The 72089-nt window shown below is 40.7% G+C and overlaps 2 protein-coding genes and 1 long non-coding RNA gene across 4 annotated transcripts in view; 1 reads left to right on the forward strand and 2 right to left on the reverse strand.

Moving 5' to 3' along the window:
- Positions 1 to 33830: 33830 nt before the first annotated feature.
- LOC138854303 (uncharacterized) lies at positions 33831 to 34416 on the forward strand. Its single transcript, XR_011393501.1, has 2 exons — positions 33831 to 34280; positions 34311 to 34416. It is a non-coding gene; the product is annotated as an uncharacterized lncRNA (long non-coding RNA).
- Positions 34417 to 34985: 569 nt separating this feature from the next.
- LOC128699100 (dual specificity protein phosphatase 14) lies at positions 34986 to 38111 on the reverse strand. Its single transcript, XM_053791616.2, has 2 exons — positions 37616 to 38111; positions 34986 to 37326 (listed from the first exon to the last, which is right to left on the reverse strand). The coding sequence occupies exons 1-2, from the start codon at positions 37688 to 37690 to the stop codon at positions 36526 to 36528; spliced, it is 876 nt and encodes a 291-aa protein (XP_053647591.2). The 5' UTR covers positions 37691 to 38111; the 3' UTR covers positions 34986 to 36525.
- Positions 38112 to 60941: 22830 nt separating this feature from the next.
- Positions 60942 to 72089, reverse strand: part of LOC128699101 (uncharacterized) — a 30396-nt gene continuing 19248 nt past the window's right edge. For both annotated transcript variants that reach the window (XM_070096576.1, XM_070096575.1), the window contains exon 2: positions 60942 to 62562. In XM_070096576.1, coding sequence (XP_069952677.1) covers positions 61240 to 62562 — 1323 coding nt within the window. In that variant the 3' untranslated portion in view covers positions 60942 to 61239. The remainder of the gene's footprint in view (positions 62563 to 72089) is intronic.

Consider the following 72089-nt stretch of genomic DNA (forward strand, 5'->3'; position numbering starts at 1 on the left):
CACAGACACAAGGACCCACCAACAGACACAAGAACCCACCAACAGACACACGGACCCACCAACAGATACAAGGACCCCAACCACAGACACAAGGACCCACCAACAGACACAAGGACCCACCAACAGACACAAGAACCCACCAACAGGCACACGGCCCCACCAACAGACACAAGGACCGACTAACATGCACAAGGACCCCAACCACAGACACAAGGACCCACCAACAGACACAAGAACCCACCAACAGGCACACGGACCCACCAACAGTCACAAGAACCCAAGCAAATTGCAGTACTCTCGTGTCTGAGGTACTGAAGCACTTGACAGTGTGAGGGACTGGCTAAGAACCATCACCAGAGATATATGAGGATTCACTCCTTATCAGTAAAGTGAAAAGTGGGGATGGGAGGGTGACTAGAGGAGTAGGGAGGAAGAACATGATTAATAGGAAGAGTGAAGAGTGATGGCGAGGGAGGGAGAGAGAAGAAGAGAGGGGGAGAGAATGAGGGAGAAAACGAGGAAGAGAGAATGAGGGGGTGAGAGAGAGAATGAGAGTGAGAATGAATGAATTATAGGAACAAAGAATAGGTTGAAGAGATGGAGGCGGGAAGAGTATGAAGTTTTCTCAATATAAATTTTGTATTTATTACCTCTAACACTGAACAACTGGAGTTTTCAACCGCAATAAAGAAACTTTATGGCGTACTGGTAGTAGGAGGCGGCAGCGGCAGCAGCGGCAGCGGCAGCAGCGGCAGCAGCGGCAGCAGCGGCAGCAGCGGCAGCAGCAGGTTCATACCCCTGCCGCTCCGTGATTTACAATTAAGTTGAGCTGTACAGTTTACGTAGCAACCAGAAACTTGTCGTCATTCATCCCAGTTAATATAAAAAAATTGCGAATTCTAATAATTTTCTGCGATCGTTAGTGATTTTACTACCAATTACACACCTCTCGAGGGAGGCTCCTTGATGCTGGTGAAGGGCTCTTGATCTCTGAATTAAGCCTGAATGCCTTCCAGTCCTTCCCCCCCCCTGAGGCGCTGAATAATTCCTAAGAGTTTAGCGCTCCCTATAATAATAATAATAATAATAATAATAATAATAATAATAACAACAATTATAATAATAATAATAATAACAATTATAATAATAATAATAATAATAATAATAATAATAATAATAATAATAATAATAATAATAATAATAATAACATAATAGCTACCAATTACAGGTTTTAGAACCACTATTTCAACAAAAATTCAAGTCCATTAATAGCAGTCAAAATTATATCCGTAGTTAGTCCTTATAGAGAACAGCTGCTCGTTAAAGCTCGGTTATTTACTTCTATTAACACACAGGTAAAGAATTCAAACCCAGACAAAATTAGTTATTTGTTGGACGGATTGTTATTCCTGGAGATATTAAACATTTAAATGCTTTTTTTATTAACATCACGTGGGAGTTTCACAGTAAACGTGAGTATCACTACATATTACTTCTTTTGCGTTGTTTATAGTGGTTATGTGTCGATTAGGTTGGGTTGGATATAGTTGCAATGGGATTCATTAAGTTCAGTTGGGCTAGTTTAGGCTAGATTAGGTTATCTGGTGCAACCTAACATAGCTTAATCTAACCAAACCTAGCTGAATCTAACTTAACATTAAGAAAAAACTTTTTGGGCAATTTCCACAAAATATAATAGGCAAAACTTACGTTCTGTTGTACACCTTAAAGATTATCGTCAAACTCAGCTGAGGTGTTGTTCTTCACATTGACTTTGATGCTGTAAGTCACGCTCTTTAGCAATGAGGTCATAAACCCAACCTCCAAAGTAAGGTGACCCAGAGTTGGCAGACACAAACCCCACCATCAAAAGTGACCCAGAGTCGGGAGTCACAATCCTCCCCGCCACCATGGCTCGGTGTCCCAGTGTAAGGACGAATAGTAATAATAGTATTCTACGGCAGGAAGAAGGTTAATTAAAACGTACCGTCCAAGGTAGTGAGCTAATTTAGAGGTAAAGCCGGTTTTTTCCCCTGTGTCAATAACATTCTTTAGTCTAAATTAACTCTTGGTTTTACCGGGGCTACTACATAACTTTTAACTGGAGTTTTTTTCTGGTAGTGAGTGATCAACAAGGCGGATGGTAAATCTTCGTCACAACTCCTTTGGGTACGTCTTATACACAACAAACATTCTGAAGCCAAACTCACCTCTTCCATCCTCCCGAGAGTTTTCTATGATTTGTGAAGTGGTGAAGTACCTGTGGATTATCATACACATTTCAAATCACTGCCATGTGTAAGGAGCGAGCTGTACTTCCCTTCCTTGTCACATATGAGCTCCCATGTCTTCAGTAAGGGAAATGAATATAGCTGTACTCTGGAATAGAATGTTCTTCGTACTGCTGTCCGTTTAAGGCAATGTTAACTACATGAGGAGACTATTGACTAAAGGAAAATCGTGAGGTAGTATGAGATATGCCACTGTGGTTTATGGTCTGTGCTATAATTATACATGTCGGAGGCCCTCATTTCCCTCTACCTAAAGATAATCGCCTGGAAATTAACACCCTAGCTTCCCTAAGGGAAGGCGCTGGTGTAACCATCCAGCCACAACGAGTAGTCACAATCGTGGCTCTCCTCACGGAAGGTGAGGGTTCAGTTTCCCGGAAGGACGTGTCACAAAATTATTACTGCCTATGTAAACTCCATTTGGGCAAACATTTCAGGATAAGAACTAATTATTTACTTTGCTATGTTCAAAGCCTATCGGCTGTTCCGGGGGGTCATTAAGATTGCAATATCACCGGTCAAAATTACATTTATTTTCAAAAACCATTCGATTAAAACTAAACTAGCATTGTGAATATATCTCTGCTAGAAACTGACAGTTAACTAATGTAAAGTTTGATCATGTGGAGAACTGGACAAAATATGCTGAGGTTATCATTCCTTGTATTGCTTTGGGAATGTTTTTCAAATGTAAGGGAGACGCTTTTGAGTCAGTTATTTTTAAATAATGTTAGTTTACGTGAGGAGTCTACATGAAGGTCCCCTAAACTGTTAGTTTACGTGTGGAGTCTACATGAAGGTCCCCTAAACTGCTAGTTTACGTGTGGAGTCTACATGAAGGTCCCGAAAACTGTTACTTTACGTGAGGAGTCTACATGAAGGTCCCCTAAACTGTTAGTTTACGTGAGGAGTCTACATGAAGGTCCCGTAAACTGTCGATAACCAATACATTGTATTACAAGCCAAACTTATTTTTCGCAATCATCAGTTGAAAAAGTTAATAAAAATAATAACTTTTCGACTTCATCTTCTTCTTCTTCTTCTTCTTCTTCTTCTTCTTCTTCTTATTATTATTATTATTATTATTATTATTATTATTATTATTATTATTATTATTATTATTATTATTATTTCAACTGATGACTGCATCAAATCAGTTAAGACTGTGTAGAGGGTATCGACTTCCCTAAAGTCTTACAGAGAACTATGACCATGGTAACCCCACCATCAAGGAACCTCCATGTTCACTCCTCACTCAAAGTAACTGAAATTTTCTACGAGAAGCAAAGTTTATTATGGGAAGCTATTTTTTTTTCAGTGGAACTAGAATACTGATGAACGCCCCACAATTATTTACGCACACACACATACACACACACACACACACACACACACACACACACACACACACACACACACACACACACACACACACACACACACACACACACACACAGGAATCATTCAGGACCCTGTACACCGTGTACGTTAGGCCCATATTGGAGTATGCGGCACCAGTTTGGAACCCACACCTAGCCAAGCACGTAAAGAAACTAGAGAAAGTGCAAAGGTTTGCAACAAGACTAGTCCCAGAGCTAAGAGGTATGTCCTACGAGGAGAGGTTAAGGGAAATCAACCTGACGACACTGGAGGACAGGAGAGATAGGGGGGACATGATAACGACATACAAAATACTGAGAGGAATTGACAAGGTGGACAAAGACAGGATGTTCCAGAGATTGTACACAGTAACAAGGGGACACAGTTGGAAGCTGAAGACACAGATGAATCACAGGGATGTTAGGAAGTATTTCTTCAGCCACAGAGTAGTCAGTAAGTGGAATAGTTTGGGAAGCGATGTAGTGGAGGCAGGATCCATACATAGCTTTAAGCAGAGGTATGATAAAGCTCACGGCTCAGGGAGAGTGACCTAGTAGCGATCAGTGAAGAGGCGGGGCCAGGAGCTCGGACTCGACCCCCGCAACCTCAACTAGGTGAGTACAACTAGGTGAGTACACACACACACACACAGTGACCTATATTTCATACTCTCACGTACTTGTTGCACGCAACTCTAACACCTGTGACAGGTGCCTGGCTCGAGGACTCAGATGTATATACCAAATATGCGATTTATGTAAACACGTCTCCGTGGTACACTTCGTTCCTCCGCTTCGTCTCTCTCACCCTTCCCCAAACTCCCTCTCACTTCCTCAGCTCTCCTTCCCTTGTTCTCGCTCCTCACACGTCACTTCCCCCATACAACCTCTCCCCCCACACACTTCATCTCCCATCAGAATGCTCCTAACAAATTCCTCTAAAACTCCCTCTTCCCCCTTGCCTTCTCCCGTCTCACTTCCCCATTTTCAAGGACCCCTCTCCCTACCTCTCCAGCACCACTGACAAATGACAGGCCTGGCAAGAACAACTGAAATTTCTGGGAGTAATGACCTCTTCTTGCCTACTGCTCGTTTCCTTTGCAAGGTTTTCCATAGACTTAACAGTAATGTACTTTTGAGAAAGACCTGCCTTGTATGGGCCAGTAGGCCTGTTCTAGTGTTCCTCCATTCTAATTTTCTTACGTTACCACTAATGATCCTTAGTTGCGAAAATCTGTGTTCATTAATGTTTTTGGTTTAGAAAGACACGTAAGCAAACACTATGACATATTTATTAGAAAACGTTTCGGTCCCAGGACCGAAACGTTTTCTAATAAATATGTCATAGTGTTTGCTTACGTGTCTTTCTAAACCAACTTGTCGGTATTTATTACCAAGGTTTATACCATTAATGTTTTTAACATTCTTTTCTGTTAAGCTCGACATTATTGTCTACAAGATGATTTTCTGGCTTCCTAATTTGCCAATGAAAAAACAGAGACACGTTGCAAAACAAGCATTTATGGGGGACAACGTTTTGCCCTGTGACTTGACGAAACCTCTACTCAGAGAGAAACTATAGCTTAACAAAAACTTCAGCGTGTATCTTTTCACTCGCAGTTGTTGACAGTACGCCATTTGGATCCGCCATAAGCCGATTCTTAATATTTCCCTTTGGAAAACAATAGCTTTTACTCCTAAAATTTCTTAAGATTCATAAGCCGTCTAATATTCCTGCCGGCTGTTTCTCGTAATTAAAAACTATGTTTATCAACAGATTATTCTTTACTCTATCCGATTATTATTAATAAACCTTATTTTTATTTCTTACAACCTTATTTTAAATGTTTTTACCTGATAAAACCTTATTTAACTAATCTTACTTTGTCTTATTTTTTCTTCACTTAATAAAATTGTACTTAATAAGTCCTCTTATTTTAGAATAAATTCTGAAGCCTTCCTCACTAGATATAAGTTTATTAAATAAACCTTCTTTCCTTGATTAATTAAACCTGCCAGTGGGTTTGGGATCTCTAAAGGAGCCCTGGTTCTGTCAGTGGGTCTAGGATCTCTAGAGGAGTCCTAGTTCTGTCAGTGGGTTTGGGACCTCTAAAGGAGCCCTGGTTCTGTCAGTGGGTCTAGGATCTCTAAAGGAGTCCTGGTTCTGTCAGTGGGTCTGGGATCTGGGATCTCTAAAGAAGCCCTGGTTCTGTCAGTGGGTCTGGGATCTCTAAAGGAGCCCTGGTTCTATCAGTGGGTCTGGGCTCGCTCAAAAGGCCTGGTCTCTATCACAAGCAAGACGTCATGCATGACCTGACGTGCTTGTTGCCAACAACAAACCAGGCAAGACCTCACGTACTTGATATCACTAACACGCCATATAGGTTCTCACGTACTTAATTCCGGGACCACGCCGTGCAGGATCTCACATGCTTGATAATAGCAACAAGCTATGCAGGTCTTGGCGTAGCACAGGTGAAGAGGGGATAATATTTTGGTCTGTGGTGGGGTGACCTAGATGCCTTCAGCACTGACAGTTCGAAGAAAATATTATATGGCTTGTTACATGGGTGGGTTGGTGTGTCACTGGTGAGATTGGAGGAAATAGAATAGGGGGAGGAGGTGAGGGAGGAGAGAAAAAAAGGAGACGTGTAAAAAATTATATATATATATATATATATATATATATATATATATATATATATATATATATATATATATATATATATATATATATATATATATATATATATATATATATATATAATTATTACCCAAGGGTTTTATTTGTTATACTCATGCTGAAGATGTAAACCCATATGGGTCATGCATTACGTAGGGAATATCATCAGATTTGACTTAAGGGAAGAGTAGCTCCAACTCCTTGGACGAAGAACTCTTCCCAGATACTAAATCCTCTTCCCCTCCCTATCCATTTCCTGAGTCCAGGAGCTGTAACATTCCCCTGTGGAGCGAACATTTGCCCCAGGGAACAAGTATTTTTTTTTATTAATATAGGGAAGCGCCAACCCCGTGTAGGTCCCTCGGCAGAAGTTCTAGTGTTTGACAATCGTTCCTCCCGTCGGCAAATCGCTGCCCGTTTTCTGACCAGTCAGGCTGTTGGTGCCTCCGCTTGTACAACATCGGTGACGTGAGCGTACTTAACATGAAGGTATGGCACCCAAGTGCCACTAATAAACAGAAAAAACAGCTGTTCGGTAAAAACGTTGCTAATGGACCCCGTAAATCACTGTTGATGGGGGCGTGTGTGGAAATGTTGACGTCGAGCTGTAACAACATCGTGTCTGTGAAGCAGGCCACAGTTGCGTACTCTTGCTTATCTAACCATCCCAGCTAGCTGATCCCTATGTACCAAAGAATTCTTTTAGTAAACATCACCACTGTGCTATGTAAGTGATGATACAGTAATTGGAAAAATTAAATAATGCATAACCTTCAGATGGCAATAGACGGTTTTGGTCTGTCCGTCATTTCTTGATAATGGTCCAGAAATGACCGAAATGCCATCTAGTTTCATCCCTAATTTAAGTTCAGTATTTACCAGAAGAAAGTACCTTTAGTCCTTCACAATAATTCAGGGTTTAAAGTACCGATTTGAGATGAAAAAGAATTGGCTTGTAACTCAGTGACAGGACTTTAGCTCACAGCAAATAGATTTTAGTAGGGACCTTCAGCTCATAATTGAAAGATCCCAATGGGACCTTCAGCTAACAATCGAAGGAACCCGGCTCAATCTTCGGCGAACATTTGGATAATTCCCAATTCCCCTTACACCTGTCACCTCTGTCCGGCGAGCCGTAAATACGTAGCTGGCTGTTGTAGGTCTCATCCCGGTGATACGGGGAGGGATGCAGTAGTATAGTTTAAATTGAACTGGGTTTTGAAACGATCAGGGTATCCTAACAGCTCTTACACCATTAGAAAAAAAGGGAGAATGTAGAGTACTGATATTGTTATATACACAGTGTTGACATCCAAGTTGTAAACTAATTATCTTCAATACGAGTTTTATGTCGTTGACTGAAGCACTTATTACGTATGTATAGATATATGTACTATTGTTAGTGCTACTGTTAGTGCTGTTGACGTTGGTGACTGTGATACCGCTGCTGGTCATGCTGATACGGCTAGTGTCCTCCTTCCTAGAAATGTGACCCACAGAATATTTTATCTGCTTGTACTCCCTCCAGTGCTGTCTCTCTCTGCATCTCTCTTTTGGGGGCATAAACATTTTTTTTTTTTTTTATAAATGAGATTTTTCTGCCTTGGTGTTTGCACTCAATGCTGCGGAGCCGTTCGCGTAATTCATGGTACGAGAAGAAGAAAAGACAAATATATGTGTAAGTCGATATAATTTTATATACAATGTGGTTCTTACTGATGTTTGTCAGAAAAAAATATCTTGAGGTGTGCTTTATCCATATGATAATTTATTATAATATTATCAATGCTTCATAGGAATCAATTAAAAAAAAAAGACTCAGGGCTTATATGACTCAATATCACATAGCGTCTGTGACTCGCGGAATAGACAGAACTCGATCCCGTGATAAATAAGTCCATAAATTAGTGGCTAGAGATCTTGCATGACGGGTTGTTGGTATCTCAAGTATGTGAGGTCCTGCATGACGTGTTATGGGTATGAAGCACCTGAAACAAGACCTTATATCAGAGCTCAAGCTCCGTGAGTTGCTCAATCTCGAGCCATTGTATCGCCGGTAGATCACTGGACTCATCACTGCTGAGACTGAATGCGCAGTTCGGCGCAGGAACAATACCCACTATAGAAGCCACACAGCAGTTGCACATATAAAGCTGATATTAGAAAGCAACGTTACGATATACAGACATATGAAGCTTCGTATCAATATTTTGGATTTAGATAATTGTGCAATAAACCGCACGCCAGAGGCCAATAAAATCAGATTAATAGGTCGTAGATATTTCCTTCAAGGGATGTGAATTGATATCTGCGAAAAGCTCTTGGATCGAAAACCTAGGAGCTTTTCGTCACTTTTTCCTAGGGTCCAACCTCATTACCTCCTGTTTCCCCGTATGTTTCATGGCTCCTACGAGTTCAGCCCAGCCCTTTGAATAATAATAATAATAATAATAATAATAATAATAATAATAATAATAATAATAATAATAATAAAAACGTCGCAGATATGAAATTATGGTCTTCACTGGAGGACAAGCTATATGAGCATTTGATATCTGAAATGCTCTTAATTAAGCCACTGAACGGGCCATCATATGGTTAACACCCTCGTCAGTTGGATTTCCTTCCCAGGTAAATAAGAACATTGCAAATTTCTATGGGAAGTCGAAGAAAATAACTGATGTGTGTAAATCGTAATGAAAATTATTTAGCTTGTACAATGTTGAGTACGAATACCAAGCTACATGCACATGTTACCATTCAAAAGCTGTGACACAAACTGCAAGAGGCAGTGTAGGAATTGCCGGGTCTAGTGGACCTCGTCTCATCTGCCCTTGTTATTCTTTTAGGAAATCTGAAAATATTCAGTAGACAGTAATTGTCGAATACCTGGCGCTCTGCCTCCCGTGCTACACTTCCCGGAGACGAGTGTGTGAGTATGTGAGAGTGTGTGAGAGCGTGTGAGTATATAAGAGAGAGAGAAAGAATGTGTGTCTGTTTAATCAATAGTCATGGCGGTGGTCAGTTGTCGCCGGAAATTGTTGCGTCTCTTGGTACGAGAGAGTTGAATCAACTTCACTGTTTCTCGCGTGTTTGTTTGCAATCTGGCTGAGACACAGAGAGGTTGGACTGTTTCCTAGAACCCTGGTGATATACTGTGGTAGAAATGCAATAAAAGTGAAAATTAAAGTCCTAATCCTAGGGAAAAGTAAACAGTTTATTAGCTAAATAATACACAATTTAATCAAATCCTTTGCGGATAATACTTAGGATTCACGATTTACAGAAGACAATAGAGGCAACAGATTGTTTGGCCTCACAGCACGAAGTATAAGCGATGAACGTCATAGATTTATATTAGAAAACAATGTATACTTGTATGGTGAGACCTGAGTGTATACCTCAGAGTCGTAGTCTCCATTTTATAGGATGGATGTAAATACACCCTAGGACATAGAGGTGAAAAATTGCTGTTGCAGCAGCAACAGAAACAGCAAGAGCAGTAAGAACAACAACAATAATAACAATATCAAAAGCATTAGATGTAGTAGTACTAGTAACAGAAGCAGCAGCAGCAGTAGCAGCAGCAGCAGCAGCAGCAGCAGCAGCAGCAGCAGCAGCAGCAGCAGCACCAGCAGCAGCAGCAGCAGCACCAGCACCAGCACCAGCAGCAGCAGCAGCAGCAGCAGCAGTAACAACAGCAGCAGCAGCAACAGCAGCAACAGCAGCAGCAGCAATGACTGAAACATCAAGAGCGGCAGTAGCAGTAGTGAGGGTAGAATCAAGACCAAGAACAGTATGAGAAAAAAATCAAGAACAGCAACAAAAAGTTGGGACGATTTACAGTACCTACTGCAGTCTGCCTGTAGTCGATTCTAAGGGTCATTGCCCCTATTGCCTGGTCCTAGACCAGGTCTTCACGGTGACGGCGGTGGTGCTGGCGGTGACGGCGGAGGTGCCGGTGTTGGTGAGGTTCGCGGTGACCATGAATGAAGCTCAGAGAAGCACTCACTAACTTGTGCCAACATTCCTGGCTAACTTACCTCGCCAGAGTGCTGGTAGTGTTAGTCATTCTTAGAGTCAAACCCAGCACTATATAATCATTTATACACTCTTATGTATATCATTGGTGGGCTTTTCGCTTATTTATAAGTATAGATAAATATTACATCTCCATGCAAACTGCATCATGCGTTTTCTGGCTACTAGAATCCCCCCCATTTTTTTTTTTTTTTAAGAAAATATTCTCTTTCTAATGTTCTGTAAATTTTGAAACTCTCCAAACCTTACATTTCACGTTCCTGATTTTCCTTCATGGGCTAAATATTTGCTGAAGATATTAAAAGAATAATATAGTCTATATTTTATATTCTACAAAATGTGTATTCATAATGCAGTGTGATAATAATTTATATATATATATATATATATATATATATATATATATATATATATATATATATATATATATATATATATATATATATATATATATATATATATATATAACGCAACAAGGGATATAAAATGCTGAAAAGACACCGACAAAATACTAACAGAAGTTTGGTCTTGTTTCCATACTGTTCACAACGTCTTTATTACAAAGTTCATCGTCAGCTAGCTTGCAGAGTAAAATTAAGAAGACAGAGTGAAATTCAATTAGTATATATCCAGCAATGTATTTCCAACCCCTCCAGCCAGTATAGGAGAATTGAATGAAGCTGAATAAGAGTTTAGGATACCTGAAGAAAGTAATATGAGAGATTGGGAGCCTAAAGAAGCAAAGTGACGTAAATAGCAAATTAATGAAAGTACCTGAACAGTTTTTGCAAACTGTTTAAGATGTTTGTATTAGTAAAGGACTTTATCTTAGCGAGGTTTGTGGGAGTGTTGGTGGTGTGGGTGTAGCAGTGTAAGTGTGGCTGATAGTGCATCAATATTCGTGGCCTTGAGATACGGGTCCTGCATAGTCGTGAAGCTCAGGTCTGTTAGAGGTCTTGATGACCTGGTCTGTTCGTGGTCCTAATGTTTAGGTCCGTATAGTCCTGACGACTAGGTTTGTGTGGTTATACGTATATCAGTCACAAGCCACTTCGTCTCCAGTGTGTCGCACGTAAAAACTAAAATAGGTCTGGGACTGATTGAGTTTACGTAAGTGAACAGATGGTGACATTGTTGACAGGTCTGGTGGTGGTGTTGACAGAATTTGGTGATGGTGTCCGTCTCAATGTGGGGCTGGAGAGTCTGGTGACCTAGTGTAGTAGCATGCTGGTGGTGGTGATGGTGGTGGTGATGGTGGTGGTGATGGTGGTGGTGGTGTCATGTGTTGTAGTATGACGGTGATGTTGCCTGAAGGTTACTTGAAAATATTTCAGGGGTCACCTATTCGGCACGAAATTAATTTGCATTTGTTAAAATAAGGTTAGGTAAGTTTCCTAAGGTTCTTTTTGTACAAAATTATTAATTTTTGCATTAACATAAATGAAAAAAAACATGTCTTTTAACGTATAAGAGAACATTTTAGAAAGGACTTAATTTTAAATGAGTTCTTGCTAATTGACCAGTTTTACCTATTCGGCACGAAATAAATATATATCGTGCCGAATTTATTTTGCTTTTTAATTTTGCACCAAAACTACATTACGCATCTGATTCAACTTAGCTGACGTAAAGTAATTTAACAATATTCTCCCCAACTTACAAACGTCAGCCAATATTTTTTTTAGCACTCCTTAACATCTGTAAAATATGTTAATTCTTAATGCTCAGAATAATTTTTTCAGAGTTTAAACAATTCTTGTCAAGGAAGCCAGAAGATAAACTCTTGCCACACAATGGTACCAAAACACTTTTGACAACACCTGCAGGCACTTCAGATAATGAGGTGATGCACAACCTGACTCACTTGTGTGTTGGTGGACCAGATGGTGGACCCACACACACCCACGCGCACACACCCACTCTCTCTCTCTCTCTCTCACAAATAGGCGAGTACACACACATATAGTACATACAGAGAGAGAGAGAGAGAGAGAGAGAGAGAGAGAGAGAGAGAGAAATACAGGAAGATATCTGATAATTTACCCCATCAGAGACTGATTCACAAATTCGGGAAATGAGCAATGATAGAGAACACAGTAGGTAATGGTAGTGGCGTGTCAATACTACGACTTTTTATTCGTGAGATTTTTGTATGTCGTGTCGAATAGGTATAACTTGCGATTTCGGCTTAAATAGCAACGCTCTTCTTGCCGAATAAGGCAAGCGAAAAGTTGTGTATGCAATAATTTCGCAAAAATCATTCTGAGCCTAACGAAAAATTATATTTCATTTTTTATTATTAAATTACTGTAAACTTATCTAAAATATATTTAGTTAGATTAGGCTATATTAAACTGTGCTTGTTATAATAAGGTTAGGTAAGTTTTCTAAGGTTCTTTTGGTATAAAATTATTAATTTTTACATTAACATAAATGAAGAAAAATACATCTTTAAACGTATAAGAGAAAAAATTAAAAAGGACTTGAATTTAATTTTAAACGAGTTCTTGCTAAATGACTAATCTTACCTATTCGGCACGACAAACAATATATATATATATATATATATATATATATATATATATATATATATATATATATATATATATATATATATATATATATATATATAAATTTCTATGTATCGTTGTTTGCTGGTTAAGACTGGTTATAGGAGACGAAAATGTGCTGGAAGGGTAATTAAAAATAATTGCTCCTGGAATTTAATTCAGTATGAGGCAATAAAATCACCCAAATATTGACTACTGTGATAAGTGTAAGGTTATGCAAATTGACAGAGGGAAAAAGGCTAGAAACGGAGTGAAGCTTACAAGTTGAAATGCTTCAACTATCGTTTCGGAGATCTTAGACAGAACATTATATTCAGCATATCACCAGTGGTGCTCAGAAACCCCATAACATCAGCAACATATGTGCAGGTTAGCTGATCTCAGACGATCCTTCAGGGATCTTAAAGCAGTTTTTAAAGACTTTGAACAATACATACGTCAGGCCTTTAATAAAGTACACAGCACCAGCTTGGAACCCACGCCTGGCCACTTCTGTTGGAAAACTTCAGAAGGTTCAGAGTTTTGCAACTGTTCTAGTCCCAGAGTTAAAGGCACCGAGTTATGAGAAACAAAAGCAACTGATCATGATAACCTTAGAAGAGAGAAGGATTATTGGAGACATTAAATACGAGATACAGGATACTATATGCAGAGACAACTCGCACACAGGAGAGAGAGACAGAAGCTTACGACGACGTTTCGGTCCGACTTTGACCATTTACAAAGTCACAATGGCGACTTTTTAAATGATACAAGTTAGACAAAAATGTCATAGTAAGCTTCTCTCTCCGATAAGCGGGTTATTTGTGTGTTTTCCAGTCACTGTATTGGGCCTTTTTGTTCATGATACTGTATGGACTTGACATGATGAAGACCAGAGCGTTTGAAATGCAAGGCACAGGAGCGAGGGGGCATTAGCTGCATGAGGAAGTTGTGGAGACAAACTTCATACACAGCTTCAAGACTGGGTATGATTGGCCTGGAGACACCAGGAGTCAATATTGTCGGCGAATTTAGCTTAGGAAGCGGAGCCAGGAGCTAAGACTCAACCTTTGCAAACACAACTCTGCGCGGTTATATACACATATATACATTCTCACTAAAATATCCAGGTTTGGGTTCGCACATTCTTGGCAGAGCGTCGGTAAATCACCAAGTGACAGTTATGCATTGGTTATACCTTCCAGACGCATCCCTTCCCCATCTCATTTATGTTTCATGGGTGGGGGTGTTAGTCGAAGTGGGAAGTGATATGCGTGGGGAGTGGCTGGGGTGGAGTGTTTGGGATAGCGGGTGCTGGGATAGACATGTAGGTGGAGTTGGAAGAAGTTGGCATGGTTGAATGGTGTGTGTGTGTGTGTGTGTGTGTACTCACCTATTTGTGGTTGTAATGATCGATTCACAGCTCCTGGCCCCGCCTCCCTGAGCTTTATCATATCTTTCTTTAAAGCTGCGTATGGATTTTGCCTCGACTACATTATTCTGTAGATTGTTCCACTTCCTGACATCTCTATGACCGAAGAAATACTAACATTCCTGTGACTCATACGAGTTTTCAGCTTCCAGATGTGACCCCTTGTTGCTGTGTCCCATCTCTGAAACATCCTGTCCCTGTCCACCTTGTTAATTCCTGACGATATTTTATACGTTGTTACCATGTCCCCCCTATCCCTCCTATTCGTCAGTGTCGTCACATTGAATTCCCTTAACCTCTCCACGTAGGATATATACCTTAGCTCCGGGACTAGTCTTGTCGTAAACCTTTGCACTATTTCTTGACGTGTTTGACCAGGTATGGGTTCCATACTGGTACTACATACTCCTATATGAGCCAGACGTACATGGTGTACAGAGTCTTGAATGATTCCTTACACAGGTGTCGAAAATCTATTCCTAGGTTTACCAGGCGCCCATATGCCGCAGCAGTTATTTGGTTGATGTGCGCCTCAGATGTGCTCGGTATTATACTTCCCCCAAGATACTTTTCCTTGAGTGAGGTTTGCACATCCTTGGCCTCCCCAGGTTGTACTCTGTGGTTTTCTTTGACCTTCACCAATCTCCATGATGTAGAGCTAGTAAAGGATAGAAAACGCCTGAACATGAAATTAATCCTACCTGAAGCAAAGAAGTGAAAAATGAAATGTATAAATAATTAGTGATTCAAAGCTAGTATGTACACAGTGACGTAGCGGAGAAAGGTGCCGTGCCGATGTTCTGGGAACGTAGCTCAGAATCGTGGTTTGGAACGCTGAGCCGTTGTTGATGACGATGGAGGAAGGGGGGGGGGGGTCATAGGTGGACGTGACTGTTGACACACTGAGTAGGCAGTAACCCTAACACGAGTAGAGATTCTGGCGAGCAGAGGTACTGTGATCCTCTGACCACCACAGCACTTGTGAAGCAGTTGAGTCGCCAGTAAATTATTATTATTAAAATCAAGGGGGAAGCGCTAAACCTGGAGGATTATACAGCGCCTGGGGAGGATGTGGAAGGCATTCAGGCTTAATTCGGGGAACTGGAGCACAGATGCAATTCCTTAAATCAAGAGCCCCTCACCAGCATCAAGGAACCTTCCTTGAGGGGAGTCGCCAGTAAACAACCACCATGAAACGTTGGAGCGATAACTGGGCAATGGCTGCTAGAATGGTGTGTAGCTGATTGCGAGTCAGCTACGAGTGAAAGGGGGCCAGTGTAGTTACAGATGCCACATTAAATGTAAGATCTTTTCAAGATCAATGCTGCCCTTCTTATCTCTCCTGTGACGGATGACCCGAGCCGACAATCAAGGCTAAAATAAAAATACACAAAATTACACACCAATCGATAAATCCCTCACATGATAACCGTACGGCCTTTAAAAGTAATGGTGAGGATTAAATGATGTTATACAACGTTTAAGTCCAAATCATGATAAGAAGAATTTGCATCATAAAAGCCTAAACAATAGTTAAGCTCTTGTTGAAACCAAATTAACCCAAACACACAATAAATTAAACTGGAGTGGAATGAATATTTACAGATTTGATGGGAGCCGAAAGTCAAGTGACTGACAGCCAGTTGGAGGGACACACGACACCTCCCACCGGGTACAGAAAGATGGCGGGGGGAGGGGGTAGGGGGAACGATGCACCCACCTGACAGAACAACCATACTGCCCCACAAACTACCAATACTATGAGAGACTTGATAAGTAAGACACATGGGCAACTGTTAGGTATCTTTATTTCGAAACGTTTCTCCTGCACAGTAGGCTTCTTCAGTCGAGTACAAAAAAGTTGGTAGAAGCAGTAGAGATGTGAAGATGATGTGATGACTGCATGGTACCTCGTGGAATACTACATGGTACCTCGTGGAATGCCAAAAATTCCTCATGGAACACTTATGCTGATGAAGGGTTCTTGATCCAATTATTTGGGGCTTACCCTCCCTTTCCTCTCATTAAACCTGTGTACCCCTTCTCACCTCTATCATTCCCTGGGTTCTCATGAATTATATTACTACAATATTAATATATAAAAGTTATCAAGTATTAACTTCTAGTCATCCACTAAATTCGATTTTTTTCGAGTGAACAGTCAAGAAATGTTGAATAAGAAAAGGCTCGGAATGTATCCTTGTTTACGTTGTTATTAAGGGTTTCGCTTAACGCGGAAGCTAGTCGAATTATGATTTCAAAATTTTAATGCTTTTTCTTGTTATTTATATATTTCTTATATATTTATATATTTCTTATATATTCGTTTTATCATGATTGTTTTCATTAACCTTTTTTTTCCTCAACTGCTACCAAGGGTCGTTGCAATGGCTGTTATTAGTGAATATTACAAACGAAAGTTGACAGTCAGTTAGCGATGACTTGCGTTGACCGTTGCAGTCTCAGTTGCCAGTGACTGTTGCCAATCACCTGTCATGAGCAAATGGATTCTCAGAAAACGTTTTCCCTTTTGATATTTATTACTGTGACGGCGACGGGAAATGCTGCCCATTGAAAGCGATCATTATCTAGCATTTACTACTCTTGGCATTGCAGCGTCGATATCCTGCCTGTGATACCCTCACTACCACTGGTCAAAACACATACACCTGCTTTAAGAGTACAGTGGCACCGTTACTGCTTGTGACACCGTTGTTATTGCTAGTGGCACTGTTATTATTTAGTGGTACTGTTATTATTGCTACTGGCACTGTTATTATTGCTATTGACGCTGTTATTGCTGTTAGTAGCACCGTTACTGGTTGTACTGGCACTATTGTTGCTAGGGGTCACATATTGTTACCTTTGCTACTGTCATTGCTGTTATTATTATTATTATTATTATTTGGATTATCCTAGGTTCTTTACACATATGCTGCTCTGTATGATGATTCTATGTAACTGTATTTGTGTATACCTGTATAAACTTCCTTACTTACTAGTAGTAATAGTTGTATACAGGGGGACACTTTGTCAGAAAGTTCCTTGGGAATGCTGTACTGGCACAGACTAGAGGAATGAAGACCAGGGCAATCGTCGGCGTGTCATTCTGACACACTGAGAACGATAATGGTTGAGTGACTGCCCTTGGCACTGGTATAAAGATAGAGCGAGTGAGGTTATGTGAGCAGCGATAGCTCTCTCAGGTGCTGTAACGAATAGGTGAGGATCTTCCTTGGTTTGGAAAGAGAAAAGGGGTTGGGGGGGGGGAATGTGGAAATCTTCCAACCAGAAGGCAGACTGTTTAATTCATGTTAAGCGTTAAACCCATGTGGGTCATTCAACGCAAGACGTGGTGGACCAGAGGAAAGACCACACTCCTGATGAATTGGAAAAATATATGAAGAACTGAGAAGTGAAGGAGACCATATGGACAGAGACACACTTATGCAAAAACAAATCTTCATTTGTGTACAAACCGCTCACAGGAGAAAGAAACTTATACCTACGTTTCGGACGTTTCGGGTTATTTGTGTATTGTTCCAGTTAGCGTATTGTGCCTTATTATTCTTCATTTGCATGTCTTACTCTGAATAAACCTTTCTTGCTCTACCTAGAGCTACTTAGAGCATTATTATAACCCAAATATTTGTGTCAGTTGTTCTCATACTTATCGGTGTTATCTGTCTTGCTGAACCGGAACTGACTCCCGGAACTTGTCAAATTCACTCTTGAAGACTCAGGTACCAAGAGGATACCTCTTGGTATCGGTCATGGAAATCCCCCACACGGGGTCATGTCCACTCCAGTCTCAAACATCGCTCTACTTCAGGTAGAACCAGATGTAGAATGGTAGAAATCACCTATGAAATTAGGGAGGAAGGGTAATACATTTCCAAGAATGTTATGTTTTATTTGCCCACTTGTTTCCAGAAAATACCAAAAACTGAAGGTTGGGTATTGACATCGAACGAAGATGCAGAGTGTGTAGTGTTTGAACAGCTTAGTAAATAATGAACATCCATCAATACTTAATTCTCTTGTTACTGGATTAGCCTGCAGCAGCAGTAGCAGCAGTAGTAGCAGCAGAAACAGCAGCAGCAGTAGCATCAGCAGCAGCAGCAGCAGCAGTAGCAGCAGCAGCAGTAGCAGCAGCAGCAGTAGCAGCAGCAGCAGCAGCAGCAGCAGCAGCAGCAGCAGCAGCATCAGCAGCAGCAGCAGCAGCAGCAGCAGCATCAAACGCAGCAGCACCAGCAGCAACAGAGAAGAAAAAACAACAACAATGAACACAGAGACATGAGCATGAATTCCCAGCTGCGTCATATAAAGGTTGGTTTCTAACACTGACCTTGTGACCAAGGTAGAGGAGCTTAACACTGACATTCAAACACAGTAAATTACCACTGATCACTGTACAAAAAATTCAAGTTGCAAAAGCATATATACACCACTTGATTTTCAGTTCAACAACTCAACTATTATAATTAAGAACGTGTAAACAGTTTTTGATTAGCATTTAACATTCTTGATCAGCTAGTTTTAAAGAGTAAATTAAAGGGTTTATTTCACCCTTTTCGTATAAAGTTCCAATACACAACCGATCTGAAAGAAGACATCTATAGATTTATAAGTATTCCTAGATCAAATATACTAACATATGCCAAAAATGTCGCAGTATCAGTTAACACTAACTCTAAAATTATTTTAAAGAAGCTATTTTAAGCGCTAAACCCATGTGGGTCATTCGATGCAAGACGTGGTGTTGGAGGCTTGATCCTCCGTCTGCTATGAGCGAGAGAAAAGGCAGTGCTTTTTATTTGTACTCGCGTATATTGATTATATTATTTAGCTTGGCTCTCTAGGCCTTGACTGGCTGGTCCTGTTGCAACATCCAGCAGAGCTCAACAAACATTGCAGGACTTCATTTACCTTGGCAGCGTGTTCTTATTGCTGCAAAATTTTGATGGAATCTTTCTCCACGCTCGTCACTCACGTCAGATAGGTTGTCAGGAAAAAAGAAAGAGGAAAATGGTGGAAATGAAGTTTAAGTGAAATGTTGAGAACCCAGATGCTGATAACTTTGCACAAGTTGATTTGCCAGTGTCGTGTGGTTGACGTCTATGTCTACCAAGAAACATGACACATGTTCTTGAACGATAGCGAAACTGCTGACTTCAGGTCATTCAGTGCCATCTGCAAATTACTATTAGCCACAAGTTGGAGAATTTGTGGACCTACAAAATACACCTTCCTTAATCTTGGCCTCACTTAATGTGTGAATCTTTCCTAACAGATAGCTAAATATCGGAGGATTCTTATCTATTGCCTTGACCAGTTGTTTGGTGACGCCAGGCTTAATGTACAGTGGTTGCAATCATCCAGTGGAACAATGGCTACATTGTATGTACCTAGAATGACCGAGACACGTGGTGGCCAAACATTGCGGTTCCCCAAGGTGGTAACTGCTCAAATTTATAAAATAAAAATGTTGAAAATGTTGTACAATCTATGCATTCTGAAACTGTGTATATGAAGGGTTAGATATATTATATTCTCCAAAACACACAAAAATACTATCGCATACTAAAAACTGAGTATGTTTTTATAATGGACCCTTGTTAAGTATGAAAATCATGAGTGTAAGTCTGTTTTTCTTTTGTAGTACTGTTATCAGCACCTTTGAAGGTCACTAGCAACTAGTGCCAACCCTGGGCTCCTTACTGCCACTCATCTGCAGGACTAAGCCAGACCTATCACTCAAGGGTGGAGATCGTCAAGGACATTTCACCTGAGATAAATCTCCTCGCCTCCATCTATATCTGTCTGTCGTCTCTATTTGCCTCTGTCTTTTTTCCTGTCTTAAACATACTAGTGAATATACTGGAAGAACCCTCTTTAGTTGCCCCCCTTGTTTTTAATATCACCTTGGTAGTCCCTTTCTTACCAATCATAGTTCCGTACTAGCGCCTTCGACTTACAACCGAAGTACCGAGTTTCAGTCTTGGGAGAGTGGAAACTCGAAGCAAGTCTGCTTACACCTGCTGTCTCATGTTCACCTAACAGTAAACAACACAACAATGGGTGGCCTCCTGGGGATGGTAGTATACCTTAGCGTTGAATTTTAAGTTTTAGTTAGCTTCATCGACGTATAAAGTACACGAAGTATAACGTAAATATTCTGTTCTATGATTGCTGAGTGAGCAGAGTCCGCGTCGTAGTTGCTGAGTGGTTACAGTCTGCCATGGTTGCTGAGTGAACACAACCCGCGCCGTAGTTGCTGGGTGGTTACAGTCTGCCGTGGTTGCTGAGGGAACAGAGTCCGCGCCATTGGTCGTATTTCGAATTATCTGGTCCCGGCCACCACAGTTGGCTCTCTCTTGTCGCCCTGGGTGATGTGCCACACACACTGACATCATCAGCGACGTCACAGTGAGTCTTGATATAACTAATATGTACTATGTGACTCCTTGATAATGTGTTGCACGTGGAGAGACATTTATTTTTGTCTTCTAAGTTAGATTTTCGAAGTGTTGCTGCTCTGGTATTTTAAGTAGGAAGAGCCCATACATAATTTCCACTGTTGAACAGTACAAATAATTGAAGGAAAAAGTAGACACAAATGCATTATAATGCAATCATTTAGTGACTACGTTTCGCCCACACTGTGGGCTTTATCAGATAACAAGCAAAGAATCGCATTATAAGAGGGCCAGACCAGCCTGGCCCATGGCCGGGCTCCGGGAGTAAGAAAGACTCTCGAAATTCACTAAAGGTATTTCAGACGTGTCGAAATTTTGCAAGATTTATCCTCACAGTTAATTGAAATACAGAAACACAAGATTTCTTGATAAGTATAAATAATCCTTTTTTTTTATTCCAAGTACCGAAGAATTTTTTTTCAACAAATATTTTTTTGAGGCACTTAAAGTACTGAAACACATGGTTTGTGAATATGTATTTATATAATTTATAAAACGTTTAGGTAGATCTGATACTGACTCATGTAATTTCTTGATATGCCTAAAAATTATATTTTGAGATACATTCTTTTGATACTGCATTTAAATATTTTGACACGGCTAAAATAATATATTTTAGATATTTGCGGTAATGAAGAATGCGATTTTATTATATATATATATATATATATATATATATATATATATATATATATATATATATATATATATATATATATATATATATATATATATATAAAAGCAACATTTTTTACAAAACAGTTTAAAACAAAGAACCAACAGCAGGCGTCTTAGGAGGAAATACCAAAGACAGTTTATTTAGATGTGTATCCGTGTTGCGGCATTCCTGAAGTCTTCCGTGTTAGCGACGTGTTCAGAATACACACACACACACACACACACACACACACACACATACACACACACATACACACACACACACACACACACACATATACACACACACACACCTCAGCGTCCGACATTTACTTCCCATAAACCAGTAGCTACACAGTGACATACGCCAGAGGTTCTAATTACCTACCGTATTTGAGTTTGTGGGGATTTCGGGGTAGTGGCCTCTGTAGGATGGGGATGGTGAGGTATTAAAATGTTGTTTTTGTCTCTTAAAACCGAATAAGGCAGCGTGGTAGTCACAATGGGAATGAAAAGCAGATGTTTCGCCTGCCATATTTCATCACGTAGGTTGGGTCACAGACTTAGAGTCGAAGTCTGCCAGCTGAGCTGGGAGATTTCCTAAGGGCAATGAGGATATCGTTAAGTATTTCGTTAAAGGTTCACCATCCTTAGTCCTAATAGTGCCGATGTACATTGTAAGCCTTCAAAACTGCAACAGGTTCGAGGCATACGACACACAAGGCTTTATCACCTGCTTGTACAAAGAAATACTTTACTCCTCATTCTTCACTAAACAGGCGGCACTCACTCTGCACTGTTCTTTTCCCCTTTCCTTCCATAACTGAAGGGTATATCTGAAAAATGAAAAGATTAGGGCTAAAGTCTGAACAAAGTTCTTGACTTGAAGTGGCTGAAAATAAGGGTTTATTAGCGTTACTATTTATAAGTTGCTTGGGGCCACATATAATGCTGTGGAGGACCGCAGTTTGGAGACCCTTATTCTAAGGTATAAAACAACAGTATTAGAGACATTAACAAAGAGTTCTAGCGGCCACGTTGTGGGATCGACCACAGAAATTCTTTTTGTCAGGAGATCGAATCTGGAAGATTTTTGTCCTTATTGTCTTCCCCGAGATTTATATTTTTTCTTGTGACTGTGAATGTTTTTTTTTTCTTTTGGTATAGAGAAGATGAGAGACCTGAAGACGTAAACAATTACAAACTGAGGCTTAATTACTGAATAAATTACTGAATAAATATTTCTGGTTACTTCTTACTTTCCATAAGATAATTCTTACGTGTATTTCTTCCTGTATTAAAAACAAGTTTCTCTCAATTATTACTTCTTTATATTTATAATTAAGAATATCTATCTATCTATATATATATATATATATATATATATATATATATATATATATATATATATATATATATATATATATATATATATATATATATATACTGTAGTATATAGTAAACTATACTATATACTATCTAAATACTACAAAAATAATATATACTATTTAAATAAATACTATATACCATCATATACATACTATATACTGTATAAATACTATATAATATATGTAAACATTCTCTCTCCCATTTTATTCAGAAATCTGTTAAAATTTATACTTATGAATTTAATTATCTTCCCTTCACTGGCTGTGTATCATAATTTACTTGTAACAACTGTGTGAGACAGTGTGTGTGTGTGTGTGTGTGTGTGTGTGTGTGTGTGTGTGTGTGTGTGTGTGTGTGTGTGTTAGTGTGTGTGTGTACTCACCTATTTGTGGTTGCAGGGGTCGAGTGTGTGTGTGTGTGTGTGTGTGTGAGTTTTCTGTGTGTCCCCTCCTGTAATTCCACCCACCTGGACAGTCTCTACAGTAGACCAGCTAGACGAGACGAAGTTCTCATCCAGCAAAGTCACTGGGAAGGGGCCAAAAACCCTTAGGGAAGTGGGGAACCACTGACCTGGGAAATATAAAGTGCGGCGCCTTTAGAAGTGAGGGTGGGAGTTCATCTGAGGGGACACAGATGAACGTCTGGAGGCACGGAACTAGGGAAAGCACTGGAAATGGGGAGTGTGGAAAGATTGATATCCGGGGGCCCACGGAATGAGACCTGGAAACATGAACCAGAAGGTAAGCAGGAAGAAGGGAAGAGCAAGAGGGGCATACCTTGGAAAAGTGGGAAAGGGAGAATACCTGAGGGGACACAGGTGTACTCCTGGACATATGGACCTAAGGGAACCCCCAAGATGTTCGAGAGAGAGAGAGGGGAGGGTGGACCTTAAGACGAACCACTGGCCTCCACGTGGCAGGGTCTGGTAACTCGGAGACAACTCTGAGGCTGACAGTGGTCGCATACTTTTACAAGAGGAATGATATTTTTCGTATCAGTATGAAGCATTTCTTTTTTTTTTAGCCTCAGAAGTAGATATGATAATGCCAGAAATCGGCGATGCCGATCATATAGAAAGCAAGGCAATTCGGCTCAGTGAGCTAAGAGCAGGATGAGGGAAACAGTTGGATAATTGAGATGATAATAAGGAGAGAAAAATAACAGCTGATTTAGGGAAATTAGGGAAATTAGGGTGATGATACAAGGAAGATTATATGTGACTTCTTATAATAGTTATCAAAGATAATGAGAGACATTACTCTCTTTATGGCAGAAGAGTAATTTGCACAAGATTAATGGAAATGATGGAACTGGCTTTTTAATTTCAAAATATTGCTGAACTGAGTTTTCAAGCTCATTTATCAGATTAACTTGTGCGATATTTGGACTTAACCTAATTTATATTTGAAACTGTTGGCTCACAAGGGTACGTTGTACCAAAAACTGATACGAATCACTTCAAATTTGGAAACTGTCCAGGTTGTATAGATTTACAAAGCTGGATCAGATTTCCTTCTTTATACTTTTCTTTCAGCATGTCATCTGACTGGAGATCGACAATTTCCACTTGAAACTGACTTGGAAGTGTTTCAACACTGCAGTCAAATGGATTTTGAAACTTCTTTACTTCATCAGTTTTTACATTAAGATCAGAAAATCGTTTCCGAAATTGTCTTTACAAGTCATTAATTATTTTTGTTGCAAATGAAGAAAGAAATTCTGCTTCACTTTCTTCATGAAATTTTTCACAATATGGGAAATGATCCAATTTAGAAATTTCATCTGTCGTTCAGATAGCATCAGTTTTGCCCTGAATGCCTTGACATGCAACTTCAGTTTCAGTTGGTTCATATGGCTTGTCACGTCTGCAAGAAATGTCAATTTCCAAAGTCCGTCAACGTTTGGCAAAAGTGGTTCGGGTCGATTCTTCTCCTGTGAGAAAGGAATCAATTGCCTTTCCGAACTGAAATAACCGTGATAGAACCTTTCCACAACTAAGCCATCGAACTGCTGTATAATAAGGCAAGTCAATGAACTCGGAATCAGTTTCTTTCAGAAAATCACGAAACTGGAGATGATTAAGCCCGTGAGATCGTATGAAATTCAAGGTTGAAACAACAGGTTTCAGAACATATTTTCCGCACAATACTTGCTGATTGATAATGCAATGCAGAAACATAAGCTTTGAAAATACACTATCATCACAAGCTTTTGTGATTTGTCCAACCAAACCTTTCTTCACCCCAGACATGTTCTTTCCGCCATTGTCACGCATTGCAGTTTATTCCACTCCAGGTTATATTCTAATACAGTTTTTTGCAATTCTCTGAAGATGTCTTTTCCGGTTTCTGTGCCGTCCATTGATGCTAATTCTTGTGTGCCATTAAATTCATTCTCTACGCCACGGATGAATGCTAGTTGTGATGTGTCACGTCATTCGATTCATCAATTGCGAGAGAATAAAACTGAAAATTTCGTGCTTTGTCTGCACTTTGATGAAATATATTGCTTCCTGTATCTTCAATTCTACGAGCAACAGTATTTGGCGCAAGACTGAGGAGTTTGAACAGATTTGCTTTTTCTGGGCATAACTCCCACTGCTTCCATCATACACTCTGTGATCAGATTTCCGTCTGTGAAGGCTTTCCTCTTTTAGCTAACGCATAAGTTACTTGTAATTGACCCTGGTTAAAGCTTCATTTGCAGCTCTTTTCTGCATAAAACAACACTTGTTGGGAAAGCACTGATTTAAATTTTTCCGAACGCTGTGTTCCTGTGAATTAGGAATAACACACATACATAAACACTCACCGCCCAACATCACCACAACCACCACCATCTGCCACACAACATCCACCCACTGCCACACCAGCACCACTACCCACTACCACACTACCACCAACCTCTACCACACTACCACAACTCACCACCACCACACCACACCACCAACACTATTACCACACTAGTACTAACATACCACCGCCAGCACCCACTACCACACCACTACCACACCACCACCACAACCACCATCACCACAACCACCATCACCACAACCACAACCACCACCATCTTGGCACAGCTAAAGCTGCTTCCTAGAATCAACGTTGCCAAGCAATGAGCTCCTAATTTTTGTTACGTAAAGGGTGACGAGGGATGGTTGACAGGTCTGGGAGGAGGTTGACAGGTCAGACTGACAGGTTATGGAGAAGGTTTGCAGGTCAGAGGAGAGGGTGGCAAGGCAGAGAGGAGATTGACAGGCCAGGGAGGAGGGTGGTAGGTGAGGGAGAAAGTTAGCATCTCAAGGAGGATGTTGGCAGGTCAGGGGATATAGTTGACAGGTCAAGGATGAAGTTGACAGGTCAGGGTGAAGCTTGACGGGTCAGAATGTCGAGAGGGCAGGGATGAGGTTAACAGGTCAAAGAGGAGGCTGAGAGATCAAGGAGGAGGTTGACAGATCAAGGAGAAGGTTGACAGATGAAGGAGGAGGGGGTTGACAGATCAAGGAGGAGGAGGTTGACAGATCAAAGAAGAACTTGACAACTCGGCAAGGTGACTGACAGATCAGGGACGAGACTGACTTGTCATGTCAGAGAAGAGTTACACACACACACACACACACACACACACACACACACACACACACACACAGGGCCAAGGCACATACAGAAGAGTACAAATCTAGATTTACTCAAGCTAATTTGTGTATAAATACCCAATGTGTGTAATCAACTGGCTGGTTGAACCTCCAGAGGTTCAACAAATATTATCCTGAAGCTGAGGAACCATGAATTATGAAGAAAATATTAACTGATTATAGACTCGGCCGCGGGGGCATTGACCCCCGAAACGCCCTTCAGGTATACAGGGAGATGTGAGAGGAGTCAAGCCCTCTGGTTTACTATCCTTGTCTCAACTATCTATTGTAGACTGTAGTGGATAGTCATCAAATGAGATTAGTAGACAGCCCTCTGGTGTGGATAGTAACTTCTAATTCTGTCTTTCCTATACACACATAAGATACCTAGACCCGTCAATAGTGGATAATGAAACTCTTCCTTGACATCGAATTGACCTGAACGGGGTACTAATAACTAAGTTGTTGAAGCACCTCGCACACGAACGAAGGAGCGGTACCTGAACAAGAAGCGCAGCTAAAAATTGAACATCTCAGAACCACTGAGATCAGCGAAAAATTTTCCTTTAGTGGTACAGTTGCGTCTAGAAGAGGGCAGATCTCAAGATGGTGAGAATCGACTCTAACAGCCGATTAAAAGGTAAAGAAAAGGGGCCAGGCCTCGAGATTTAATTTCCATAGCCACAATTCGATGAATGTTTTAATTTTTAAGAGTCCGGTTTATATTTAGCGACCTTGGTATTAAAAAAAAAATACGATAGCCAATTCCTATTTCGAAAAGAGGCCAAAGAAGGAATTTTTATATTTTATTTTTTTTTTACAGGACACAGTTTGTGCCGGGATATTCCTAATTAATTCCTGTTAAAGACATTTCTAGTTCCTGTTACTGATCTTATTACTTTTTGATAAAGACCTTAAATCCTGTGAAGGACCAAATCCTGTGGACCGTAGATCGTGTGAAGGACCTTAGATCATGCGAAGTACTTAGATAATATATAGGATCTTAGATCCTGTGAAGCGTCTTTTTTTCTAGTTCCTGTTTTTTTTTTTATTCACGAGGAAAAGATAAACAATTAAGTGAAATAGTGCCTTTAGAAGGGAAGGTAAGCAGGTTTAATACGAGGAAGGAAAGAGCAGCTCCAGTGTCTTGTATCAAGAGCCCTTCAACTGTATCAAGGCACTCCTCTTAAGTACCTTCTAGGTTCCTCCAAAATGCCTTCCTAGTTCCCAAGTTCCTCCCTGGTTCGCCATAAGGACATTTCTCGTTAAACTAAAGGAAAATCTTAGTTACTCTTAACAAGCTTTCTAGTTTGTGTTTATAAAAAACCATAAAAGTTACGCAAATAACCCGCACATAGAAGGGAGGAGCTTACGACGACGTTTCCGTCCGACTTGGACCATTTACGAAGTGACTTTGTAAGTGGTTCAAGTCGGACCGAAACGTCGTCGTAAGCTCCTTTCTTCTATGTGCAGGTTATTTGTGTATTGTTCCAGTCGTGGTATTGTGACTTTTTTTGTCACCATAAAAGTTCCTACTAGAGACCAGTCGTTAGCACTAGCCTGCTAGTTTCAGACCCGTCCTGCTATAGGAAGGAATCCTACTAGTTCCGAGGTGTTCTACTGAAGAAAATCATAGCTTAAGTACGGCATAACCGATACAAGGTAACAAGAAAAAGAAAAGCAACGGAAGGAGACACTAATTAGGATGACGTTTCTCCTACTGAAGGCTCCATCTATGCTTGATATTGCCTCGTACTGAGGGAAACGTAGCGCTAGGAAAGGCCTCTTGTTCTGTGTTTGCTTTTTTAACCAAAGACATTCCTAGCTGGTTCCTGTTACTCGCTTACTTATTGCGAGTAACGGGAACTTATTAGATACTCGCATTCTTTCTTTTCTTTTTACTGCAGCTTCACCCACCGTTACCACCACCACTTCCTCACTCAGCAGGTGAGGGATGGCACTTGGCACTCACAGGGGCCTGTGCCACAGGCGGCAGACATGTGCTACCTTGGGAGGAGACAAGTGTTTTACGGGGTATGTTAGGAGGAAAGGTGGCGGGGTTGGAGGGGTTCAGAGAGAGAGGGAATGTAGGAGGGGGGGGCGAAGGATATCCGACAGGTGTGGATGGGGGAGAGAGGATGGAAGGGAGATAAAAGTGTATGGGTTAAGGGGGTGAATGTGTGGGAGAGAAGGGAAGGAGTGTGGAGGAGCGAGGAAGAGAGTGAAATAAAGGGATATGAGTTCCTTTTAATCCATTGACTGGATGTGAAACGGATAAAAAATACCCTTCTTCATGGTCATCATGCAGTCATTAGGCTTTAAACTCAATAACCCCAAGAAACACCGTGAACACTAAGGGCTGACGACCGCACTACCGTCTGACACGGCTGACAACTAGTCGTGTGATGGCCTCGCTTATTTCCGTACACAAGATAATGCCACCATTGCGTGCAAGATGCTTATATGTTCCACATTGCTGAAACACGCAGAGTGCGTGCCTGGGGTGGATAAGTGTGTACAAGAGTGGAGGGTCGGTGGAAGTCACACATGCACACTCAAGAGCATCAACTGAAGGAAATATTTCGCCTCTCGTGGCTTTGTCAGTCCAAAGATTAAGATGAATAAAGTTTCCAGTATTACAATAACTGAAAGCGTATTACCCGATGGGTATTGTTAGAGAACGAAAGGAGGAGTTATAAGTAACGTTACCGCGGCTGGAAAAAAAAAATGGATAAACAGACACAAATGCAGTATAATATGATCATTTATTGACTACGTTTCGCTCACACAGTGGGCTTCATGTCAGAATTTTACACCATTTATCTCAATGGAAAAAATAAATTCACAATCCGCACAAAGGAGATATGTCATTACACGACGTTTTTATTCCTCCTGGATATTTATCACTGGATAATTATTAAGTGACTTGATAATAGTCACGAAATGTCGTTCGTGGCTGAGTTGTGAAGAGAAGGAAAATATGTTCAACTGAAATACGCTAAACTGGTGTTGGTAAGACTCTCATACGATGGAAACTGAGCGTCTGTACTGGTTGCAAGATGCATTAAACAGAACATTATGGTATTTGTATTGATTTAGTTATGTAAAGAAGGAAACCTGTGTAAGTAATTCATTGCTATGAGTACCTGGAGGCTCGATCATCCGTCCACTAATCGAGGGGCAGACGATTGAATCATTGGAAAGATCCAACTGTATGATACAGAAATAGCAAAGGAATCAGATACCAAGTTTTCAGATGTATGATGATACGTGGAAATAATAAAAAGAAAAGAGGACTTCAGTTGAATAAATAGATCAGAAGTGTATACTAATGTCTGGTGGTTATTTGATCACAGATATTGGCTTGATCTCAGATGTTTGTTTGATCTCAGATGTTTACATGATCTTGTCCTACACGTGTTTAATTTTGTCCGATGTTTGATCTTCTCAGATGTTGTTTTGATATTACTCGACGCTTTTTTGACCAAGTCCTACAATTGTTTGTTCTTGTCTGCTATGTGATCTTGATCGATGTTTGTTTGATCTTCGATGTTTGATCTTATCCTACGTTATTTTGATCCTGTAATAAGTTTATTTGATCTTACTCCCTGATTATTAGATCTTGTCCGTGGATTAATTATCCGATCTTACTTGATCTTGCTGGGGCAGTTAGAGCTCTTCTTTCTTTGAAGTCCACTTCTTTGATGTACACGGGATGAGATCCTGGGATTCCCGCCGCGATGTAACACAGACATCAAGGCTTTTCGTGTTAAGCTTTTCGCCTAAAGAAGCTTATGTACAGCTGGTTATAAAACCTACAGAGAATCTAGCTTCTGGACCTAGCTGTGAAGATGAGGGAATTTCGAATCTGAGCATAAGGATAAAGCAGCACTGGTATAGGCCTATAGGCCCATGCTAAGCATGTCCTGCTAATATCCAACCGATACCAGTCATGTATTTCTCTAAAGAACAAAAACGCACAATACCGTGACTGGAACAATACATAAATAACCCGCACATGGGAGAGAGGAGCTTCTCCCATGTTCGAGGTTATTTATGTATGTATTCCTCTAATATTCTTAAAACTGCATAAAGTACTTGCTTAAGAATAGAGAATATTCAAATTTTCTAAATCATGTACTTGCCTAGTATACTTTGAATCTTTTATAAAGTATTCACTTCCATGATTCTACTTAACAGTTTGTTTCACTAATCTATGACTCTTAGAAACCAGAGAAACACCTGCGAAAGGCAAAAGATTCGACAGGAAACTGGACCACTGGTACAAGTGTCAGGTCAAGCAAGTTGTGTGATAGCTATGTAGACCACCGGGCCGGTAGGAACAACAGCCTGGTTGAATGAGGATTCATCAAGAAACTGTGACTTCATACTGGGCTGCGAGGGTAAAAGAACCCCTCGATACCGGTCACAGGTATGTCACTGACATACTGAAAGCTTTGTAGAAAGCTGAACAAGAGAGAACTGGCACGCGGTAACAAGGCTGTAAATAGTTAAGTGGCCACTAGAAGTTCGTGTTTAGGTGTGAGGAGAAAGTCACACATGTAGTATTAACTACATTTCGCCTACGCAGTAGCCATTATCAAGTCACAAACAGATCTATGTGTGCGAGGAGTTAGGAATTAGGTACGATGATTTGCGGTAACCCGAAAGTAACTTTAAAGTTATAGATGAGTTTGTATGCAGGAGTGAATGGAGAATGTGTCATTAATGGCATACAATTCCCACAAGTTAATGAATATGACACATGTGAGGTACCTGGATGTATTTATTGCCGACACAGTCACATCTACCATCCCCATTGTTATGTACACCTGTATTCGACTGAAGAAAGCTGCTACGCAGGCGAAACGTTTGGGTAGTAAAGATACCCATGTGTTGGGCAGGAGCAGAATACTTTTGGACTGATGAGAGCAAGGGAACATGTGGTGATTAGCGCACAAGTATTTTCAAACCAATGACTTAACCCGGGCAAATGAACAAGACGGACAGTTGACTTAAGACAATTGACTTAAGACAATTGACTTAAGACAAATGACTTAAGACAATTGACTTAAACTGCAGACGTAGCTCTGACCTCAATAGTCTCATTTTTATGCCTTTTTGTCTTTTTTTTTTATTTTCCATCCTGACCAATTTGGTAAAAAATAAATTTCTTCTGTGTACAGCTTAAATTAGTCAGCCATTTTTGGACTGATGAAAGTGTACATTAAGAAGTTCTTCACTATAGCATCGGCTCTATTTTAGTGCTCAGTTTAGTGCTCACGAAATTAGAGTTTTAGTGCGTCCGTCGAACAATTAGCGGGTGTATCGAGCCTTCACCACTCCTTGCGCTGATTAACCCCCTGATTAACCCCCTGAGGTGCTAACCCACGGGTTTAGCACTTCACAATAAAATATACTCAACATTAAGCGAAACGTCGTCATCTGACACTTTTCAGTGTTCACCACTCCTTGCGCTGATTAACCCCCTGATTAACCCCCTGAGGTGCTAACCCACGGGTTTAGCACTTCACAATAAAATATACTCAACATTAAGCGAAACGTCGTCATGTGACACTTTTCCCCGTTTTTTAACAGAGATTGTCCAGTGTGTAGCAGAGATTGTCCAGTGTGTAGCAGAGATTGTCCAGTGTGTAGCAGAGATTGTCCAGTGTGTAGCAGAGATTGTCCAGTGTGTAGCAGAGATTGTCCAGTGTGTAGCAGAGATTGTCCAGTGTGTAGCAGAGATTGTCCAGTGTGTAGCAGAGATTGTTCCGTGTGAAGCAGAGATTGTTCCGCTTGTAACAGGCGCTGTTTCGTTTTGAACAAATCAAATTATTATTATAATCAAAAAGAAGCGCTAAGCCACAAGGGCTATACAGCATTCGTTTTGAACAGAGATTGTTCTCTTTGGAGCAAAGTTTTTTCGTTGGTAACAGATTGTTCTGTTAGAAACCAAGATTGTTCCGTTTGTAACAGATTGTTCCGTGTTAAACCCGGATTATTCCGTTTGAAAACCAGATTGCTCAGTGTTAAACCCGGATTATTCTGTTTGAAAACCAGATTGCTCCGTGTTAAACCCAGATTATTCCGTTTTAAACTCAAATTGTTCCGTGTTAAACCCAGATTGTTCCGTTTGAAAGCCAGATTGTTGTGTTTGATGCCCAGACTGCTCCTTTTAAAAGCCAGATTGTTCCTTTTGAAAGACAGATTAAGGAGACGCCAAGGCCCAGCAGCGGCTGTGTCAACGTTCTTCATAAAAGTCAGAGGAGCACATTTGTGTCCTGCACACCGAAATACTTTAAATGAAGTCGTAAATGACAGATGCTCTCTGTTCATCATTTCTGGTTGCTAACAGGTAACGGGTGCCAAACACACACACACACTCTTTTTTTTTTTTTTTTTTTTTTTTTTTACACAGGGTTTGACAAGGTTAAGGATCCCTAGCTTTATTGACAGCTATATTACAGGTTAAGGATTCCTAACTTTATTGGCAAGCTAAGAGCTGTTACCTACATCAGCTCATTTGAAAGCATTTTTATTGTTATGAGACATACAAGTACGGAACAGGATGAAGTTGGAGCCATCTGTGGGCCAGCATTTTCATTTGATCAACTGACTTTATCTCGTTGACATCATTATGCTGTACGAATGTGTTCCATACTCTCTCTCTCTCTCTCTCTCTCTCTCTCTCTCTCTCTCTCTATCTCTCTCTCTCTCTCTCTCTCTCTCTCTCTCTCTCTCTCTCTCTCTCTCTCTCTCTCTCTCTCTCTCTCTCTCTCTCTAATAAGTCAGGCTTTTGGGTTCTGACTTCGATTACTTTTTTTATAAGTAACAGGGTAGCGCTAGACGCCTAGGATTGTACATAACGTCATGGGGAGGTCGAGTAATGAAGTTTTGATCCAAGGGAAAGATGGCTCCAGTTCCTTCGATCAAAAGCCCTTCACTAGAGCATCAAGGCAGCCCCCAAATCCCAGATATACTGATTGTTATTATTACTTTTATTATTATAATTATTACTATTATAATTAGTATTATTATTACTTTTATTATAATTATAATTATTGTAATTATTATTACTATTATTTTTACTTTTATAATAATAATAATAATAATTCTTATTATTATTCTTATTATTACTTTTATTATAATTATTATTATTATTGAAATTATTATTATCATTTAAATTATTATTATTATTATCATTATTAGTTAGGTAATTGCTACACCTCAAAGGCTCATAAAGTAGCACAGTTATTCTAGGAAAAACTTGAACTTATCCTACAAATTATTTGTTACCGTGATTAGCTACCTGGTTCATGAGGTTTAAAGCCTATCGACTACACAAGGGTCATTAAGGCTGAGTGTAACCTGTTCATAACCGGTCAACAATACAAACTCTCGTAAACTTGGTGTATACATACAGTCACAGACATAAACCTCTCAATGTATACAATGTATACATCATTTTTCTATGTATTAATTGTATTATTTTGATTATTATTGTTGTTGTTGTTGCTGCTATATTCTGGCACTTTTTTTTTTTAAATTAGAGAAATATATGGCTAAGAGAGAAGCATTTTTTTTTTTTGCTGATAGTTTTATTATATGATTGTGCATTACAAAAATAATTTACACGTCACCGACCAGCGATTGACATGTGACTCGACACTTGAGTACAAAATTTATGTGACTTCACACTTGAGTACAAGATTCACATGACACTTCACACCTGAGTACAAGGTTTAGTGACACTTCACACTTGAGTACAAGGTTCAGTGACACTTTACACTTGAGTACAAGATTCACATGGAACTTCACACTTGAGTACAAGATTCACATGACACTTTACACCTGAGTACAAGATTCACACGACACTTCACACCTGAGTACAAGGTTCAGTGACACTTCACACTTGAGTACAAGATTCACATGACACTTCACACCTGAGTACAAGATTCACATGGAACTTCACACTTGAGTACAAGATTCACATAACACTTCACACCTGAGTACAAGGTTCAGTGACACTTCACACATGAGTACAAGATTCACATGACACTTCACACTTGAGTACAAGATCCACATGGAACTTCACACTTGAGTACAAGATTCACATGACACTTCACACCTGAGTACAAGATGTGCATGAACAGTAAAGATAGATAAACATAGATACAGTTTATGTAACACACATCACCATGAAAAACCTTCAAATTTACTTTCCAACTGCATAGTTAAGAAACTTTCTACTATATTCAGGGAAAAGCGCTAAAAGTGTACGGGTCATGCAGCCCCAGTTGTTATGACAAACTCGCATACATTATTCATAGCTTTGTCCAAAAAAATAGAACAAGAGTAAGAATAGTTACACATTTGTCTTAGCAAATTAGTTTTAAATGCGCAGACTGAAAAGATAATTTTGATAGGCAGTCACTGAAGGGTAAGAGAGAGAGAGAGAGAGAGAGAGAGAGAGAGAGAGAGACAGAGAGAGAGAGAGAGAGAGAGAGAGAGAGACAGGTCTGTTGGTTAGGTTGAAAGACCATCGTCAACAAGAGAGTCTTTAAAGTTGCATGTTCCCCGTACACCACCAGTCATGCATATTGTAATCCCTAAAATTGGGATTAAATTCTTTGTATGTATACTCGGATACACACACTTCCCGGTGTATATATACATGTGTATATACTATAATAACTTTGTTTTGCTCATATGGCTGATTACATTAATAATATATCAAATGAAACTAAAAACCACCTAGATTTGGGTTTCCGATCTGGCGTCAAACTAACTTTACTTGATAACAGGTGAGATCAACAGATGTCACTACCTGCGTGGAAGGATGCTGTCACCTCTTCCTAAGGAGTTGCGTATCTGGGTATTCCTAGAAAATATGTCTAACTTTGGGGCATATAACGCATTTATCTAATGCTTTAATGTTTACATCTTCCACCTAGAATGTGGTTAGTTAGAGCCTTCTGGGTTCTAGGATGCATCTATCTTACCCTGGAAGAATACCTCGCTAATTTTTTCCCGAGGACAAACGTGATTACAGTAAGGACCATTCATTAACATTTCGTTTTGCGTTGTGATAGACTAAGCTTATACTGAGTGCTTATACTGGCTCCTCGTTGGTTACAGATCCATCATTTAACGACAGAAATTATCGTACTTCGCGGCTTATTAGACGCATGTTTTTTTCTATAAAATGTCTCCAAAAACCACCCTGCGTCCTATAAACTGAAGGTCAGTGACGGGAGCTATACGTTTGGGGTGTTGGGTGGGCTGTAGCTCTCCCAGTTACGTACGATGGCCAGCAATTGAAACTAAAACAAGTCTTATAAGCCGCGTCTTATAAGCCGCGAAATAAGGTAATTCTTACATATTAATAGTTCTCTAGAACCCACAGGTGTTGTACAGAACCATTTAGTACTTCAGAGACGATGGTAATGTAGAATAACTCAGAGGTTAATGGTGTAATTAGGCAATGTTTTCAAACTTCTTGGGAAGAGAAGAGCCTGGGGAATGGGAGGTAATCAGATCTGATCCAAGGGAAGGGAAGTTGCAAATCCTTCACCAACACTAAGGCAATCTATCCCTTTAAAGGGAATTAATTCTTAAAAAAAATAGTTACGATTCTTTGTATATGGTAAAACTGACAAAACGTTTTTAAAAATAAGATATCTATCTTTTTAGTCACGAGGCATAACCAACATCCAGATGTTCGTCGCCCTCGACGGTAAATAGTTCGTCTTGAATGATTCCTCTATAACAGGAATTTTAATACGGATTTTAATACAAAAATTATCAGCTTGGTCGACATGAATTAAATGTTATTCTTCCATTGTTGGTCAAGAACACTTTGTTGAATGCTCTGGTTTAACTAGTATGAGTTAAACTACCACACAAAATTATACTATGAGATGCATATAAGGAAACTGAAGTGTTCTGAGATCAGATTTTCTGTGGCGTGAGCCGTGAATTATCGCTACGCATAGAGTCTTTCAAAGTTGCGTCGTTCATATATCATCCGAGCCCACCTTGTGTTGCGTAGCACCTTGAGTTCGTCTTCACATACATCAGGAATGGAGAGTCCTAGCGCCGCGTCCTTCACCATGGCCACGCTAGTTGATCCACGCACCCGCTGCTCAAAGTCTATAAGCTGAGAAAAGAAACCAGCATTTGGGCGTATATTAGGACGCGAACTCCTCACGTGAAGGAACGCTTGGCGTAAGCTCATGTCCTCGTATTTGACCAGATACGCCAGTACAAGAGCTGGAGAACGACTGACTCCAGCTACGCAGTGTACCATCACGCACCCACCGCGTCTACGCAACTCCTCTATCTTGTCACTGATGGTGTCAAGGTGGACGGCAAGGTCAGAGTCCTGGGCATCGGAGACTCTAACCGGTACGACCTCGACGCCATCGAGGGGCAGTGTGGGCAGCTCGACAGTGGCGTTGACAACACAAGTCACACCCAGTTCCCTGAGCCGTGCCTGACGCACCGCTCTCGCCCCGCACAGGTAAAGACCCTCGGTAATGAAGGACACCTGGCTAGCAAGACCCATGCCTCGCTTATGTTTCACTGCCCCTGGCTGCTGCTGCTGCTGCTTCAGTGGCTTCTGCTGCTGTTGCAAGTGTTTCTGCTTTTGCTTCTCATGTTGCTGTTGCAGCTGCTTCTGCTGTTGTTGCCGGTTCTGTTGCTGTTGCTTCTGCTGTTGCAGCTGCTTCTGCTTCTGTTGATGCTGCAGTTTCTGTTTCACCCCGCGACTACAATGAGTCACCATCTGCGTGACAATAAAAACAAACTTATGTAACCAAGTCCCATAGAAACAATAATCCTCATACATAAACACACATGATACATTACATAAAAGCATCCCGTGATATTCCAATTATATATGAACAACGATTAATTTAGAACATATAACAATCTTTATTATTGGCATAATTATTAAAAAAACTTATTCTCATTGTTATGTCCTCAATATTTACGTTTGTCTTGCAACAAACCGAAACCAAGAGCTAAATAACGGGTGCTCAAAATGTTTAATTAGATCACAAAAACAAACTTACGTTTTCACATTCATCTTTGGTTATGTCCTCTTGAGAGAGCGACACAATAGCGTTGAGACTGGTGTTATCTGGCATCTTGCTGCCTTCAGACCATGACCGTGAAAATAGATTGGTACTCGTGATCGTCGAAAGTACACCTGTTGGACTTAGCTGTTGTTTTGATGAGTACAATTAAACTTCGACGAAAGTCTCGACGGATCTAGCTTGATCTTGAAGTCTTACGTGTGGCACAGCAGTCGTCCTCGATCTTCCACGTCCGAAGCAGATCAACAGGTGGTCGCCTGTTTACCTTCGACTCCCCTGTTATTTCACTGTCTAGTATATTAAGATATCCTTCCCACGAGAAAGCGCAAATTCACGGACTAGAGAAATTAATAGCCCTGAATGGCCTCCAAATAACATGCAGTGAGGAACTGATAATAAAAAAAAGGAGAGATGAAACTCTAAAGAGAGGGAGCAGTAGGAGTCATTTTCTCCTCCTTTCCAGCCAGATATACAACTGAGGTGTAAAGCGGCTTGTCGTTGAGTTTTTCTTCTTGCCGACGCATGCGCATTGCCAATGTTGTGATGACTAGTACACTCCCTCCCCCAATCCCCTCCTTGCCCCTTACCCTCACCTGTTCCCTCACCCCTCCTCTCCTTCCCCTTGCCCACACCTGTACGCCTCATGATCTTGGCACTGTTAGCATGTAAGGTTCAACTCACCCCTCATCACAATATTTATTTGCAGTTCTAGGGAAGCCCGAGAAGCAATGATGTATAGTAGAAAACGTCAAAAAGATTAATAATGTAAAACTAACGTAACAGAGTCAATCTTTCATTTTGGGTGTTTCGCCAAACATACAGCATAATCAAGACGATGTTTCGCTCTTAAAAGGACTTTACCAAGATTCGCCCATTTGTTTCAAGACGGAAAACATTCAGACAAATTCTTGATCTACATTTATTTTGTCTTGCATCAAAACAAACCTAACTTAACCTGGTTTAAATTTCAACAATATAAAATGCCTATTTTGCTTAACCTAGATCAAAGAATTTCAATAAATATCACACTGTTTTTCAGGTAACGTAAATTGAAATAAATAATAATGCTGGATAAGTGACTGACGTAAATAGCTTTTCTGTTGAATCGAACAGATGTAAACGAAATCATATAGATATGAAAATTCTTTATGCATGTATATATATATATATATATATATATATATATATATATATATATATATATATATATATATGTATATAATGTCTTGTAACACTGCATAGCTCCTGACGACGCACGAGAATGTGAAAGATCTTGAGCTGATGATTTCCATTCCAACGATGCTTGTTCTATTTACACACACACACACACACACACACATGTATATATATATATATATATATATATATATATATATATATATATATATATATATATATATATATATAATATATATATATATATATATATATATATATATATATATATATATATATATATATATATATATATATATATATATATATATATATATATATATATATATATATGTCGTGCCGAATAGGCAGAACTTGCGATCTTGGCTTAAATAGCAACGCTCAGCTTGCCATATAGGACAAGTGAAAATTTGTGTATGCAATAATTTCGCCAAAATCATTCTGAACCTAACGAAAAAAAAATATTTCACAGTGTTTGTTTAGTATTAAATTATTGTAAACAAATCTAAAATATATTTAGTTGGGTTAGGCTAAAATAAATTGCGCTTGTTGTAATAAGGTTAGGTAAGTTTTCTAAGAGTCTTTTGGTGCAAAATTAAATTTTTTTACAATAACAATAATGAAAAAAATATATCTTTAATCGTATAAGAGAAAATTTTAGAAAGGATTTAATTTTAAATGAGTTCTTGCTAATTGACCAGTTTTACATATTCGGCACGACATATATATATATATATATATATATATATATATATATATATATATATATATATATATATATATATATATATATATATATATATATATATATATATATGAATTTTTGAGAGCCTTAAAATGAACGACTTACTCATTAGGAATAGACTCATCATGGATGCTGTACACCACTCTGTAGATGAGGAACTGGCTCTGGCACTTGCTTCCTCAATGCCAAAGACAACTAAGTGACTTGTGGTAGCAACTATCATTATATGCCCAGGCGTCACCAGGGCGGCGGGCACTCATGTCTACCCCCACTGAAGGTGGGCACTCATGTCTACCCCCACTGAAGATGGGCACTCATGTCTACCCCCACTGAAAATGGACACTCACGATGTGAGAGAAAACTTAGAGAGGTTGATATTTTCGTTAACGAAATGACTACTACCCGTGCTGACTCTCTTTCTTTTACTCTCTCTCTCTCTCTCTCTCCACATTCGTTTCATTATTGTACTCGCTCACTCAAGCCTGCCCTCCCCTCATTCACTCTCGCTCCTCATTAAGGTTCACTCTTCTCCCCATCTCAGTGATTAATTTGTACGCTTACTCACTGCTGTGTAGTCCCGTTCTTTACTACTCCTTCAATCTCCCTCTAAGAACCTCGTTTTCTTCAGGTATTCTATATTGGCTTCTTAGTGTGTGTGTGTGTGTGTTTGTGTGTGTGTGTGTGTGTGTGTGTGTGTGTGTGTGTGTGTGTGTGTGTGTGTGTTTGTTTGTGTGTGTGTGTTTGTTTGTGTGTGTGTTTGTGTGTGTGTGTGTGTGTGTGTGTGTGTGTGTGTGTGTGTGTGTGTGTGTGTGTGTGTGTGTGTGTGTGTGTGTGTGTGTGTGTGTGTGTGTGTTTGTTTGTGTGTGTGTGTTTGTTTGTGTGTGTTTGTGTGTGTGTGTGTGTGTGTTTGTGTGTGTGTGTGTGTGTGTGTGTGTGTGTGTGTGTGTGTTTGTGTGTGTGTGTGTGTGTGTGTGTGTGTGTGTGTGTGTGTGTGTGTGTGTGTGTGTGTGTGTGTGTGTGTGTGTGTTTAGTCATGCGCGTGTACATACCTACGGATGCAAAGGCCACGTCTCAGCTTTTGTGTATGTGTACATATGTACACATGCGTATGAGTGAGTATATAAGTGGATATGTGCGTACTATCACGGGGAGTCATAAGAGAGGTATTTGGTGTTGGCAAAGTGCCTGGGTGTTGGGGAGCAGGTGGCTCTCTCACGTGTTGGTGCCATCTTCAGTGCCAACGATGCAAACCCAGCCACCCAACTCTCTTAATATGCCCCCCAGCGATGAAAACCAGCCATAACTACCACAACCTTCCCCGTCATCCATCCTCCCCCCCTCCCTACCCCTGCCGCCGCTGCATCCAACTCCCGCCACTGCTACAGCATCCAACTCAACCAAACCTCAAGCACCACCACCACCTACCATCTACCACCGCCGCCATCACCACCACCACCACCATCACCACCACCACCACCAACACCACCACCACCACCACCAACACCACCACCACCACCAACACCACCACCACCACCAACACCTACCACTTTCCCCACTATACCCTCCCACCGCCAGACCCATCACAACCACCTCCACCACACCCACTCCCCACTCGCAACTACACACAAACACATACACACACTATATGAGAACTCACACACACACACACACACACACACACACACACACACACACACACACACACACACACACACACACACACACACACACACACACACACACACACACAAATTTTTCACCCAGATGTCTATGGACAAGTGCCTTTGACAACTACTACTACTATCACTACTACTAGAACTAGTGCTACCACCACCACCACCACCACCACCACCACTACCACCACTACTACTACTATTACTACTACTACTACTACACACACACTACAGGTAAGTATACACACACACAAACATGCTGATGTTCTTACAAATTTAACCTTTTTATCCAGTCCAGAAATCAAGTTATTTCTTTTAAATCAACTTTGATGCGCTGATCACGAATATGAGCGAGTTTAAGAACCACATGATATATGTTACTTAATTATATGTATTATATTATGTAAAGATATTAAGGAGGGTGCACATAATTGCAAAAACTAATCTTTCCTAACGTAATTTTTCTTAACGTAGCTTGTGCTACTAGGTCAGATGCCGTGCTCTTCTCTTAAGTGAATGTGACTGACCTGACTAGGCTAAGGCATTGGCTTAAGCCGGTGGGAGAATTGGACCTGCCTCTCATGGGCCAGTAAGACTCAAGAAATCGTAATGACACGATTGCAAACAAACCATACCCCCGGCCGGGATTGAACCCGCTAGAGTTCGTCACGGCCACGCTAGCTGGAGATTCGTCTGTAAAAACTTGCATTTGTGGTCACAGAGGTGCCTGTGCTAACCTTCCTATGGTGTAGAAATATATCTAGTTGGATGAATCTTATTGTGGCTAGCTGGTCTAGTGGCTAACGCGACGGGCTGGAGTTTTGAGACTCTATGACCGCGGGTTCAATCCCGGCCGGGGGTATGGTTTTTATGGGCCAATAAGCCTGCTGCAGTGTTGCTTCCTTCTTATGTTCTAATGTTCTTAAACTCATTAAATATATGTATAACAAAAAACAACTTTGTCATACGAATATTTCCGTGGGTGTGAGAGTTCCTCGCTCGTGTTGAGTAGTTTCTCCCGCAGCAGTGTCCAGCAGTAGTCGACCGTCAAACTGATTGTCAGGTTTTTATTGACAAAATTGTTCACCGTGTGGTTCTGTTGCACAGAAACTTTACGTGTTGGAGAAAAACTAAGTTCAGATCTGAATTCAGCGTCCCCAGTTTAGTTAGAAACCCATGTTTGTAAATTTAAACTGAAACCATTGTTGGCCAGTGTAGTCAGCGGAGTGTCCAACACTGTCCACAGTAGCTTCAGTTATGGTCAACTAAGTTGAGATAACTAATAAATTTTGGTGGTGACTCGGTTGCGTTCCGCCCCTTGAATCAAAATAAAGATCTTCATAACAGGGATTCCCTAACTTCTCGAGTATCTCTTTTTCAACTAATTTTGTTGGGACTACCACATGCTAATGAATGTTATTTTAGGCTCCATAGAGAAAATGCAGCGCTGGTTGGCGGACTAATACTTGTTGCGAAGCTTCTTAAATCCCTGGAATAATTTAGTGGGTCTCTTGGGGTCCGCTGCCCTGGCATTGGGAATCACTGCTCTAGAAAGCAGAAGAGATGAGATCTTGTGTTTTTGATACACAAAACATACCTGGGTGAGGAAACACCCACATGCTAGTTAAAGGCTTAAAGCAAAGGTATTATAAACAACTTGGTAATCCCAGCCTCCGCCTTCCTCGCTACTTCACTCACTTTAACCCCCGACTCCCTTGCTTAACAGATATCCTCATTGCCCTACTCAAGTCTTCCAGCTCAGGCTGACAGATTTCAGTATTTTGTATGAGCCTCTTTCTTCATGATGGAATATGACAGGGAAACAAATATCTTTTGTTCTTACTGTGCAGAGCTCACTTAGAATAAAAGTAAACCACACTTCTGATGTCACCAATTTTGCTTAAAAAAAGACAACATGATACTCTTCTTCACTTCAGACACAAACAAAAGCATCCGCAGGAAGCTCAGAATCATAATACTGTCGTGAGAAGTTAGGCATACATATATGATACTGATTATTGACACACTTTGAGCTTCAAACTGTGTTAATAAAGTAATGGTGAAGTTATCTCTCCAAGGAAGACAACATTAACTATAATTCTCTCAGACTTCTCAACAAGTTGAAGTGTGTAGGTTCAGCTGTGGGATGGTGTCCCACCTGACAGCTGGATGCAGTCTCCCGTATTGCCCATACTAAAACTAGACCCTGCCGAGTTAGACCCACCTCCTTAACGTCCTGTATATGTGAAGTCCTTGTGAGAATTGCCCTTAACAGGTTCCGTGTTGAAATACGTCAACTCTACCAATATGTATGGATTCCTACCTGGGAGAAGCACCCAAACTTGCGATCTGAGGAAGAGGATGGGGAGAAGAAAAAGTGAAAACAAAATAACAAAATAAAAATACGACAAAGAATACTACTAGAATTTATTTGAATTATTAATCTCAAAGGGCTAGTAACCCAAAACGTAAATCAATGTGGCTTATTTGATTAGGGTTACTTTTTATAGGTCCTCCAGGATGCGACCCACAACAGCCAACTAACTCCCAGGTATCTACTGACTGCTAAAAAACGGGCAGTAGGTGTAGGAGGAGACTTGCACATACGTTCCACTTGGTAATGCGGTTCGACCTTACATTCCCTTGGTAATTAGCCGAGCGCGTTAACCATGCGTGGCATATAAGCATTCTTTACTGACCTTAAACCTGTCTTTGACACACCCAAATGAGAACGTCTCTCGAAGTAACTGTTCAACTTGAGCGTCAGAGGGAAAATTACTATAATTCAAGGCTACCTGAGCAACAGAACAAACTCGTACATAGAAGTGTCAAGTGTCCTTCGTGCTGGGCACTCCTCAAAGTGGCTACACTGCCCTACTCTCTTTAATGAACTGACTTGTGTTAAACATCCTTTTGCAAGATGCTAAAGCTGTCATCTGTTATGCTAATATTTGTATTTTAGCCAACTTTTCCAAAAATACTACAAAATCTCCTCTACTCCTTCGTAGCTAGAAGCATTAAATGTAGTTTTGTCACTTCCACTGGCAAAACCAAAATCTTTTGTACTTCCACTGGCAAAACCAAAATCTTTTGTACAAGTAACCAGGTTGGTTTTCGCCAGGCTGGTGCTTCTGTACATTCTCAGCCATATAATGTTGTTAAATGTTGAGAGGCTGCTGCAAGAAGGAATCTATATTAGTATTTTTCATATATGAATGTACTTTTTGACATATATTGCAATCCGTTTTTTTTTTTTCTCTCTATATAAATTGTGTTACTCGTCTCGATGGTGAAGATATTTTCATAAAAAAATTATTTTTCAAGTGTATGGAATAGGCCATCTTGAGAGATGATAATTCTCAATAGTAGTAATATCAGCTCTGTTGGAACGAAACCACTGAAATCTCGTACCTGGTGAACCATTCATGCAATACTTGAAGATAAATGCAGCAACACCCAAGCAATACTTTAATGCACATTCATTTTATTTCCGACTCTGGAGATTTTGCTTACAGATAAAATCTTTGAAGCTCAGTATTAAGGTTTTTTCTTTCTTCCTGCGGTGAACCCTGGCCTAAATAACATAAACAAAGAGCGTTGGGTTTACAACTATTTAAGCCAAGACGCTGTAGTTCCCGCTGCCAGACCTAAGCCACCGCTTCGTTCACTTTCTTTATGAGCCGTTAACTTTACGCAAATATAATTGAGGTTAACTAATTCTAACAAACATTCCTAATCTAACCTAAAAACCGAGACACTGTAAAACGTAAATAAACCAGCTTATTATTTCTAGGACGATTTAAATGCTAACATCTAACCTTTCCACGTCTGTGGGAATAATAACACCGGGATATTTGTATTACATTCATGAGGAAGCGCTAAACCCTCACAGGGGTCATGCAGTGCCAGGCAACAGCTTGCTCAGACGGTTGTTTAAAAGAAAATATCTCAACATTCTCAAGCGCTTGAGTTAAGCAGACGTTATTTGCTTTCTCAGATACAGTAGTTTACACTTACCAGATCTATGGAATGTGACCACCCACTCCTGCCCAAACATTACCCACATTACCTCTTCCCACACCCACAATGTGTGTATATATATATATATATATATATATATATATATATATATATATATATATATATATAAAATGTTAATGTTGCAGTTTAAAAACTGTAGTGTAAAGCACCCTTCTGACAAGACAGTGATGGAGTGAATGATGGTGAAAGTTTTTCTTTTTCGGGCCACCCTGCCTTGGTGGGAATCGGCCAGTGTGATAATAATAATAAATAAATAAATATATATATATATATATATATATATATATATATATATATATATATATATATATATATATATATATAAATATATATATATAAAGAGAAACCACTAGATAAGAAAGGAGAATTATGTTGTTCTAGACCTTTCACGCTGCAGTTGCAAATTCTTCAGGAACAATGAGATAAGAGAATTCAGGATAGTTCAGGCAGGCAGGAAAGATCGCGGCCAGTAGTTACAGACCCCTGTAAGTCGTGATATTAAGTGCCAATTGTCAAGGAAGATATCTTTAGGATGGAAACGATAGCTAAGACTGGTAATCACGGTGGTTAATGGTAATACATAACACATATAACCTGCCAGTAAGCAAAGGGCTGCCTCTCACACCTTCCTACGAATGCTGAAACAATCTGGGGATTTTCCATTGTTCGTCCCAAAGCTCACATATTTGCCACTATTGACCTCTAATAATTTTATCACATACATGAACTCCAAAAACTGTGATAAGTAGTATTTCAGTTAGGTTCCTGCGGCTACCACTATGTATGAGAATTTTCTATTATGTATAACTGGTACAGCTCGTATATTCGCCACATTACACTTATAATCGTTTTCTTGTAGCTCAATTAAACATTAATGCACTTTTATGCGTTTATAACATCTGTGTGCCCTCAGGACTATTGTTAAAGATTTGGATGTTATGTACACTAAGCTTAGACAAAACTCACTTATTTACTGTACCTGATTACTTTCTTGAAAGATGGTCAGATTCAGAGAATTATTTTTTTAATTTTCACTTGTGTAGGTACCATTTTTTTAAGAAATTGAAAAAATAGAAATAATGTTTTACAAGCGATAATAATTGATTATCGCATCTGTTTAACTTTAACTACATCTGAGAAGCTCTAAGATAATGTACTTGTGTATTTAGGGATATTGGTCTCTTTGGTCCCTCTAAAAAAGTGAACTAGATTTGGTCTGTGTATGTTGTAATTTACCATTGTTATTGAAGAAATTTGGACATTAATTCCCATACGATGTCTTGCGAATGCTTCTTCTGATTACCTTCAAATATTTAAAGGTAATATTTAGCTGAATTATCAGTATATGCTGTACTCTGCATTATTCAATTCGCCTGCACTGAGACACAGAGGGTTGAGGTTATTGAATACGAGGATGCCTTTTTCGGATCACGTAGCAACTGAAATACATTTAGTTTTGGCCAGAATTAAGTAAGAGAGACAAGAAAAACAGAAGGGAAGGTGGAGAAGGAAGCGACGAGGCAGGTGGAAAGGTCACTGAGGATTATGGGGAAGGGAGGGCAGGAGGAAGGGGAGGGGGGAGTGATGTATGAGAAGTGAGGGGTGAGGGACTGAGGGAATTAAGGCCAGGTGGGTGAGTGACAAGACAGATGTAAACACACACACATACACACACTGGCACTGGTGCCACATCTAGCACCGAAGAATACTGGCACTCATGCGCGCGCGCGCACACACATACACACACACACACACACACACACACACACACACACACACACACACACACACATACACTCTCTCTCACACACACACACACACACACACACACTCACATACACAGACAGAGTATAGGCTAGGTGGCCAAAGACTGCAAACCTCACTCAAGGAGAAAGATCTTGGGGTGAGTATAACACCGAGCATGTCTCCGGAAGCACACATCAATCAGATAACTGCTGCAGCATATGGGCGCCTGGCAAACCTGAGAACAGCATTCCGATACCTTAGTAAGGAATCATTCAAGACACTGTACACCGTGTATGTCAGGCCCATACTGGAGTATGCAGCACCTGTTTGGAACCCGCACTTGATAAAGCACGTCAAGAAACTAGAGAAAGTACAAAGGTTTGCGACAAGGTTAGTTCCAGAGCTAAGGGGAATGTCCTATGAAGAAAGATTAAGGGAAATCGGCCTGACGACACTGGAGGACAGGAGGGTCAGGGGAGACATGATAACGACATATAAAATACTGCGTGGAATAGACAAGGTGGACAAAGACAGGATGTTCCAGGGAGGGGACACAGAAACAAGAGGCCACAATTGGAAGTTGAAGACACAAATGAGTCAGAGAGATAGTAGGAAGTATTTCTTCAGTCATAGAGTTGTAAGGCAGTGGAATAGCCTAGAAAATGACGTAGTGGAGGCAGGAACCATACACAGTTTTAAGACGAGGTTTGATAAAGCTCATGGAGCGGGGAGAGAGAGGGCCTAGTAGCAACCGGTGAAGAGGCGGGGCCAGGAGCTAGGACTCGACCCCTGCAACCACAAATAGGTGAGTACAAATAGGTGAGTACACTCTCTCTCACACACACACACACACACACACACACACACACACACATGCAAACCCACTTCACAAACATTTTGGAGTTTTATGACAAGGTAACAGAAGTAAGACAGGAGAGAGAGAGAGAGGGTAGGAGGGAGAGAGAGAGAAAGAGAGAGATAGGTAGACTGCATCTTTTTGGACTTTAAGAAACCTTTCGACACAGTACGACACAAGAGACTGGGTGAAAAACTAGAGAAGCAGGCAGGAATAGGAGGGAAAGTATTGCAGTGGATCAGGGAATACCTGAATGGAAGGAAAAAACGTGTGTCGGTACGAGGCGAGGTGTCATAGTGGGTGTACGTGTCGAGTGGGGTTCCTCAAGGGGTCAGTCCTAGGTCCAGTGCTGTTTCTTGTGAATGACTTGACGGAAGGGATAGATTCAGAGGCGTACCTGTTCCCACACGATGTGAAGCTAATGAGGAGAATACAAGCGGACGAGGATCAGGTAAACCTACAAGAGGATCTGGACGCACTACAAGCTAGGTCCAATAAATGGCTCCTGGAGTTCAACCCCAGCAAGTGTAAAGTTATGAAGACCGCAGACGGAGTACAATCTAAGAAGTCAGAGGCTGCAAAACTCACTAAATGAAAAGGATCTACGGGTGAGCATCATATTGAGCACATCTCCTGAGGCGCACATCAACCAAATAACTGCTGCAGCATATGATCGCCTGGCAAACCTGAGAATAGCCTTTCAACATCTAAGTAAGGAGTCATTCACGATAGTGTACACCGTGTATGCCAAGCCCATATTGGAGTACGCAGCACCATATGAACCCCCGGGTAAAACACGTCAATAATTTAGAGGAAGTGCAAAGGTTTGCAACAAGACTAGTTCCGGGGCTGAGGAGGTTGTCTTACAAGAAGAGATTAAGGGAACTCAGCCTGACAATACTAGAGGACAGGAGGGATAGGGGGATGCGATAACGACATATTAGATACTGAGAGGAATTAACAAGGTGGAGAGAGGCAGAATGTTTCAGAGATGTGACACAGCAACAAGGGCTCACTCTTGATAATTGAAAACTCAGGTGAGTAACAGGGATGTTAGAAGAGTGGACCTAGCAGCGACCAGCGAAGAGGCGGGGTCAGGAGCTATGATTCGACCCGTGTAACCATAATTAGGTGAGTACGCTGATAGTCTACCTTCAGAAACGTAATCACAAACACTGCAAATCCTCTTTCAGATGTTTCTCTCTCTCTCTCTCTCTCTCTCTCTCTCTAAGAAAATGGACTCTGTAAACCTTAGTAATTGATTCTGACAGGTGATTCAAGTGATTTAGAAAGACGCGTAAGCAAACACTAGGACATATTTATTAGAAAACGTTTCGGTCCTGGGACCTTGATCAAGGCTCCAGGACCGAAAAGTTGTCTACTGTGTCTAGTATGGGCTTAAATGCCTATTTTTTATATACGAAAGCGACTCGTGCTAAAATTTAAAATTTAAAGTCCAGATCTAGGTCACGCATCACAGCTTAGAGGATCACACACCTGCAGTTTATGTTCCATGTTCACACACCTGCAGTTTGTGTTCTATGTTCACACACCTGTAATTTGTGCTCCATGATCACACACTTGCAGTTTGTGTTCTATGATCACACACCTGTAGTTTGTGTTCCATGATCACACACCTGCAGTTTGTATTCCATGTTCACACACCTGTAGTTTGTGTTCCATATTCACACACCTGCAGCTTGTGTTCCATGATCACACGCCTGTAGTTTGTGTTCCATGTTCACACACCTGCAGTTTGTGTTCCATGATCACACACTTGTAGTTTGTGTTCCATGTTCACACACCTGCAATTTGTGTTCCATGTTCACACACCTGGAGTTTGTGTTCCATGATCACACACTTGTAGTATGTGCTCCATGTTCACACACCTGCAATTTGTGTTCCATGATCACACACCTGTAATTTGCGTTCCATGTTCACACACCTGTAGTTTGTGCTTCATGTTCACACACCTGTAGTTTGTGTTCCATGTTAACACACCTGTAGTTTGTGTTCCATGTTCACACACCTGCAGCTTGTGTTCCATGTTCACACACCTGTAGTTTGTGTTCCATGTTCACACACCTGTAGTTTGTGTTTCATGTTAACACACCTGTAGTTTGTGTTCCATGTTCACACACCTGTAGTTTGTGTTCCATGTTCACACACCTGCAGCTTGTGTTCCATGTTCACACACCTGTAGTTTGTGTTCCATGTTCACACACCTGTAGTTTGTGTTTCATGTTAACACACCTGTAGTTTGTGTTCCATGTTCACACACCTGCAGCTTGTGTTCCATGTTCACACACCTGTAGCTTGTGTTCCATGTTCACACACCTGCAGCTTGTGTTCCATGTTAACACACCTGTAGTTTGTGTTCCATGTTCACACACCTGTAGTTTGTGTTCGATGTTAACACACCTGTAGTTTGTGTTCCATGTTCACACACCTGCAGCTTGTGTTCCATGTTCACACACCTGTAGTTTGTGTTCCATGTTCACACACCTGTAGTTTGTGTTTCATGTTCACACATCTGTAGTTTGTGTTCCATGTTCACACATCTGTAGTTTGTGTTCCATGTTCACACACCTGTAGTTTGTGTTCCATGTTCACACACCTGCAGCTTGTGTTCCATGTTCACACACCTGTAGTTTGTGTTCCATGTTCACACACCTGTAGTTTGTACTTCATGTTCACACACCTGCAGCTTGTGTTCCATGTTCACACACCTGTAGTTTGTGTTCCATGTTCACACACCTGTAGTTTGTGCTTCATGTTCACACACCTGTAGTTTGTGTTCCATGTTCACACATCTGTAGTTTGTGTTCCATGTTCACACATCTATAGTTTGTGTTCCATGTTCACACACCTGTAGTTTGTGTTCCATGTTCACACACCTGCAGCTTGTGTTCCATGTTCACAGACCTGTAGTTTGTGTTCCATGTTCACACACCTGTAGTTTGTGCTTCATGTTCACACACCTGTAGTTTGTGTTCCATGTTCACACACCTGCAGTTTGTGTTCCATGTTCACACACCTGTAGTTTGTGTTCCATGATCACACACTTGTAGTTTGTGTTCCATGTTCACACACCTTTAGTTTGTTCCATGTTCACACACCTGTAGTTTGTGTTCCATGTTCACACACCTGTAGTTTGTGTTCCATGTTCACACACCTGTAGTTTGTGTTCCATGTTCACACACCTGTAGTTTGTGTTCCATGTTCACACACCTGTAGTTTGTGTTCCATGTTCACACACCTGCAGTTTGTGTTCCATGTTCACACATCTGTAGTTTGTGTTCCATGTTCACACACCTGCAGTTTGTGTTCCATGTTCACACACCTGTAGTTTGTGTTCCATGTTCACACACCTGCAGTTTGTGTTCCATGTTCACACACCTGTAGTTTGTGTTCCATGATCACACACTTGTAGTTTGTGTTCCATGTTCACACACCTGTAGTTTGTGTTCCATGTTCACACACCTGTAGTTTGTGTTCCATGTTCACACACCTGTAGTTTGTGTTCCATGTTCACACACCTGTAGTTTGTGTTCCATGTTCACACACCTGTAGTTTGTGTTCCATGTTCACACACCTGTAGTTTGTGTTCCATGTTCACACACCTGCAGTTTGTGTTCCATGTTCACACATCTGTAGTTTGTGTTCCATATTCGCACACCTGCAGTTTGTGTTCCATGTTCACACACCTGTAGTTTGTGTTCCATGTTCACACACCTGCAGTTTATGTTCCATGTTCACACACCTGTAGTTTGTGTTCCATGATCACACACTTGTAGTTTGTGTTCCATGTTCACACACCTGTAGTTTGTGTTCCATGTTCACACACCTGTAGTTTGTGTTCCATGTTCACACACCTGTAGTTTGTGTTCCATGTTCACACACCTGTAGTTTGTGTTCCATGTTCACACACCTGTAGTTTGTGTTCCATGTTCACACACCTGTAGTTTGTGTTCCATGTTCACACACCTGCAGTTTGTGTTCCATGTTCACACATCTGTAGTTTGTGTTCCATGTTCACACACCTGCAGTTTGTGTTCCATGTTCACACACCTGTAGTTTGTGTTCCATGATCACACACTTGTAGTTTGTGTTCCATGTTCACACACTTGTAGTTTGTGTTCCATGTTCACACACCTGCAGTTTGTGTTCCATGTTCACACACCTGTAGTTTGTGTTCCATGATCACACACTTGTAGTTTGTGTTCCATGTTCACACACTTGTAGTTTGTGTTCCATGTTCACACACCTGCAGTTTGTGTTCCATGTTCACACACCTGTAGTTTGTGTTCCATGATCAAACACTTTTAGTTTGTGTTCCATGTTCACACACTTGTAGTTTGTGTTCCATGTTCACACACCTGCAGTTTGTGTTCCATGTTCACACACCTGTAGTTTGTGTTCCATGTTCACACACCTGCAGTTTGTGTTCCATGTTCACACACCTGTAGTTTGTGTTCCATGATCACACACTTGTAGTTTGTGTTCCATGTTCACACACCTGTAGTTTGTGTTCCATGTTCACACACCTGTAGTTTGTGTTCCATGTTCACACACCTGTAGTTTGTGTTCCATGTTCACACACCTGTAGTTTGTGTTCCATGTTCACACACCTGTAGTTTGTGTTCCATGTTCACACACCTGTAGTTTGTGTTCCATGTTCACACACCTGCAGTTTGTGTTCCATGTTCACACATCTGTAGTTTGTGTTCCATGTTCACACACCTGCAGTTTGTGTTCCATGTTCACACACCTGTAGTTTGTGTTCCATGATCACACACTTGTAGTTTGTGTTCCATGTTCACACACTTGTAGTTTGTGTTCCATGTTCACACACCTGCAGTTTGTGTTCCATGTTCACACACCTGTAGTTTGTGTTCCATGATCACACACTTGTAGTTTGTGTTCCATGTTCACACACTTGTAGTTTGTGTTCCATGTTCACACACCTGCAGTTTGTGTTCCATGTTCACACACCTGTAGTTTGTGTTCCATGATCAAACACTTTTAGTTTGTGTTCCATGTTCACACACTTGTAGTTTGTGTTCCATGTTCACACACCTGCAGTTTGTGTTCCATGTTCACACACCTGTAGTTTGTGTTCCATGTTCACACACCTGCAGTTTGTGTTCCATGTTCACACACCTGTAGTTTGTGTTCCATGATCACACACTTGTAGTTTGTGTTCCATGTTCACACACCTGTAGTTTGTGTTCCATGTTCACACACCTGTAGTTTGTGTTCCATGTTCACACACCTGCAGTTTGTGTTCCTGATTCACACACCTGTAGTTTGTGTTCCATGATCACACACTTGTAGTTTGTGTTCCATGTTCACACACCTGTAGTTTGTGTTTCATGTTAACACACCTGTAGTTTGTGTTCCATGTTCACACACCTGTAGTTTGTGTTCCATGTTCACACACCTGTAGTTTGTGTTCCATGTTCACACACCTGTAGTTTGTGTTCCATGTTCACACACCTGTAGTTTGTGTTCCATGTTCACACACCTGCAGTTTGTGTTCCATGTTCACACATCTGTAGTTTGTGTTCCATATTCACACACCTGCAGTTTGTGTTCCATGTTCACACACCTGTAGTTTGTGTTCCATGTTCACACACCTGCAGTTTATGTTCCATGTTCACACACCTGTAGTTTGTGTTCCATGATCACACACTTGTAGTTTGTGTTCCATGTTCACACACCTGTAGTTTGTGTTCCATGTTCACACACCTGTAGTTTGTGTTCCATGTTCACACACCTGTAGTTTGTGTTCCATGTTCACACACCTGTAGTTTGTGTTCCATGTTCACACACCTGTAGTTTGTGTTCCATCTTCACACACCTGCAGTTTGTGTTCCATGTTCACACATCTGTAGTTTGTGTTCCATGTTCACACACCTGCAGTTTGTGTTCCATGTTCACACACCTGTAGTTTGTGTTCCATGATCACACACTTGTAGTTTGTGTTCCATGTTCACACACTTGTAGTTTGTGTTCCATGTTCACACACCTGCAGTTTGTGTTCCATGTTCACACACCTGTAGTTTGTGTTCCATGATCACACACTTGTAGTTTGTGTTCCATGTTCACACACTTGTAGTTTGTGTTCCATGTTCACACACCTGCAGTTTGTGTTCCATGTTCACACACCTGTAGTTTGTGTTCCATGATCACACACTTGTAGTTTGTGTTCCATGTTCACACACTTGTAGTTTGTGTTCCATGTTCACACACCTGCAGTTTGTGTTCCATGTTCACACACCTGTAGTTTGTGTTCCATGTTCACACACCTGCAGTTTGTGTTCCATGTTCACACACCTGTAGTTTGTGTTCCATGATCACACACTTGTAGTTTGTGTTCCATGTTCACACACCTGTAGTTTGTGTTCCATGTTCACACACCTGTAGTTTGTGTTCCATGTTCACACACCTGTAGTTTGTGTTCCATGTTCACACACCTGTAGTTTGTGTTCCATGTTCACACACCTGTAGTTTGTGTTCCATGTTCACACACCTGTAGTTTGTGTTCCATGTTCACACACCTGCAGTTTGTGTTCCATGTTCACACATCTGTAGTTTGTGTTCCATATTCACACACCTGCAGTTTGTGTTCCATGTTCACACACCTGTAGTTTGTGTTCCATGTTCACACACCTGCAGTTTGTGTTCCATGTTCACACACCTGTAGTTTGTGTTCCATGATCACACACTTGTAGTTTGTGTTCCATGTTCACACACCTGTAGTTTGTGTTCCATGTTCACACACCTGTAGTTTGTGTTCCATGTTCACACACCTGTAGTTTGTGTTCCATGTTCACACACCTGTAGTTTGTGTTCCATGTTCACACACCTGTAGTTTGTGTTCCATGTTCACACACCTGTAGTTTGTGTTCCATGTTCACACACCTGCAGTTTGTGTTCCATGTTCACACATCTGTAGTTTGTGTTCCATGTTCACACACCTGCAGTTTGTGTTCCATGTTCACACACCTGTAGTTTGTGTTCCATGATCACACACTTGTAGTTTGTGTTCCATGTTCACACACTTGTAGTTTGTGTTCCATGTTCACACACCTGCAGTTTGTGTTCCATGTTCACACACCTGTAGTTTGTGTTCCATGATCACACACTTGTAGTTTGTGTTCCATGTTCACACACTTGTAGTTTGTGTTCCATGTTCACACACCTGCAGTTTGTGTTCCATGTTCACACACCTGTAGTTTGTGTTCCATGATCACACACTTGTAGTTTGTGTTCCATGTTCACACACTTGTAGTTTGTGTTCCATGTTCACACACCTGCAGTTTGTGTTCCATGTTCACACACCTGTAGTTTGTGTTCCATGTTCACACACTTGTAGTTTGTGTTCCATGTTCACACACCTGCAGTTTGTGTTCCATGTTCACACACCTGTAGTTTGTGTTCCATGTTCACACACCTGCAGTTTGTGTTCCATGTTCACACACCTGTAGTTTGTGTTCCATGTTCACACACCTGCAGTTTGTGTTCCATGTTCACACACCTGCAGTTTGTGTTCCATGTTCACACACCTGTAGTTTGTGTCCCATGTTCACACACCTGTAGTTTGTGTCCCATGTTCACACACCTGTAGTTTGTGTTCCATGTTCACACACCTGTAGTTTGTGTTCCATGTTCACATACCTGTAGTTTGTGTTCCATGTTCACACACCTGTAGTTTGTGTTCCATGTTCACACGCCTGTAGTTTGTGTTCCATGTTCACACACCTGTAGTTTGTGTTCCATGTTCACACACCTGTAGTCTGTGTTCCATGTTCACACACCTGCAGTTTGTGTTCCATGTTCACACACCTGTAGTTTGTGTTCCATGTTCACACACCTGCAGTTTGTGTTCCATGTTCACACACCTGTAGTTTGTGTTCCATGTTCACACACCTGCAGTTTGTGTTCCATGTTCACACACCTGTAGTCTGTGTTCCATGTTCACACACCTGCCGTTTGTGTTCCATGTTCACACACCTGCAGTTTGTGTTCCATGTTCACACACCTGCAGTTTGTGTTCCATGTTCACACACCTGTAGTTTGTGTTCCATGTTCACACACCTGCAATTTGTGTTCCATGTTCACACACCTGTAGTCTGTGTTCCATGTTCACACACCTGCAGTTTGTGTTCCATGTTCACACACCTGCAGTTTGTGTTCCATGTTCACACACCTGTAGTTTGTGTTCCATGTTCACACACCTGCAGTTTGTGTTCCATGTTCACACACCTGTAGTCTGTGTTCCATGTTCACACACCTGCAGTTTGTGTTCCATGTTCACACACCTGCAGTTTGTGTTCCATGTTCACACACCTGTAGTTTGTGTTCCATGTTCACACACCTGCAGTTTGTGTTCCATGTTCACACACCTGTAGTCTGTGTTCCATGTTCACACACCTGCAGTTTGTGTTCCATGTTCACACACCTGTAGTCTGTGTTCCATGTTCACACACCTGCAGTTTGTGTTCCATGTTCACACACCTGCAGTTTGTGTTCCATGTTCACACACCTGCAGTTTGTGTTCCATGTTCACACACCTGTAGTTTGTGTTCCATGTTCACACACCTGCAGTTTGTGTTCCATGTTCACACACCTGCAGTTTGTGTTCCATGTTCACACACCTGTAGTTTGTGTTCCATGTTCACACACCTGCAGTTTGTGTTCCATGTTCACACACCTGCAGTTTGTGTTCCATGTTCACACAGGTAAGCTTCAATACCGTGTCATATTGTTCTGTTTCTTGTGAACGATCACTTGACGCACGTACAGAGTGTTTTGCTTTGTTCTGATTATTATTATTATTATTATTATTATTATTATTATTATTATTATTATTATTATTATTATTATTATTATTATTATTATTATCATTATTATTATTATTATTATTATTATTATTATTATTATTATTATTATTATTATTATTACTACTACTATTGTTGTTGTTGTTATTATTATTATTATTATTATTATTATTATTATGTTTATTCAAAAGAACTAACCCTCGGAATCCAAACAGCGGGAGACAATCGGGTTCGATCCAAAGGGGAGATCAGATCCAGTTCCCTGGATCAAAAGCTCCTGAACAACATTAAGACCCCTACCCCTGAGAGAGTCAGGATTCCAAGCTGGCAAACATTATGGAAAAAAATACAGAATGCGTCCACCAAGGACACCTTTACTGAAAACGTTTCGCTCCTGGATTGCACGAGTATCAATTGAATTCTCCACCCGCTAAGCCTTGCCAGAAAATGTCACTTTAGTGGAGGTAAATCTTGCATGATGTTAAGAGCCAACAGTCATGGGACTGTTGCAATCCTAAGTCTCCTGACAATGTTCTTGGTGCACAGGAGGATTGTAGCTCCGTGGTGCCGCCTTTAGCTTACAATCGGAGGACACGGGTATGATCTTGGGCTAGGCGAGGTGTCCTAAACAGAATGACTATAAATGGATGATTCAGTTTAGAGCTTCGTCAAGCTCTGAGTGGACGAAACTTAATATCGTCTGTCTGGTGCTTGGCAGGTGGAGGACCGAGCCTTCACCACCATCCATGAATGACCTTCATGGGTTTAGCGCTTAACATGAATTATATTATTATCATTAATTATTATGATTAATAATAATAATAATTATTATTATTAATATTATTATAATAATTATTATTATTATATTAACAGCTTCTAGATGCAGCAGTAGTTAATTTCCTTACATCTCATCAAGTAATTACTAGCATCACCACACCAGGAATGATAATAAAACCACTGATTATTTTTTGGGCAAAGAATAAATAATATATAAAAGTAGAACTGACCAGCAGCCCCTCAACATTCAATGTAACACAAACATTCACGTACACAATAAACATTTGTAACGCCAGAACTAAGACATAACATGCAACATTCGTTGTATCTTAGGTATGGAGTAACAATAACTTAAGGTAAATTGGAAACCACGAATAAATACGAGAGATTTCTAAGGTTAATGTTAACATGATGGAGAAACAGTGACGGAAAAAATAAAATGGCATGAACACTGTGTTTTTCGTGTTAAATTTACCATGATATAACACCGAGGTAATACCTGATGATGAGTCAAGAGAAACCGTAATCAACAGGTGAGGTGGGTTACTGAGGGGCAGGTGAAGGTGACACACAAGTGAGGTGGGCAACTGAGAGCGAGGTGAAGGTGACACACAAGTGAGGTGGGCAACTGAGGATCAGGTGAAAATGACACACAAGTGAGGTGGGCAACTGAGGGTCAGGTGAAGGTGACACACAAGTGACGTGGGCAACTGAGGGTCAGGTGAAGGTGACACACAAGTGACGTGGGCAACTGAGAGCGAGGTGAAGGTGACACACAAGTGAGGTCAACTGAGGATCAGGTGTGACACACAAGTGAGGTGGGCAACTGAGGGTCAGGTGAAGGTGACACACAAGTGACGTGGGCAACTGAGGGTCAGGTGAAGGTGACACACAAGTGAGGTGGGCAACTGAGGATCAGTTGAAGGTGACACACCAGTGAGGTGGGCAACTAAGAGCGAGGTGAAGGTGACACACAAGTGAGGTGGGCAACTGAGGGTCAGGTGAAAATGACACACCAACTGAGGGTCAGGTGAAAATGACACACAAGTGAGGTGGGCAACTGAGGATCAGGTGAACGTGACACACAAGTGAGGTGGGCAACTGAAGGTGAAGTGAAGGTGACACACAAGGGAGGTGGGCAACTGAGGGTGGGCAACTGAGGGTCAGGTGAAGGTGACACACAAGTGAGGTGGGCAACTGAGGGTCAGGTGAAGGTGACACACAAGTGAGGTGGGCAACTGAGGGTCAGGTGAAGGTGACACACAAGTGAGGTGGGCAACTGAGGGTCAGGTGAAGGTGACACACAAGTGAGGTGGGGTATTCGAAAAAGCAGGTAAAGCTTGTGCTATGTACAAGTGGGGTGCTGTCGTAGAAAGAGAATGAGACAGAGTGAGAGAAAGGGAGGGAGAGGAGGTAGGGAAGAAAAGGAGGGAAGTGAAGAAGAGAAGAGGAGGGAAGGAGGGTGGTTAATTAGCTTCGTAATGCAAATCCCTGATATAACCTTTGACAATTTCAATTTCTTACACATTCTAAAATTTTATGGTAAAATATTTCCGCCGCACATAACGTACAATAGAATTAAATTTTATCGTTGTAGCTCTATATTACATCGTAGAACAATAATAATAGAGTATTATAATGAGTTAAATATAATGTAAACTTTATTATAAGATATTAATTTATGCACAATATACAAAATGCTCACAAAAAATATATTAATATATAATTCTTGTAAATATTTTGACAATCATACTTAAGCACACATATGACAGCAATCATAATTTATAATTTTACCGGAAAATCGCCTGTGTTCAGAATAAGTTTTGTTCGGAAAAATAAACGTAGGTTTATGGTTCATGAAACACAATATAACTGAGATGTTCCCTTAGTAAACTTCACTCACACGATACAACAGTGGGAAAAATTATCCTGTTATGAGTTAAGGAGATGAATTAAACAGATGACATCCCAAGTTAGAGCAAACGGTTTTTAAAACGAGGAGACGTCTGTGTTTTCCCTTGACAGGAAGCACAGGCCGGAAGGCTGTTTCCTCAACGAACGAGGTACCAGCTGTAAGTGGCTCTTCTCATTAACGTAAACAGCAATGTCAAAGATTCAAGACCGGGCTGATTCAGTGGGTCTTTCTCATTAATAATAACAATGATGAATGTCAGGACTGTAGGCATCCTGTCATTCATGGACACAGAAACCGTTTTGAAATTGCTGACGGATGCTGGTAGTGGGTGCCAGGGCTGGACCTTCATCGTTCGGGTGGAGATTTGAAACCAGTTCTCTGGCCGTCTTTTAGGCTAAGACTCCGTTAGAGGAGACACCCATTGCCTGGTGTTTGTACACTATATCCAGGGATGGGCGGGTCAACTGACGGGCAACAGGACAAGAGGTAGCGAGGCAGCATATAAAGGCTACATCCATGCGGTGTTTAATCGCAGTGCAGTAATCAATACGTTGCTTAATATAAAACAATGTGAAATATAATCCCAATATAATTGGGGGTTAAACTTACCCCTCAAACTTTAGTTAATAGTTCTTGTCAGTGGATAAATGTTAGAAAACGTCCTGTTTTAAGAGCTGTTAATGGTATTTAGAGTCTCATGCCGCCCACACCATAATATGCAGCCAGGGAACAAGACACATTCTCTGACTCAGAATGGAGCTGGTGATAGCTACGACTCTAATAAGGATAATTAGAGATAGTGCTCTATTCTGACTCGGGTCGTGTGTTTACCTTAACCTGGACAGGTAAGATTTCCACCCATAACTCTGTCACTGAACTCACATGATACCAACTCAGATTCACTAAATCAACCCAGTTATTATATTCACGGTGAAGCGCTGAACCCGTAAGGGTGATGCATGTCTAAGTAATGGACAGATAATCAGGTCTGAGCTGAGGAATGGGAGGGAGGAGCCTATCCCTTCAACTAATAGCCCCTTGACCAACATCAAAATACCTCCCCTGAAGGGGGAGGTATCTTGATGTTAATGATGAGGCATCCTGACCCTCCCTGAAGCTCAGTGAACCACACGGGTTTAGCGCTTCGCATAAACTTTTTCACGGCACAATAAAATTTAGAAATCATTGATCAGTATTGGTGATGCGTTGAAAAAAAAATATGTAGGCTTAGGCACCTTTTAATCTAAATTAAAGCTTTATTAACCCTATGTACCTAAATTTTAGTAAAAAAATTAGAATTTTCTAAAAATGTTTCAGAAAGTATAAATATTGCGAAATATAAATTATCACTCACAGACGAAATCTAAAAATTGTGTAATATTTCTGTTTCTGTTAAAAGTAGAAAAATCTAGCCACTTTTAACTCATATTTGGTTCCTTTCTAATATATTTAAGAGAGTACAGTTACGTAGTGTGTGTCTCGTGTTAGCTAACGGAGGATTGAACCTCCATCACGCCTTGTGCTGAATGACAGAGGTTTCAACGCTTCAAGCGAAGTACAGAGTTTTTTTTTTTTTTACCCTTTCGAAGGAATCCTGGTGATGAGGTTGCGATTAGCTAACGAAAGATCAGGGTTCCACTACTCACTACTATAAAAGGCTCCTCGTGGGTCTAGCGGATGGATGAATCAAGCTTCCACTACTCCATGCTCTGAATAACCCACATGGGTTAAGCGAACGGAGGACCGAGCCTACTTTACTCGTAGTGCTAAATGTTGTCTCATACGGGTTTAGAGCTCCATTCCAAGCATAAGGTGTCTATTCACTTCAGAAGAAGTCTTGGAGTTGAGGTCTCGAGGTGGTGGTGGTGGTGCTCAAAGCCTTCACCATCATGGGTTTCATGACGTCATCTCCAAGGTCGTCCATGAAGGGCGACGCTACGAACACTGGCTGGAAGGCGTCGGCTGCTGTTTTACCTTCTTGAGGACTCGGCTTGAATTCTAAACTCGGTCTGATGTCATTCTGCGAGGGATTAGGATTCGGTGGGAAGAAGACTCTCTGAGGCTGCGGTGCTGGTCTTGGGTGCTTATGTGGGGGTTGTGCATTCCCAAAGACCCCGGGAGTCAGGTTGGTGAAGCTTCCCAGCAGCGTCGGCTTCTTGGACTTCAATGGCTTAGGGGGAGGTGGAGGAAGCCTTGAGGGGTTCTGACTGGGTGGTGGAGGAGTATTCCTTAGGCTGTTTGTATCTGATGTTGGAGGCCTTGGGTGGCTGGAATGGGGTGGTGGAGGCCTGGGGATGTTCGAATGGAACGGTGGAGGAGTTTTAGGGATGTTCAGATGGGATGGTGGAGGAGTTTTAGGGATGTTTGGATGGGATGATAGAGGTGTTTTGGGGATGTTCGGAAGGGATTGTGGTGGCCTAAGAGCATTGGGATGCGGTGGTGCTGCGCGCGGTGGCGATATATCGACCCTAGATGGCGCTGCACTTGAGAAATATTGAGGGATAATATCGTTGTTGTGAGCACCCTGATCTTCAGGCTTCACAAACTGATATGGGAAGTTACCTAAGTGCTGAACAGGAGTATTTGAGAAGGCAGATTTAGGTGGTAGAGGTGGCGGAGGCGGCAATCGAAGGGGCCCTAAATGGTTCTGGGAATGCTGGCCAGGATCATCTAACGGTGGAGGAATTTCATATCTGGGAGGGGCAGTAATTTGTATCACCTGACGGAATGGCTTTAAACCTGGAGAATTTTGCAGTGGTGTCCGTAGCGCATGAGAGCCCTGGTTGGATGACAGCCTTTGAGGCCACGGCGGTTTCTTTATGCCCTTTCTCACTTGGTTATGATGCCCAGGTGCGTTGGTGCCCGTCCTGCGGTGTGTGTAGAGCATCTGCGGTGGCAAGAGCTCCGGCCGCAGGTTCGAATGAGCTAATGTCTTGCGGCGTTGAGGTTGTTGTTCGTTCTCTCCGCCGAAGAGTCCAGACAGCTTCTGCAGAAAGAAGAGGTCACTCTCCCACAGACCTCGATTCTCACGGAATTCAGTATCCGCTGCTGTGATTGGTTCCTCCGCTGCTGTGATTGGTTCCTCCGCTGCTGTGATTAGTTCCTCCGGTGCTGGAGACTCGGGGAAGAATATTTTACCTCCATCGACCTGGAAAATACCAAGCTTATTAAGGGATATTCATATTCAGACATTTATGCTAATGACAAACTGAAGAACTAAATAATAATAATAATAATAATAATAATAATAATAATAATAATAATAATAATAATAATAATAATAATAATAATAATAATAAGCCCAATGTTAGTGCATGTTAGAGGGATGTTACATTTAGCAATACTATTTAATGTGCACAACGTATTTAGAAATAATTAACACTGATCTGCTGATGAAGTATTCGCTGGATATCGTCACTTTGGTAACAATTAATGACAAACAGAGTACCTCATAACGTCTTTAAACCACTGCCATATACTTCAACAAGATTAGCATAGTGGCAAAGTCTACCAACTTCGGAAGGCCCCAAACCCCATCATTTTATCCATATTATTTAGCTGTTAGGAACTAAGATCTGCTTCATTAGGCTAAGTAGGTCAAGGTAGTTAAGGATAATATTGTTTACTTTCAAAAGCTTTGATTTAATGCGGTATAGATGCCAGTGTAAATATGTCTATGTATGATTTATCTGGTTATGAAAATAAATGTTATGGATGTAAAATCTTGTGAGAGATGTGACGGCTCTCAGAGTATAAGAGAGAGAAGGTTCATGGGTTATCACATGAAGTGTATAACAAAGTTATACAAAAGTTATACAAAGTTATATACAAGGTGTCCTTGACTAGTGGTGTAAATATTTCAAGAAGTCTTAACGATTATTGTGTATCTTGTTACCTGAAAGACGTTATCGGGGGTCAGCGTCTCCGAGGCCGATGTAGGAAAGTGCATTGTTGTTGGTGAGGGGCTCCTGATCTCTTGATCTAAGGAATGGGCCATCGAAAAGGGCTAAATCCATACGGGTTTAGCACTTCTCAATTATAATAATTAAATTATCATAAATCAACCAAGTTGCGCGCTTAGACGAGCAAACTATTTTAGATTAGATTTTACATTCTAACCGGCTAGTTTGTTGTACACCCAAATCCAGCCTGTGGATGGCAGCGCAAGAGCATATGAATACACAAAAGACCTAGAAATTAGGCCTCAGAAGGATTGGCACGAGACCATCTGGAAATATGTTAAATTATCTTACTTGTTTTAAGCAAATTTAGGATATTTGCTTTATATAACTAGTATCTTATTTTCATTAATAAGATACATTGACATGTCATATAGACACTTATACTCTCTATATTCCTCATTCTCTCGAGCAATCATGCACATGAGTGTTGCTAAATGTAACCATAAGGCTGACCACAGACTTTGCGTTTAGTTTGATCATCATCATCTGTGCGTCTGCAAAACTGCCAGAATTATTTGTAACCTGCCTGGCTACTACAGTTTCAGTCAGTTTGTTCACATTGCAAGTTGCTCCGTAAATGTACTTATCTACTTTTAAGTGATAATAGCGAGCTATAGATCTACTCAGGCTTCTACCTGCATTCCTATAACATTCACTTTCATTATTTATTTCTCTAATTCCAGATACAGATAGGCCTAAGTCATATTCTACATTTTCCTTCAAAGCATTTTCTTCGGCTGACTTATCAGCTTTGTCATGGAGTATTTCAGTGGGGGGCGGAATCATAAGAATTGCACATTAATGCTTTTTTCTCATATTTTGAGTATCTATACCGGCTTTTGCAATGAGCATGTTGACTCATTATATACCTTCAGTGAAGATACAGAATCACTGAAGGCACATGATTTACATATACCCAAAAATCATTCCAGTATCTGGCTATATTCAGCCGGTATCTGGATATATATGCTGCCGGTATCTAGCTTAAGAAAGCAGAAACGAAAACATAAGGACAAAAATTCACCAGTGTTCCACACGAGATAGCAGAATCATGGTGAGGAAAACAGCTGTAGGCTGTATACCTGGAGTTTACCTGGAGAGGGTTTCGGGGGTCAACGCCCCCGCGGCCCGGTCTGAGACCAGGCCTCGTGGTGGATCAGGGTCTGATCAACAATCAGAAATGAACATGAACTGTCTAGCTTCTTTAGTACTCAAGATAATCGGCGTGTGTGTGTGTGTGTGTGTGTGTGTGTGTGTGTGGTGAAAGTGAGCGTGAGAGTGTGGCAAGAGTGTTGAGTGCGTGGTGAAAGTGTCTATCTCTCTCTCTCTCTCTCTCTCTCTCTCTCTCTCTCTCTCTCTCTCTCTCTCTCTCTCATAATGATTGTTATTATTTTCCCAGCTGCTGCAGCAATAACTTCTCTCTTTATCTCCAGTCTCTCCCTACCAACTCACTCTACACGTTCGTCACACATTTTTATACAAGCAAATATTATAATTATCCCACCTATTGCATTTTTTATAGAGAGAAAACTTCTTAGAAAAGAGAGAAAGGGTATAAAGTAATTTTTTATACGAAATAAAAAAATTTATAAGAAAAAGCTTATCAACTAAGATTGTAAGATAGTTTCTTTAAAAAAAATGGAGATAGCAATTTATCTAAGCAAATTACATATAATTTTGATGGAAATGATAACATTATGATGAACGATGGAATAAGGGGGAAAATGGATGAAGGAGGAAGTCGACGAAGAAAGGAATAGGGGTGAATGGATCGGGGACGTGAAAAGGCAATGGATTGATAGGCCCTTTGAGCCTAGGAATAGAGGTGAGGATGTAATGGAGAGGTAATAGATAGTGATGGATAATGCTTGGATAACAAGGGCAGCAAGCATAAGAAAATTTACCCGTAAATCAAACCCGGATCCTTTCGATTGTTAACGGAATGCTCTCTCGAGTATTAAAAAAAACAAAGTTTCGCTTCCTGCCCCCGAACACACGCACGGGTTAAGTCACACGTAAATTCTAGCAGAGTTAGACTAACTTATCTTAGTTTTGGTGCAAAGCAAAACAACTAATATTTCAACAATTTACATATAAAAAATTTACGTAAATCACGAATTTAAACTGATTTGATTTTGTTCATCAGAACATCCTGTAGAGTTGTAAAATAAAATTTGTAAAAATATGTTCGTCATCACAGAACGACACAAGAAAAAACTATGAAAGAAACAAGGAAAATAAATTACTAAAATATACCTTTATGCACCTTTAAATACAAGTAGGTATTAACTTTAATGTCGCAGTAACCTTCCGCCAACTATCTTGAACATCACGGAACATGCAGGAGATGGGGGTGGGAAGGAGGGCGAGGGAAAAGGGAGGGTAATGGGGGAGCTGAAGGGGTAGGATATGAGGAAAGGGAAAATGGGATGGAGAAGTTAGTTTAACATCTTTTTTTATGCACTCCATACCCATATGAGGGAAGATAGGGTGGAGAAATTAGTTATTTTTATTATACACAACATACCCATTCTGTGGGCTACGTAGGGTAGAGAAGAAGGAGGGGGGCAGGAAGTGGGTTTAAATGCTCGCTATTTAAACAAATCGGCCACAGAGGAGTAAATAAACTGCTTCATAGAAAATGTCTTGCTGAAGTCATTCTCTGGTAGACTAGAGAAAAGATGTGTAACAACACTTTCTCTGTGTAACGTGTTTTATCGGCTTGTCCGAGGCAATGTTTCGGCTTCACGCTTGTTTGCAAAGTTAATGCACCGTAACGAAACAACTGGAGGGTGTGAATGGCATTATGAGACGGAGAAAGTAAGAAAATGAAAAAGAGCATGACAGGTTCATCTGATACAGGATGAGGCATCATCCCAACTTAAGCACTTTACGACGAAGATAGGACGAAATTCGCAGAAGTCTGATGGCGAAGGGAAAATGTGTTAATGTGAAGGTTTGATGTGTGTGTGTGTGTGTGTGTGTGTACTCACCTAGTTGTACTCACCTAGTTGAGGTTACAGGGGTCGAGTCCAAGCTCCTGGACCCGCCTCTTCACTGGCCGCTACTAGGTCACTCTCCCTGAACCATGAGCTTTATCGTACCTCTGCTTAAAGCTTTGTATAGATCCTGCCTCCACTACATCGCTTCCCAAACTATTCCACATCCTGACTACTCTGTGGCTGAATAAATACTTCCTAACATCCCTGTGATTCATCTGTGTCTTCAGCTTCCAACTGTGTCCCCTTGTTGCTGCGTCCAGTCTCTGGAACATCCTGTCTTGGTCCACCTTGTCAATTCCTCTCAGTATTTTGTAAGTCGTTGTCATGTCGTCCCTATCTCTCCTCTCCTCCAGTGTCGTCAGGTTGATTTCCCTTAACCTGTCCTCGTAGGACATACCTCTTAGCTCTGGGACTAGTCTTGTTGCAAACCTTTGCACTTTCTCTAGTTTCTTTACATGCTTGGCTAGGTGTGGGTTCCAAACTGGTGCCGCATACTCCAATATGGGCCTAACGTACACGGTGTACAGGGTCCTGAACGATTCCTTATTAAGATGTCGGAATGCTGTTCTGAGGTTTGCTAGGCGCCCATATGCTGCAACAGTTATTTGGTTGATGTGCTCTTCAGGAGATGTGCCTGGTGTTATACTCACCCCAAGATCTTTTTCCTTGAGTGAGGTTTGTAGTCTCTGGCCCCCTAGACTGTACTCCGTCTGCGGTCTTCTTTGCCCTTCCCCAATCTTCATTACTTTTTACACTTGGTGGGATTGTGTGTGTGTGTGTGTGTGTGTGTGTGTGTGTGTGTGTGTGTGTGTGTGTGTGTGTGTGTGTGTGTGTGTGTGTGTGTGTGTGTGTGTGTGTGTCTTCGTATCCTGATGAGCTGTTTTAACTAAAATGTTGCCTTATATGACTCCCCTCGGACATTTCTGTGCATCTACCTCTGGTGGACTCCTTAAGAAATACAGAAAAAAGAAGATAAGCGTATACTGAATGCAAGAAGTGTTCACAGGACATATAGAAAAGCTCAGCAATCCTGCTACTATTCAAAACATTCTGGAGTTTCTTTCATAATGATATACCAGGACAGTAATACATTTCTGGGTGGCTGTCCTCTGCCACCCCATCTTGCATTTCAATTTTATGTATCAGTCTCCTGTGGAGTTCTTTGTTAGATGCTTTTAATGAAGATGTTGCCTTTTCTTTTTTCACATATGCCTGACGTAATTCTCCAGCAGGAACGTAATGCAGAATTTACCATACATAAACTTGTGTAGGTATTTTGTAATAATTGACTTGTTTGAAGTGTGTTGTGCTGCTCTCTACCTCATTTTTTTTTTTTCAATAAAATTAAGAGATATGAATGTTAGGAGTAAAGTATTTAGTTTAAGAACGTGTGTTTATATTTTTTATATTTGTATTACAATTGATGATTTCCGCAGGGGTCTATTATTGTCTTGTTGAATATGTTGATAATGACATGCCTAAACACCTAATTTGCTTTTTTTCGTCTTTGCTGCAGCTAGCTGTAATACTTTCTCACATACGTAAGTTCTGTCTAAAGGAGAAATTTGTCTGGATTTCCTGTTTGTCTCTATTTTACGGCATTGTGTTCTGCAGTTTTTCCCTTCCTGTCTTTTTTTTGAGTTACACTTCCTTGCTGTGTCAACCGAACCACGTTTTCTCCAGGAATTTCTCGCTTTCTTCATTTTGGGCGGAGATGATTCCGTTATTTAACTCCTGGGTGAACAAGACTTATCATGCCTTATTGTGTTGCGCTAATTGTCCTGTTGTGTCCCTTATAAGATCGTTGCGCTGTGAAGGAGGAAAAAGGAAGGGGATCACAGAAGCATAAAACATGGAAAATGTTCCTCTCTTGAAGGCCTCTTCATACAGTCAAATAATTCCAGCTGAAATCAAGAAAACAGCATCACTGCGTGTCGGGGATCAGAATTATTTAATGAAAACGAACATAAGTGTAACGTCTATAGTATTTTAGTGAATGGCAATAGGTTGAACAAAAATGAAATGGTCAACAAACTGTATGATTTCATCGATTAAAGGATGACTAGCTACTGACAGACAGAAAGACACACAAATAGGGAAAGCTTCATCGAGTGAAAGAGGGCTAGTTACAGTCAGAAGGTTAAATATACACAGACAGGCAAGACTTTACTGCAAGAAGAACATCAATTACTCAAATAAACGCAGGAAGTCCCACTGAAGCCATTAATACAGATAAACAGAAGGAATACAAAGAGCAGCTGTTGTCTCATATAATCAGGGAAATGCGCTTCTCCCATGCTAACCATACCTCTCCATGACACTACTTTCTCTATACTGACACAACTGACTGCGTAACACCTCTAAGTGCCTCCACACTAACACAACTTAATGCATAACACTACTAGGTGCCTCTATACTGACACAACTGACTGTATAACACCGCTAAGTGCCTCCACACTGACACAACTGACTGTATAACACCGCTAGGTGCCTCCACACTGACACAACCACTGTTTAACACTACTGGCTCCCTCATCACCTGTGATATATACCTGTGATTGACACAACCATTGCATGACATCCTCAACCTTCTCAACACTGACAGGACGCGTCACCATGGAGGCTACAATGGCTATTTTGATTCTCCTTGCATACCATTGACGGAAACATGTTCTTGACTTCTCAGATCTAGTTTGTGGTCAGTGGTAACAGATGCTCGGTACTCATATTATGTTTCTAAGTATGTGTATGCTTAATATAAATTGTAATGTTTATATTGTGCTTATCATTGTAAGCTTAGTCACATTTTGGTATTTTATTACTAAATAAAATTGATGCGATCATTTGTACAAGCGACATCTTCAATATTATTTTCAATTTTAAGATAGCCTTATTAATGCCATTTTTTTTTTTTCGAAATTCTTGTGTTCTTTTAGCAGAGACAATGGGAACAACAAAACAACCCGTATATCACCTACACATTTGAGAATGAATGTATCGAAATTTACAGATACTGCAGCTAGATAACAGTGGTTTGTGTAGGTCTCTACTGCTGACTGCAAAATCATACAAGAATGACAACAGTTGTCCTACACGTGCCACTCAACACACAGTTTCGTAAGCGTCTTTTTTTGGGGGGCAAAGTTTGTGAAATTGGTTTATAAAGTAATGAACCTTTTGAGTAAATTCGTCTTCACTATCACTGACAAAAATTAGTCTTAACTTTATGAAGTTAATATCTGTAACTGATTTAAAAAAGCATAACGTGCCTCGGGTATGTTAAGTAGGGTTAAGCTCATTTGTCTTAGCTAATTTTAACAAGGTTAAGCAGAGTTGCCAAGTTAGTTTTTGACAATAAGTACGAAGTTAAATCACAAAAGTATATTAATCAGTGCAAAAATATTTTTTTTAAACGTTCTGTTTTTAGGACAGTTCAATATATTTGATCGACTCTGCCTTAAAAAACTAAGATAAGCAATTATATATTGAAAATTACAAACGACTGTGAATTTAAATACGAAATTATATAATGCGGCGTGTACGTGTATGTTCTTATGTACCTACATATATGTTGTTGCAGGTGTGTATGTATGTACTCACCTGTTCGTACTTGCCTATTTGTGATTGCAGGGGTCGATTCACAGCGCCTGGTCCCATGTGTGTGTGTATGTGTGTGTGTGTGTGTGTATGTGTGTGTGTGTGTGTGTGTGTGTGTGTGTGTGTGTGTGTGTGTGTGTGTGTGTGTGTGTGTGTGTGTGTGTGTGTGTGTGTGTGTGCTTTTGTGTAGCATGTGGGAGGGGGAGGGGAAAAGGGAGCGGATGATGTGGGGAGATGGGAAGAGACGACGGGGGGTAATTCTGTGAAGTGTTGGCATGGGGCCTTGTGCAGTGTTGCAATTTGCAGAGGTGCATCCAACACTGGCAGCATACAACACTTGCGGCAGAGTAATATGGAGAGCCAAGAAAATCAATATACATTTAGAAATGGCCATAGATATGAGAAGGCGAGATACTAAGGAAGAATAAGAAAGGCGGTAGTTAAGGAGAACAATAGTCAGGGAAAACCATAGCTTGGAAAGGTTATATAAGATTGAGGAGTGCGACAGAAAGTTATATAGAGTGACAGGGAGGACAAAAGATATCCATGGAGGATGTTGGGGCAAAAGATGGGAAGGGAAACAGATAAGAAGGGCAATAAACAGCTAGAAAGGGTTGAAGCAAGGATTACAAAGAAATACGGAGCTAGAGAGACAAGAAGCAATAAAGGGAAGGGTGATATTCAGTTACTAAACGCAAGGAACAGCGATAGGGAAAGCGATGAAGGTAAGTGAGGTGGACAGGATGGTGACAGAGATATAGAAAAGACGTTGTAGAAATAGGAAAGGAAGCAGAGAAATAGGAACAGTAATATTGGGCGGGAGGGCTATATAGAAATAGGGAGGAGGTTAAAGATATAGGGTGATAGAAATATAGTGGGGGGAAAATTGTAAGTTTTGGATTGTGCTTTGACCTACGGGGTCATTTAGCATTTTATTAAGAAAAAGTATTATACACACAAACACTCACAAGTGAAAACCAAAAAAAAAAAAAAAGAATCCTAAAAAGCATTCACATGAACAACACACAAAAAATACATTGACGTGGTGAAAATAATTATTTAACTAATGACATGAATGACACTGTCGCAAGAGATCATTTTTCCTCATCTACTGAATAATAACAAATTATTTCAATGGAAGTTCAGACAGTTACAATTTTATGCCAGTTTATTCATTTGTACAGAATGTATGCAAATAATAACAAAGCACTTCATTCTCAAATGTTTAATTAACATGTTGAATGTTATAATGTGCCAGTTTTATAATGTAGCAATTTTCTCATTGTTTTATTATGCACCAATTTCATTATTTGCCAATTTTCCTTGTTTACAATTTTCTTGTTTACTTTTTCCCAAACATAGCGCCTGGATGACTGTGAGACACGTGTTTCTCACTAAATTTACCGGTGCACACCTCATCATCTCTTAAATATGAGATTTAAACACGTCTTGGACGTTTGTGGGGTAATAATATAGTTGAGTCTGGGTTTAATATCTATATTTTTAAAGATTTTGAAGATGACAGGCTCTGTATATTATTGAGACACTTGGGCTGGGTTGAAGACTGTGAAGTGTAGGGTTGTCGAGGTTGTTGACTGTGAAGGTGGTAGATGATAGTGGTGAGTGTTTATGTGATGATTATGATGATAGGTGTTGCGAGTAATGATGGTTGGTAATGTTGACAGTAGTGAGCATGGCTTTTTTTTTTTTTTTAGTGATTCGGATGATAATGATGATAATGATGATGATGATGATACCATCAACCAAGAAAAGACAGCCAAGAAAGATGACGCACTCAAGTCATTCCCAACAAATGCGTCGAGCTATTTATGAATCCACTGATTCACATCGTCGCCGCTGCTGAGAAAATTGCAACCATTTCCTCTCTGCAATTAGCCACGAAAGCAACAAGAAGAAGGTGCCTCGTTATTCACATGCCTTCCACAATTCTCCCTCCTATCCTACCCTCAGCACCTCTATTTCTCTCCATTCATCTCTGTCTCTCTCTCTCTATCTCTCTCTCGTTTTTTTTTTAGGTTACCCTGCCTCGGTGGGATACGGTGTGTGTGTGTGTGTGTGTGTGTGTGTGTGTGTGTGTGTGTGTGTGTGTGTGT

Source organism: Cherax quadricarinatus, chromosome 54 (genome assembly GCF_038502225.1).
Source record: "Cherax quadricarinatus isolate ZL_2023a chromosome 54, ASM3850222v1, whole genome shotgun sequence".
NCBI classification, from domain to species: domain Eukaryota; kingdom Metazoa; phylum Arthropoda; class Malacostraca; order Decapoda; family Parastacidae; genus Cherax; species Cherax quadricarinatus.

Bases quoted from the DNA above. Each gene is read 5' to 3' on its own strand.
- LOC128699100 (XM_053791616.2), bottom strand. From the start codon at position 37,690: ATGCCAGATAACACCAGTCTCAACGCTATTGTGTCGCTCTCTCAAGAG. The intron at 37,327-37,615 runs GTAAGTTTGTTT...ATTGTCACGCAG, and splicing joins CCAAAGATGAATGTGAAAAC to ATGGTGACTCATTGTAGTCG.